This window comes from Triticum urartu, chromosome 4A, assembly GCF_056163025.1.
Source record: "Triticum urartu cultivar PI428250 chromosome 4A, HENAU_Tu73, whole genome shotgun sequence".
Classification (NCBI taxonomy): Eukaryota; Viridiplantae; Streptophyta; class Magnoliopsida; order Poales; family Poaceae; genus Triticum; species Triticum urartu.
This window is the reverse complement of record NC_141876.1, coordinates 34697645-34767949: the sequence shown is the minus strand read 5'-3', so window position 1 is coordinate 34767949 and position 70305 is coordinate 34697645. Positions and strand designations below refer to the sequence as shown.

General features: G+C 43.0%; 7 protein-coding genes across 8 annotated transcripts; 3 read left to right on the top strand and 4 right to left on the bottom strand.

Moving 5' to 3' along the window:
• Positions 1 to 18993: 18993 nt before the first annotated feature.
• LOC147974629 (uncharacterized) lies at positions 18994 to 22568 on the bottom strand. The gene is made up of 6 exons (XM_087520099.1): positions 21008 to 22568; positions 20103 to 20653; positions 19469 to 19795; positions 19327 to 19407; positions 19110 to 19247; positions 18994 to 19027 (listed from the first exon to the last, which is right to left on the bottom strand). The coding sequence occupies exons 1-6, from the start codon at positions 21677 to 21679 to the stop codon at positions 18994 to 18996; spliced, it is 1803 nt and encodes a 600-aa protein (XP_087376225.1). The 5' UTR covers positions 21680 to 22568.
• A 3315-nt stretch (positions 22569 to 25883) lies between these two features.
• LOC125550458 (uncharacterized) lies at positions 25884 to 27470 on the top strand. The gene is made up of 2 exons (XM_087517634.1): positions 25884 to 27025; positions 27114 to 27470. The coding sequence occupies exon 1, from the start codon at positions 26478 to 26480 to the stop codon at positions 27021 to 27023; it is 546 nt and encodes a 181-aa protein (XP_087373760.1). The 5' UTR covers positions 25884 to 26477; the 3' UTR covers positions 27024 to 27025; positions 27114 to 27470.
• A 4158-nt stretch (positions 27471 to 31628) lies between these two features.
• Positions 31629 to 45091, bottom strand: LOC147974627 (protein PHR1-LIKE 2-like). 2 transcript variants are annotated; one of them, XM_087517631.1, is made up of 5 exons: positions 43823 to 44161; positions 43640 to 43725; positions 43359 to 43493; positions 34782 to 34823; positions 31629 to 34190 (listed from the first exon to the last, which is right to left on the bottom strand). In XM_087517631.1, the coding sequence occupies exons 1-5, from the start codon at positions 43877 to 43879 to the stop codon at positions 34145 to 34147; spliced, it is 366 nt and encodes a 121-aa protein (XP_087373757.1). In that variant the 5' UTR covers positions 43880 to 44161; the 3' UTR covers positions 31629 to 34144. The 2 variants fall into 2 exon arrangements, with proteins under 2 accessions (XP_087373757.1, XP_087373756.1); XM_087517630.1 differs by lacking the exons at positions 31629 to 34190; positions 34782 to 34823 and adding an exon at positions 44499 to 45091 and having other exon boundaries at positions 42679 to 43493; positions 43823 to 43908; positions 44024 to 44212.
• Positions 39899 to 42643, top strand: LOC147974628 (uncharacterized). The gene is made up of 3 exons (XM_087517632.1): positions 39899 to 41882; positions 41974 to 42186; positions 42357 to 42643. Exons 1-3 carry the CDS (start codon positions 40016 to 40018, stop codon positions 42641 to 42643), a joined length of 2367 nt encoding a protein of 788 aa, XP_087373758.1. The 5' UTR covers positions 39899 to 40015.
• A 141-nt stretch (positions 45092 to 45232) lies between the features above and the next one.
• On the bottom strand, positions 45233 to 49906 carry LOC125550459 (chlorophyll(ide) b reductase NOL, chloroplastic). Its single transcript, XM_087517633.1, has 12 exons — positions 49417 to 49906; positions 49097 to 49165; positions 48721 to 48778; positions 48516 to 48588; positions 48128 to 48195; positions 47977 to 48023; positions 47814 to 47889; positions 47334 to 47391; positions 46459 to 46509; positions 46317 to 46358; positions 45591 to 45701; positions 45233 to 45486 (listed from the first exon to the last, which is right to left on the bottom strand). Exons 1-12 carry the CDS (start codon positions 49667 to 49669, stop codon positions 45439 to 45441), a joined length of 954 nt encoding a protein of 317 aa, XP_087373759.1. The 5' UTR covers positions 49670 to 49906; the 3' UTR covers positions 45233 to 45438.
• A 636-nt stretch (positions 49907 to 50542) lies between these two features.
• LOC147974626 (uncharacterized) lies at positions 50543 to 52219 on the top strand. Its single transcript, XM_087519524.1, has 3 exons — positions 50543 to 50702; positions 50843 to 50992; positions 51278 to 52219. Exons 1-3 carry the CDS (start codon positions 50616 to 50618, stop codon positions 51827 to 51829), a joined length of 789 nt encoding a protein of 262 aa, XP_087375650.1. The 5' UTR covers positions 50543 to 50615; the 3' UTR covers positions 51830 to 52219.
• Positions 52220 to 54555: 2336 nt separating this feature from the next.
• LOC147974625 (uncharacterized) lies at positions 54556 to 57117 on the bottom strand. Its single transcript, XM_087519523.1, has 4 exons — positions 56665 to 57117; positions 56379 to 56590; positions 55338 to 56288; positions 54556 to 55239 (listed from the first exon to the last, which is right to left on the bottom strand). The coding sequence occupies exons 1-4, from the start codon at positions 57059 to 57061 to the stop codon at positions 54922 to 54924; spliced, it is 1878 nt and encodes a 625-aa protein (XP_087375649.1). The 5' UTR covers positions 57062 to 57117; the 3' UTR covers positions 54556 to 54921.
• Positions 57118 to 70305: the final 13188 nt, after the last annotated feature.

Below are 70305 nucleotides of genomic sequence, written 5' to 3'. Positions count from 1 at the left end.
AGGCCCGTCCCGTGCATCACACTCACCTGGACCCACACCGTGCAAGCACACTTGGCCACGTAGACACACACCGATAAACCTTGAGAATAGCTAGGGTTTAATAATTATCCATTCATTTTACCTAATCAGTACAACATAGCTAGCGATGAACAAAAAAGCTAGTAGATGCCATGTGAAATTAAATGTGCCAACTGTCCCTTCTAGTATTTTTTTCAGTAGTTCTCCCTTCTAGTATTTAGGAGTACTGCGCAAAACAAAAAAAGCATCCCTCCTATTTTGTTGTTTTTTTAACACACTATTTTGGTGTTCGGTTTATGTTGCCAAGTTTGTGGACCGACATTGTGCACTTTTTCTCTTACTTGGTTGGTTGATTGGTTGGTTCGGGTAAATCTCTGGGTGTGCACGATGCCGTATACGTGCATGTTTGTACCTAAATTTCAAAAGTGACGAATTGTGCGCGGCCTTGACCTCTCTCTCCCAATCAAATTGAATTTTCACTCCCCAAATCTCGCTCCCGCCTCCAGCGCTCGATCGCCTCTGCCTATCCACCCACGTCTTCGTCGCCGCCCACTACTCGCCGCCGCCAAAAGGCCCACATTCTTGCCGGCGAGGATGATCCTACCTGCCGGGAGAGGGTGTGTGGCTGGTGCGCTCCGTGCGGCGGATATGGACCCCATGAAGGAACTGGTCGACAAGGACGTCGTCGCTGCCGATTCGCAGCCGCAGCTGGTACAACACAGCACCAACGACGACGAATCGGTTAGTGTCTGCAGATATTAACCCAAGAATTTGCCTTCTCGAGGTTAACCATAGAAATTGCTCTCTTGTTATTCCTCACTATTCGTATAGACAATCGTACTGTTCGCCTTTTTTTTTGATTAATCGTACGGTTATCAGTCCTAGGGTTTGCAAATTTAGATGAATGGATCATTTGTATTCCATTTTATGCCTGTCTTTCATATAACCAAAGTTTTAGGAAACCAATACAAAGAAAAAACAATCTATTACCTGCCTTTGATATAATGTACAATTCGCTGGCATGAGATTTTTTTTCTTCTAATACCAGATTGCAGATTTGGAAGAGTGGGAGAACTACCTACAGCTGAGGGAAGCTTTCAGAAAAAATCTTCAAGTGGCTCATGGCTGCAAAGATTGTGTACCGGCGTAACGGTCTCTATAAATGCCCGTTCTGCAGGAAAGAGAACAAGCATTCCAAAACCACAGCAATTGCAGCTTACAGAAAGAGGTGGCATCTTAAGGCAAAACCTGCTGAGTTGGCCAACAAATTGGGGAGGGTGAAGACCTAAAAGCATATAGTCATGTTTGTTTTTTGTGTTCTATCGACACCAAATGTAAAAAAATATGGGCCCACATGAACAAGTATCAATCTTTATCTCCTTCGACGGTCAGTCCCACATTGGCCAACATGAACAAGTGTTGATCTCATTGGACTTACATCCTGGAAAAATTCGGTGTCATTCTGAACCTGCTTCATGGGAGGCCTTTCGGGACGGGAAGGGTCCGTCTCGAAGCATGTTTTTGTCGACATCCTTGAAGTGGACCAACAACCTTGTACCAACATGACTAGCATCATTGCCAAGTTTCGTAGCTTTTTGACATTGTAAGGATTATCTAGGGCTTTCGCGTCGATAAATCATACTAATACTTACGGTTTTTTTCTGCGCCTGTTTTTTTTCTGCGCTCGAGGGTGGGCTGCCATGCATCGTGTCGTTGGGATCTATAAAGAAGCCCACCCGTTGGACCGAGCGATGTCCGCCGCCGTTGCATGCGCCCGAGCGAGCCTACGTTGCATGCGGTTGCATGCATGCGTCCGCTTAAGCCTACGTTGCATGCGTGCACATACGCGAAGGAGCACGCGCCGCAGAGCCGTCCCCGGTTGACCCGACCGACGGCACATAGGCCAGCACTTAAACTTAGCATTTTGATTCACACTACAGTTTCCCATGCGTGTACACTCCCGATGCCACGGTGGGTGGAAAATTTGTTCACATTTGACCCCATTACTGCCACGGTGGCTATTTAAGCCACCTATCATGTTCCTCTTCCTCTCACACCCTTCATCCATCTCCCATACTCTCCCACCTGCATTTTGCGCCTGCCCTTCTTCTTCTTCACCACAAACATCCCCAAGAACCAGCCCGCCGCAGCCATGCAGTACACCGGGCCAACCTACCGCTTCCCCCCCACTGTGCCGGAGATGCTCTACCCCGCCGGGGTGTACGTCGAGAGCACCCTTCGTGTGTGAGCGATGTCAGGGGCGCAAGGGGGCTCACCGACTTCTTCCTTCGGGCCGGCTACGGGCACCTCCCTCGGGGATCTCCAAGGATGTACCGAGTCGAGGAGGTCATCCACAACGGGGTTGTGGTTGCTATCCTTGCCCACTTCACTAACCCCTTCGACGCGTTCTACCTCCTCGGCCATGTGTTCTGGTGTGGCTGCGAGTTCATAGCTTTCACCACCCATAACATCTTCACGGACTACGACAACATCTTCCCCACCGACGAGCGCATGCACACTCTGCCATACCCCATCAACAACACCGCGGAGGAGCAGTGAAGGGCGCCCGGAGGAGGAGCAAGGAGGAGCCTGGTGGAGAAGCGGCGGCCATCTATCTATCTATCTTTTTTAGCTAAAAAATCTATCTATCTATATTTGACTTGGTGTTATTTAAGTTGTAAGCGTACTATTAATTCATGTTGTGGGCTTTGGTTGGCCCGAATTATCTATATTTATTATACAAAGTTTTACAGTGGTTGGGCTTTTTTGGAACCGTTTTAATCTCTGGCATTTTAGTCATAGGAAAAAATTGTCTCAAAAAAAGTCATAGGAAGAAAACAATCACGCGCCACCCCTCTCATCCAATGCAGAACCGCCGCCGCCATCGTCCTTCCCCTCACCCATCGCCATTATAACCGCGACATCTTCTCCCTCTCCGTCTCCTCCTTCTCGCGGCCACAACTTTGCTCATCTCCTCTTCCACATCCCACCCCCTTCTTCCATCCACGCAAGAACCTCGATGGAGGAGCAGATCGCCGGCGGCGAGAACGCCGACTTCGTGGAGATCGCCGGCGGCGACCAGGTAAAGATGGCCAGGTTGATGGAGATCCGTTCTTGGTTTAACAACATAAGGCAGTTGCACTGGATGGCAAGGGCCACTTTGAGGGAAATGACATCTAGGGAGAAGAAAAAGCTTTTCCCCCGCCCGCACAACCGAGGCACGACATCGAGATCCTCCTGTGGGCGATGGAGCAGGCCAATTCGTCCAGCCCGTGGGATAGGCGCAGGTGGTGGGTGTTCAGATCCAGGGTAGAACATCCACTGGATCAGGAACCCACGGTGCACGAGGTGCCGTTGCAGATTGTGGAGCCTCCAACCGAGTCGGAGATGACTCCGAAGCGCAAGAGGAGGAGGACAGTGGTCGCGACATCGCTTCCCCGCCGTTCTCCATGCTTCCCTCGCCGCTCCCCTCATCTGAACGGCGGCGGTACCATTGTTTAGGGTAAGCTTCCCCACTCCTAATCCTCCTACTGCTCGTGCTTACAGTTGCGGTGGTAGTGATTGAGTACATGCTTTTGGGGGCTGGATTATGATGTATATGAACCCTAGGCTAAATTTGTACTGTTGTAGTGGTAGTATTTGATGTTCACCTACACTTGTACTCCAAAATTTTGTTATGTGTCTTTCTATTATTAAGTGCTTGATACTATATTTGAACCTTTTTTTGAGTTGTTGATTTCTTTTTGGTAGAGCTACCAGCTCTTATGGAGATGCTCATGTTGTATGTCTTGTTCTCCATTATTTGTACTTAGCATTCTGTGCAATTAGATGCCATGACAAGCCATGTAGCATATTTATTTATTGCCTCCAACATGCCATCATTTTACTCTATGCATCTCAGCAAGTATAAATCTGTCAGCTATAAAACTTTGTGAATTTGCTTGATGGTTCCCACTAAACTATAAACCCCCCCTTTTGTTTTCAAAGTAAGCCACTGACATCCGGGTCCCATGGCAGTCACGCACACACAAATGCTCCCAGTCATGTGGCCCCTGGCCCACTGGTCATCCTCGATGGCTAGCCAACCTCAGTGTGCCTCTACCAATAACAGCAGCCCTTTCTGTTATAAAACTATGCAACTTTGCTTGAAGGTTGCCACTAAAAATATAACTTCTATGGCCATGCTTCCTAAAATTTATTTGCATTATGTTGTCAATACTTTCATGCCATGCCTTTTTTTGTTATGACAAGTTTATGTTGCATGGTAAAATCTTGCTCTAAAGTGGCCATGTTAATATAATTGTTTGATGTTAAAAGTAAGTTGCACTTGTGAGCTTGGTTTTGTTTGCTTGTTGTAACCATCATGTCAACACTGTTTGTCATTATAACTGTTTCAACATAACTGTAATTTTCACTAAGTCCTAACCTGTAACAGCAACTTTGCCATTCGTGTTTCGCAGGAAAAAAACTGGAGTTCACAAGGCTGGAGACCTGGAGTTGTGAGGCTAGGAGGCTGATGGCCGTTTGAAAAATATTGTTGTGGTTTTGGTTTGCAATATTAATTTTTGAACACCCAACTTTGAAATCCTGGATCCGAAGCTGTGTTGCTAGGTTGCATTAGTTTAGGCATGTATATGACATTTTTTGATCTATATAAAATATTCTGCTATTTATGTGGGACCAGGTAGCTGCTCTGGCTCCTCAGACGGAGCAGGTGACGCCTCATGTTCTCGAGCCTGTGGTCGTCGGCGATGTCAACAAAGAAGACGTTAGTCATCTATCTCCTTTATTTTTTTATAAAATCCTAGGTGTGCTCTGGTCAATCCTAGGTGTCAACCTAGATTCGTTAGATCCGTTAGGTTTCAGGGCGGATCCACATGGGTGCATGGGTGTGGGGGTCGGCTCCTCATTGTATAGGTTATCTTTATTTAAGATCTACGAACCACTCGGATCTCATGGTTCTCGTGCATCCAAAATGTGTTGATGCCAAATTTTGATAGCAGCAGCACCGGTATAGACGTACAGTACTGCACCCGAATTTTTTTTTGGCCGAAATTTCTTATATATGGTACTTGACCGACATGAAACTGTCCTTGCACAGCCATTTATGTGGGCCCCGGTAGCTGCTCTGGCTCCTCAGACGGAGTAGGTGTCCCCTCTACCGAGGGTGACGCCTTCGGTGCCCGAGCCTGTGGTCGCTGGCGACGTCAACAAAGACGACGTTAGTCGTCTATCTCCTTTAGTTTTTTGTAAAATCCTAGGTGTGCTCTGGTCAGTCCTTTTCTCTATTTTTGGGGAAGGCCAGGGTTTCTTATTATCTTTGATCGATGGACTCCATATCAATATTCTGTAGATTTGTTGGTAACTAGTTAGGTTACATGTGTTGAGCCCTGTATAGGCAATATTTTGATGTAGATAAATTATTCTGCTAATAAAGCCACCTAGGTTTGGTGACTGTGCTAATACAAATACGTAGCTTGACCTTGGAATTGAATTGCCTACGTAGGTGATTGTGAAAATATTTTCTGCAACTTAAGGATAACAACACCATGCCTTGTTTATGAAAATGTCATATTGTATGGTCATGAAGTAAATAATCTTCATTTTCTGTCATTCATGTCAGTACTGTCATTACGATGGACTAAGAATCTTTTCACATGAAACTTTTAGATATTACTCCCTCCATTTGAAAAATATTGTTGTGGTTTTAGTTTGCAATATAAATTTTTGAACACCCAAGTATGAAATCCTGGATCCACAGCTGTGTAGCTAGATTACATTTATTGAGGCATGTATATGTCAGTTTTTGACCTATATAAATTATTCTGCTAATAATCCGGAACAGGTAGCTCCTCTGGCTCCTCTGCCGGAGCAGGTGGTGGCTCCTCAGCCTCAGTCGGGTGTTCGTCTGCCGCGGTTGTTGCCTCCCCTGCCCCCACATGTGGTCGTCGCCGACGACAACAAAGAAGAGGTTAGTCATCTATCCCCTTTATTTATTTATTTATTTATTTTGTAATATCCTAGGTTTTCTCTGGTCAGTACAAGGCAAATAAGGTATTAAAATGTTGAGTACATGTTTGGTTGCACTTGATCGATCTTTGGTTTAAATGTTCCATAAGTGGATGTGGCAGTGATTTTAAACATTGATTATCTCTAAGCAATGGCTATTTTAGAAAGAAATTGGATATCATCAATGTTTTACTTGAGTTGTTTTAATTAGTTCTTTTGTAGGGTTTTTATCATTTATGCCACCAGTTGTATCCCACTACTCAGTTTTTCCCTTAGAAGTTACAGCCGCTCAAAAATGCCATCGATTCGTGACATGCTTACTCAGAAATGCCATTAGATGTATAAAAAATGCCATCGTTCCGTTAGATGTTTGCTCAATAATGCCATTAGACATTGTTATTTTCATTTAAAACTTGTTGACCATCCAATATGACAAAAAATGCCCAGGCCCACATTTCAGTTCTCTCTATCTCACAATGATAAGTATGGCCCCACTTGTGAGGAGTAAGTAAGCGAATAATTTTACAGGAAAATAAGAACGATGTTGGGATCAAGTGGGCCCACACTTTATTGTAGTGAGATAGAAGGAGAGTTGGCATGTTGGTCCATAGGTATTGATGCCATTATAGCATGTCAAGATAGATTTGATATCACAATAATGATGTGCAGTGGCATTTTTGAGCATGTGTCTAAAGAAGCGATGGCTTTTTTTAGCAGTAGAAATTCCTAGTGGTGATACTTAATTGTGGGACACAGCTAGTGGCATAAATGATAAAAACCCTTTTTTGTAAGTACAACATTTGGGATCACTTATTGTCATAATTCATAATAATTAACTACTTTACCTAGAACGTTGAATGGTTCAGGAACATTGATGGGTGGGGTATCGATTAACAGGGGAAACTTCCACGACGATAACATGTGGACTTTCAATATACATCATCATAAACACACGAAATTCTAACCGTAAATAGATACAGCCCACGAGCTATTTTATCTAGTCATGCATGTAAGTCATAAGTCTTTTTTTTGCATTAGTACATCTGTTGCTGCTCTGCCATGTTACATCATCAGTTCATGCATTTTTATGTAACAAGTGAATTTTGTTGCACTAAAGGCTGTTTGGTTAGTGACTTTGCCAAAGATTGCCATACCTAAGGTTAGGCAAGTTTGACCAACTTACGTGAGTGTTTGGTTCCAGCCACACCTTAGGCAAGCCACACTTGGGTCCCACATGGCATACACACAAAAAGTGTGGCAAGGTTTCCTTAGGCTTGCCAACTTGTGGCTCTCATTTTGATGAACTAACCTTAGGCAAGCTTGGGGAAAATGTGTGGCAAAATGTGGCAATGCTAGTGCTCTCTTCGACATGTATGATTGATCCTTCATTTTTTTACTATATGGTACTATCCCATTTAGTTGCTTATGTACCAACTAATAAGTTATGCATTTATTTTTTCAACATCATTTGAAGATATTTTACGCTGTCATCAATTACATTATGTTTCATAGACTCTGTGCCTGCTGAATTCTCATATTAGATATACTTACGCAACATTTGGTACTACATGTAGGTCCTAAGTGACGACGTCGACAGCGACCAAGAAACCCAGAGGATCTACAGGAGGCAGAAGGCGAGGGAGCTGAACAGTGGTGTGCTCGAGAAACGTATCAGACCAAGAATCAGAAGGGGGGGCTACGGATGCCCTTACTGCAACAAGATGATGAAAGGCGACCTGAGAAGTACCATCAACCATGCAGTCGGAACATCCCAAGGCAACATCAAGAATGGCCACGCTTTCAGGGGGAAGCACGCCGCGTATGTCGCGTATGCCGAGTACTTGATGAGACTTCTTTGAGGCTTTAGGGAAGTGCGCACCCTCGCAGCTAGAACTGATGCTCTTTTGGTTTTAACTATGCTAAGTACTACCCTATGCTATACTTTGTTGGTGAACGTTTATGGTCGAACTATGTGCACCAGTACTACTAAGTGGTGCTTGCTTTTGTATATATGGAAGTGTTGAACTAAGGTAGAACTATGTTAATTGGTGTGTGGTTTGGCATCTCTGCTTGTTAAACTCGTGCTCATTAATCATCGGCTCATTTAGATTAAGTAGCATAAAACCCTGATTGGCTAGGTTCGTTTGAAGCTAGTTAAGCTTGTGAGCGCTCGTTAACAGATTCTGATGTGTTATGGTATACATGATGAGTGTGTACATGTGGTTTTCAAGAAGGAAGATGGTGACTCAAAAAGGAAATACACTAGTTTGCTGCCTAAGGTGTTGATCCAAGTAATACTAGAACCATCGTGTTTGTGGCGTGGCTACATGATGATCACAAAGTCTCGATTCAAGTAATACTAGATCACTTGATGACAATTTGATCTGATGTTTTCACAAGTCTTGAGCATTAGGGTTTATGTACACAATTTTCAACCCCCTACCCATCCACCACGGACACGGTCTTTGGATTGCATCACGTAGATGTACAAAATCCAGTTCCTAGCTCCTGCCCCAAGCGCCTACGCTTGTGATTTTTTTTCCAGGATCCTAAATAAGCGTCGCTGCATTGAAGGTGCCCAACGCCGACCAATCAACGATGAGACAAACGTGAACTAACCGCCATGATTTACGTGCATGTTTAAATTCAATATTTAGGAATTAACAAATAAATTAAACAAATCAATTGTTTTTACATCAAAGCCGATGACCACTAGTTCTGAATTTTTGTAACTTTTCATCTGCCATTGCTTTGTTTCTAAAGTTTTACAACATATTAAAAAAATACGACATGACACGTGCGTTACTCCTAAATCCTGGCTGTGCACGATCGTGCCCATCTCAAACCTGCCTAGCAGATCAGGGGCGGTGTGAACAACGCATGGGGTGGTGGAACGTGGCCAAAGTAGTACTAATTAAGTCATCCCAAAGTCTAGAGCCGGCCGCTCTGCTTCTCGATTATTAAACTCGTCGTCGGCCGCGTCGTCCTCTTCCCCATCCACAAATCCACAGACGAGGGTTTTCTCCTCCCACGCCTCACCGCTCGCCGTGCACCCTTCCCGCTGCTGCACCTCCTCCCTCGAGATGCCGCGCGCCTCCGCCGTCGAGATGCCGCGCGCCTCCGCCGTCGAGATGCCGCGCACCATGGGAGGGATGGACCATGCCGGGGGTGACGCCCGGGCCACCGGCGAGGGGTCGAGCGGACAGCAGGGCCGTCTTGACATCCTCGCCACTGTCCTGGATCTTCATCCGGAGCAAGTGGCTCCTCCGCCTGTGCAGGTGACTCTTCTGCCGCGGCTGCTGACTCCTCCGCCCGAGCCCGTGGTCGACGGCGACAACGACGGAGAAGAGGTCGGTCATTTATCTTCGTTATTGGGCCAAATCCAAAGTTTTATCTGGTCAGTGCTTTCCTTCTTTTTTGGGGAAGACTAGGGTTTCTGTTTTCCTGCCTAGATTCTGTAGATCTAGGTTCAGGGGTAGGTCCACATGGGTGCATGGGTGTACATCTGTACGCACCAATTTTTTGGCAGAAAGTTAAGGAAGGTGTATGCAAGGTAAAAGGACTAAAAGTGGTGTTTGTTCACTAAACTTCATGCCAATTCGTATAAAACTGCTTGCTTCTTGGAGCCCAATTATCATTGATTTCATTCTATGGTCATGCAGTAAATAATCCTCATTTTCTGTCATTCATGAACATTTTTGATGGAATAGAAATTATTTTCACATGAACATTTCAGATATTACTCCCTCTGTATCAAAATTATTTGTGGGTTTTTTGTTAACGATATAAATTTTTGAACACCCTAGTGTGAAATCTTGGATCGGATGATGTCTAGCTAGGTTACATTTGTTGAGCCATGTATATGTCATTTTTTGATCTATATAAGTTATTGTGTTAATAATCTAGCACGGGCGGGCTTGATGTCCTTGTTGCCGTCCAGGTTCTTCGGTTGCAGCAGGTGGCTCATCAGCCGGAGCAGGTGGCTCCTCTGCCGGAGTAGGTGGCTCCTCTGCCGCAGCCGGTTCCTCTGCCGCTGGTTCCTCTTGTGCCCGAGTTTGTGGTCGCCGTCGACGAAGAAGGCGTTAGTCATCTATCTCCTTTATTATTATTGTAAAATCCTAGATTTTGTCTGGTTTGTCCTTTTCTCTATTTTTGGGGAAGGACATGGTTTCTTTTTTTCTTTAATCGATGAGATGCCTATCCAGATTGTGTAGATGTGTTACCTAACTTGCTAGGTTACATGTGTTGAGCACTTTAGAGGTCATTTTTTGATCTATATAAATTGTTCTACTAATAATCCGGCTATGGTTGGTTATTGTGCTTATACTATTTCGTAGCTGCACCTTGGAATTGAATTTCCTATGCAGATGATTGTGATAATAACATAAAGATTGATTTGGGCTGAGCACGAGTTATGCACTAGGCAAATAAGGTCTTAAAATGTTGAGTAAATGCTTTGCTGGTTTTGTTCTTTGAGCACTGATTTTTTGTTTTAATTTAATGATCTACCCAAGTGATTGTGACAATGATTTTAAGCATTGATTATCTCTAAGCAGCGGCTAATGCATAAAGAAGCTGGATTTCATCACTGTTTTACTTGAGCATTGTTAATTTGTTTCTTTGTAAATAAAAAAATTTGGATCGCTTCTTGTCAGAATTCATAATAACTACTTATCTAGAATGTTGAATAGTTAAGGACCATTGACGGCCGGGGTATCAACAGGGGAATCTGCCACGACGATAACATGGAGACTTTCAATATCCATGATCCTAACCACACAAAATACAGGGTGGCTCTTTTATGACAATGGACTGGATGCAATAAAGCAAGAGAATGGTCTTATTTTTGTAGCAATTTGCGGTTAGCTAACGAGATCCATAAGATAGACAACTGGCGGTATCTTTAAGATAGAGAACCAGGAAATAGTAGCTGGATATGGTAGTCAAATCTTACTAATTGACTAGCAAATACTCCCTCCGTTCAAAAATAGATGACTCAACTTTGTACTAACTTTAGTACAAAGTTAATACAAAGTCGGGTCATCTATTTTGGAACGGAGGGAGTATATCAGTGAGCAAGGGAGGTGTGTTGGAAGCTTGGAGAATACATATGTAGTTGATTTTTTTACTGTTCTAGAGACGTCTCTCTTTTCCTATATTGCTAAATTTATAGAACTCACTACCTATTTTATCGAGTCATGCACCAGTGACACATCAGCAAGTCATCCATGTAAGTTTTAAATCTTTGCATTGGTACATCTTTATGCAGCTCTGCCATGGTACATCATCAGTTCATGCATTTTACGTCGTGAGTGATTTTTTTGCATTAAGTTGTGTGCTCTCATCGTCGTGGTAACTTTGTTGGGTGCTTGGCACATGGTTGATCCTTCATTATTTTCTATTATATGTTATCCCATTGGTTGTTTATGTAGCACCTAATAAACAACACATTTCTTTCATCAAGATCATTTAGGGTTTTGGGTTTACACTATCATCTATAATATTATGTTTCATATACTCTGTGCCTGCTGAATTCCCATTATTAGCGCAACATTTTTTACTACATGTAGATACTATCTGAAGACATCGATAGTGACGAAGAAGGCCAGATGATCTACAGGAATCGCAAGGGGAGGGAGCTTGTCGGTGGTGTGCATGCCAGACGTGTCAGGCCTAGTGTTGGGCGCTACGGATGCCCTTTCTGCAACCGCAAGGTTAATAACACCCGTATGAGTATTATCCAGCATGCACTCGGACGAGCCGCTAGCCACGCCCATGGATATGCTTCCAGGGTGGCACACGCGGCCCTTGCTGAGTTCTTGGAGGGGGTTTAGGGCAGTGCGCGCACCCTGGCAGCTAGAATGGAAGCTCTTTTGGTCTGAACTAGGTTAAGTACTACCTTAGTTTGTGGTATGTTGGCGAGACTTTATGGATGAACTATGTTAAGAAGTACCGTATGATTACTGTTCAACTATGGTACAACTATGCATGTTAAGTTGTGTGCCGACTACATATCTAACGTACCAGTGCAATGGAATTGTAGCCTTGAGCTGCATTCAGCTTGGTAGATGGAAATCCAAGCTTCTCTTATAGCAACCTAAGATTGGAATAATGATGCTTTAGTACACCATCCGTCCCAAAATTCTTGTCTTTGATTTGTGTAAATACCAACGTATCAAATCATGTTTTAGTCAAAATTTTGGGACGGAGTATTTTCTTGTTGTTTTTTCAAATTATTGTCACACGCCTTTTAGTTTATGACATCACGTGATGACATTGCTAGAATCACAAATGCATGCGAGACGTGACGACTATCGATGCATGGCTAGAGGTTCTAGATGGCCAACGGTGCATGGTGTGATGTCTACATGGCCACGGAGACCATCATGTTGGCTGTGGCGTGGCTACATGATGATCACAAAGTCTCGATCCAAGTAATACTATAGTGGCCTCTACGTACATTTCTTTCTCGGTTTGAAATTTCTAGATCAATTGATGACAATTTGATCTGATGTTTCACAAGTCTTGAGCACCAGGGTTTATGTACAAAATTTTCAATCCCCAACCCATCCACCCCGGACACGAACTTTGGATTGCATCACGTAGATGTACAAAATCCAGTGCCTGCCCCAAGCGCCTACTATTGTGATTTTTTCCAGGATCCTAATTAAGCGCCTAAATAAGCCGGTTGCATTGTAGGTGCCCAACGCCGAAGTATTTCCGCTATAGTAGGTAACTACCAATAACTCCCCGCATCTCTCCCCCTAGGGCACGCTCTAAAACTATCGCCGCCGCTCACACGCCCGCCTCGCTGCCGTCGGATATGAAATCCACTCGTGGAGGTCGATTGGCCGTCGTGACAGAGCGGGGCCATGGACGTGGGGGGCCTGTCATGGACGCCGTCGTGACAGATCGTGGACTTGCGGAGCTAACCACCGACGTCGTCGTCCATCGCATGGATGAGGATCCCCACGAGAAAGCTTTGGACTACTCAATGTCCGACCCAGAGAAGCATCGTGTCAACGAGGTGCAGTACTCCGTCGTCGATCACAAGCAGCAGCACATGCACGGCATGGACTGGAATTCTGTTACGGTAATTTTAATTTTTTTAACCCTAGATCTGTCTTCAAGTTTAAGGTTAGAGGTTAATCATTAAACCATCAATACATTGTTGAATTGGCATAATGGAATCTAGCTCTAAATATAATGTTGATCATCAGTACGTAATGATCATTATTTATTCAATCAATCTTTGAGAAATTAATGGTTCATCCACTCCACAATTTAGTGCGTTTTGGTTTTATGCTAAAAGTCAGACATCATAAAGGTTGTGCATGTTTATTGACAATTTTTTTAAAAGTACATCATATGATTTATGCTTTCATATGGATTTGATATTGCTTTTTTCTCCTTAAATTTTCAAAGTTAATAAATATTTACTTTAAAAATAATTTATAGGCACTACAGTATGAAACTTAGGGAATATTAGGTACTGTAAACAATGGTGCAGCTTATATCATACATAATTTAAACTTGCAGCCTTATTCTCATGATTATGCGGACATTTCCGAAGGAGAGATGGATGCACACACTCAGAAAACCCTTGAAGAATTGCAGAATGGACAGTGCAACGTGCTTAAGCGTATGGCATATCGTTGCGCGTTCTGTGGCAAATATCTGGACCCAGCTTTCATTAGTATTCTTGAGCATGCCAAAGGAGTTGCCAAAGGATACCAAATGAAGCATGGTGTGAGGGCGAAACACAAGGTGCTAGCCCAATATCTCAGGAATTTTTCGGACAAAGAGAAGGTCCGAAGAAGGCGTTATGAGAACCAGCATGCCAAAGAATAGATGAATAAACGAAACCATGAAGAAGTTCCGATTGGCATAAGTAGTCATTCGTGGTTTTTTTTAAATACCAATTAATATTTTAATTTATCATAGTTTTTGCAAAAATGTTACATTTATTAAATTTAATCATAAAAATGCATACAATTCAATTATTCATTTTTTCAAATATTTGCAACCTTGCATCTAATAGTTTACCATTTTATTGGTTAACCATTATTTTCATATATATATATATATATATACTGTGGAGTGCTTAAAATTATTCAAGATCAATTGGTACTGAAAGACTCATCCACATGCAATATGAACAGCAGTGTATTTTTAGGGTTTCTTTAAAAGAACACCTGTGGTCATGCTGATCTTTTGTGTTTGGCCAGAATTGGTAAAGCTACCAAATCTGCATCTGATCCGGCCCAACACTTTGTTCGTTTTGTGGGCCTGCACAAGTGGGAGGCAGAGAGAAAAGCGAGCGATGGCCCCAACCCCAACCCCACCCCCATTCCCAATCCCACCACACTTCGTTCTTTGTAGAGACAGAGAGGCGACGCGGAGGGCGACGGCTAGGGTTTGCCAAGCCGTCACCTTGGCCGCCCCCGTCGTCGTCAAATCGGCCGGATCTGCGAGGCCACCCACTCCCCCCTGCTCCGGCCACGATTCTCCACTGCTTTGTCGACAGCAAGGTCCGACAACGGCACCTCTTCTTCCCAATCCTTGTCGCGCCGCCCGAAGCTCCGGTGGTGCTAGCTTCGAACAAGTCTACTCCAGCCCCATCTGGTACCACTTCGCAGGTAAGATTGATCTTCCATGCCCTTCTAATGTCGATCTGACCTTAATTTTGCGATCTAGCAGCACCGCCCAGGTTAAAATCTGACACTTGCTTGTGTGCATGTTTCAGGTATTCGCAGATTTACTGTCAACTAGTAGGTCATATTGCAACAACTAATTTTATAGCAAGATATCTGACAATGTACTGCGTAATCATGGTTTACTTGTTCGTATGGGTAGTAATGGGTAAACACTTTCATGCAAGTAAGAGAAAAAGGTGGGTGTTGGCCAGCATACCTTGCTCGTCGACATAGCCTTCACTATGCTATCATCTTGCTTGACAGATGCTATCAAGTACTTTTTCCCCTGGAAAATGGCCCCCCACCGCTAGATATAGAAAAAGTATATTCACAGGAGCATACACATGTTTTGGTTTGTTGGGATAGTTTGAAGACTATGTATATGTATTTGCTGATGCTTAGTTATTAAAAACTAAAAAGGCGAGCACAGAAGCAGTCCATGAGGAAATTTGTAATGATGGAATGAGGATCAGTTATAGTTTCATGTATTACTCGATGGTAGTATGATGATTAGTGCATATTTTGAAGGATTTGTCAAGTATAGACTGCTCTTGATTGGTGCATGTTTTTGATGATATGTGCACATGTAATATTTTTGGTTGGTGTTGCTGATTGTTGTTACTTCTTACTTGAATTATGTCAGCCTATCTCCAAGATATGGTATGGGCTTGTTGGGGTCAATGAAAATTTCCTGTGAGCTAGTAGTACACATTGCAACAAATTCCTCACTGTTGGATTTTCTGACATTATACTTCATAATCATGATTTTACTTGTTGGTATGGGTAGTAATGAGTAAATAAATAGCAAGTATACAAAAGGGTGACAATTGGTCAGCATACCTTGCTCGTTCTCATAGCCTTCACTATGTTGTCACCTTGCTTGAGAGATTCTATCATGTCCTTATTCTCACTAGAAATTGGAAAATTAACCTCCACAGCTACCTCTAAAAATGTTATGTACAGCAGCAAATGCATTATTCGTGAGGGAAGGGACAATTTAAAGACTTTATATTTATTACCTGATGGTACCACACAACAGCCCATTAGGAAATTTGCAGTGATCAAAGGCAGATCAGTTATAGTTTCACGTATTGCTCGATGAGAGCAGTCAATCATGGTTCATTTTTACATGGCTACTAATTGGTTGGTTACCAATTTTTCTTGTCCAGCTCACAAAATTGTAACCTTGAAATATCCTAATTGGTTATGTCTGCCCAATGATTATGAGTCTAACCACTAGTCTTGACTAGTCGTGCGAATAGTTGTTGACTAGCTTTTTCGTGTAGATGTTTATACATGAACTACGTACTTAGCAAGAAGTATGCGAAAAGATTATTCACATTGTATATGGTGCTAACAAGTCATAATGGAAGACTGATTTCATATATCAATAACTAACATTTGCTCATTGCAATGCATGCAACAGGTTTGAATGGCAAGGGAAACCATCCTCATCAGCAGTGAAGAGAGTGATCACCGGACCACCTCAGATGATGCTTCAGATGGCACTTCACGTGGGAGTGACGGCTATAGCGGTGATGACGACACCTCTAGCGACTATGACACTGATGATAGTTCTGATGGAGATGGAGATGTGGACCACAATCCTATCTTGGCACTACGGGGTAAAGTTCTATTTGGCTGGTCAGATATTAAATGGACCGTGAAATATCGAAAGTTGATGTTTGAGTGACACTTGATTACCACACATTACTCTGTTTGGGTTCTAAATGACCTTCCAAATCAACATTGACTGAACTAGAGCTTACATGGAGCAGTGTTTAGTTGTTAGTTTAAAAAAATCAAATATTCAATTTGCCCATGTTTCTACGAGATATTGCTGGGTGGATGTGATTGGGTTATCTATGTCCTTCATTTCTTGATCATTGGAGTAGGCATTGACCATTAACCCAGTGCTGATGTTCTAGATCTTACATATGAAATTATTTACTACTCCGTCATCTTAATTTTTTTGATACAGGTCCTGGATACCATGTGAGAAAAGGAACTTTCGAGGATCGCATCTTCTACGGCAACCATGTATTGCTAAACGAGGATCGGTGGGACTATCTCAAATCCATAGTAAAGCAGTGCCAACCTCCCATACCATACTATGTCAGCACCGTCACTCGCTCGACAGTCATCAGAGGGAAGAGCAAGATGGTAAACACTTGGACTTTTCTTTTTGCAAATCATACTTCACTAGTGAAAATGACATCATGTAGAGACAGAGAGGAGGACGGGTGTGGTTGTGCAAATCATTCTTACTTTTTTGTGCAAATTATACTTCATTTGTTATGTAACATTATTTATTTCCCTGTGCAATCAGTGCTTCTCAAAGGAGTACAGTCAGGCCTACCTCAAAGATTATCTGCGAAAGCCCATGCTTGTGCGTGTCACCAGCGAACATTTTGAAGGTAATAAAAAGGTCTTGTTCAAGATGGGCAAGAAGGACGGGCGAGCGATCATGACGAAGAACTGGAGAGAAGTCGTTGAGGGCGCCAGAATGAAAGAAGATCAAATGGCTATCTTCAGGTTCATGGAAAGGAGTGGAGGTGGGCTTAGGGTGAACATGGCTAGTGGCATGAGGATTCGTTGACCCGCCGCAGTAGTTTGACGCTAGTTTTATAATCTGTATGTAATAGCCAGTAACTGCAAGTTGGTAGTATCAGCTTTAGGGTCCAGTAAGTGCAACTTAGTAGTAATTGGTAATTGGTAGTAACTGGTACTTTGGTGGTATAACTTTTGGGTCTGACTGGATATGAAGATCGTCCAGTAAGTGGAACTTGGCAGTAACTTGGTGGTAGTATGAACCCTATGTGGCGTAATATACTTGCTATGCAAGTCTATATATATAACGCACCCTGGTACCCTCCTTGATATAATTACCTTTATGGACTACAATTATATTCCTTTTTTGCCACAGTGATGCTAGTATTTTTAGAATCAAATCTAACCGGGTTTCAAATGGATTAGACACTACTTTCATTTTTGAACGAGGTTTGTGTGTTGGTTAGTACGAGTTATTTTGAAAATGCGGTTTGTATGTGTGTTGCACAAAAAAATGAAATGCAAAACAAAGAGCGGGACCTGTTTCTGTTACTTTCGAGATGGCATGCTATTTTCAAAATGATGTTTTTTTTAATTTGAAAACAGTATATACTAAAAAAACATGCTATCTTTTGAAAGGCGTAATTAAAAATATGTTGTTTTCAAAATCAGCACGCTGCTTTCAAAACAGCATATTTTAAAAAGCATATATTTTTTGAAATCAGTTTAAAAACAGTGTTATATTTTAAAAACAGCGTTATATTTTTAAAAACAGCGTTGTATTTTTAGAATGAGGCTGTTATTTTGAAATCAGCATGCTATTTTTAAAAACAACATATTCAAAAGAACATGATATTTTTGAAATCAGCATGCTATTTTTGAAATCAGCATGCTATTTTTTTAAATCAGCATGCTATTTTTGAAATCAGCATGCTATTTTTTTAAATCAGCATGCTATTATTGAAATCAGCATGCTATTTAAAAAGTAGCATATTGAAAGCATTATATTTTTAAAATAAGAATGCTATTTTTAAAAAATATCATGCTGATTTCAAAAACAGCATGCTATTTTAAAAGTAGCATATTGAGAAGAGCATTATATTTTTAAAAGTACCATGCTATTTTTAAAATTAGCATGTTGTTTTTTAAATTAGCATGTTATTTTAAAAGTAACATAATTTTAAAATCAGCATGATATTTTTAAATCAGCATATTCATTATATTTTATTTTCAATTGAACATGTTTTTTTCAAATGAGCATGCTATTTTTAAAATATCAGTATGCTTATTTTCTATTTGAAAATAAACGATTTTCAATGTTATTTGAAAACGAGGTTTCTATTAACGTTCTATTTTCTTATATATATATAAATTTTCGGTTTCTATTTTATATTTCAAGTATGAAATTTGACTACACTTTGAACAAATTTCAGCAATATATTATGTAAAAAATGAAAAAAATAGAAAACCAACTGCACTAAAAATGCATTGTTTCATCGATGTTGATAAATCATAACTAGCCTACCATGTCGACCCGTCCATAATAAAATGAGGGTGTATCAATCAAAAGAGGAATTCAGAAAAATAGTGGCAGTCCATCAAATAGGTCTAATACATGAGAAACAAGGTGGATCACGGCATGGAAAACTGTCTACTTTAGTTTGTTCTCAATTTTTCGACCCCTGAAATCCATTTGTTTTCTCTGCTTGACCCTGTGCATCTAAACATCCTGTCTCGACTTTACTTTAGCTTTCCTGCATGAAACAACGATTGTTAATAGGATAGAAAAGAAGATTTGAGCATGTACAGTACACTATAACAGGAAAAAACACTAACTTCACTGATTTTCTCTTCATAGCTACAGAAGATAACTTGACAGCTCTTATTTGCTCAGCATGTGGTACATTCCTATCAGGCCTTTTTGTCTTCACCACCCCTTTGGCCTGTTCTTTACTGCCCTTACTAGAGTATTTCCTGAAAAAGTTAAGAAACGTCAACACAGTACTAGAAAATACCCAACTTCTAGAGCGGACATGTAAGTACAGACACTAACTTCACTGGTTTTCCTCGCGCACCCTTGTCATCGTTCTTTTTCGTCCTCCCAGCATTGACATTTGGAGCGCCCTTGCGTTTTCTGCAAAAAATGAAATAGATGAATCTGCAGCCAGCATTCGAAAACATGTTTAAGTACGCACAATTGTGCTAATGCCCACTTGTTTGGTTTTGCGTAATCCTCTTCTGCAACCTCCAATGGTCTCTTTCTAGCCCTCCTCAGCCCACCATCTTCTGCATCTGAATCTTCCTCTTCTTCCTCATCTGAATCTCCCTCTTCTTCTGCATCTGAATCTCCCTCTTCTTCTGCATCTAAATCTTTCTCTTCTTCTGTACCTAAATCTTCCTCTTCTTCTGTATCTGCCTTTGTCTCTTCTTCTGTATCTGCCTCTGTCTCTTCTTCTGTATCTGACTCTGTCTCTTCTTTTTGCTTCTTCCTCCTTGTGCTATTTGATTTCCCCGATTTTTTCCTGCGTAAATTGAAGAAAAACATGTGAACACTCTCCGGAAGAACATATTAACACTGTAAGCATGTATGGAAATGAACAATGAGATAAACATGTGCACTAACTTTGTTGCTTTTTTTTTAATCTTCCTCTTCTTCTATATCTGAATCTGTGTCTTCTTCTGTCTCTGAGTCTTTATCTTTTCGCTTCTTCCTCCTTGTGACCTTTGATTTCCCCGATTTGTTCCTGAGTAAATTGAAGAAAAAGAGAGAACATATTAACATTGTAAGCATGTATGGAAATGAACAATGAGATAAACATGTGCACTAACTTCGTTGCTTTTTTCCCTCTCATCCGCTCGCGCCTGGATTTAATCCTCTTATTCGATTCTTCGGTAGTTGGTCTCCCTTTTGGAACTATTTTGATTGGATTTTCCATGTCATCAGTGCAGCATTCGCGAGCAGCAGAGAAGTATGCCGGCAAAGGAACAAATGATTTATGGCCTTCATCCAAATCAGTTTTTTCTCCATCAACCAATATACTCCGGAGGAACTCCATCACCTGTTCTGACTGTGAATCGCTAGCTGCGGCTGTGAATAAAGCGTCACTAGCCATGTTGCGTAGTTGATGATACTTATTCATGTGATCAGACCATACATGAGTATTAGCAGTCCTCGAAGAAGGGAACACTGGCTTGGCATGCATCGTCCATCTTTTCTTGACATATTTTTTTGGAAATGTGCGTACACCAAGATGATCCAGAACACAGAATATATGTGCGCATGGGTAATCCTGACTTTCCAACTTTTTACATTTACAAGCTGCATCATCCAGTCTTGCTCCTGTAAACAGACAAGTCATGTGATATATAAAATCCACAGGCTTAGCATCCACGCCTTGTGCATCCAACTTTTTTGCCTCCAACTCCTCACTGTCCTTACCTTCCAAGTGATTGGGATCCTTAGCATCCAGGTTTTTGGCATGCAAGTCCATACCATCCTTGCCTTCCAAGTCATTGGGATCCTCAGCATCCAAGTTTTTTGCATGCAAGTCCTCAGCATCCTTACCTTCCAAGTCATTGGGATCCTCAACATCCAAGTTTTTTGCATGCAAGTCCTCAGCATCCTTACCTTCCAAGTCATTGGGATCCTCAGCATCCAATTTTTTTTCATGCAAGTCCTCAGCATACTTACCTTCCTTACCTTGCAATTCTCTAGCATCCCTGCCATATGGGACTTTATCATATGGGGCTTTGCGCAAAACTCCAAACACGACCAAACCATCACATGCTACCCGGTCCGTGACCTGCCAATTTGTCCCTTCGACAATCTGACGCTTTACCTTTGGAAACATCACAGTTGTATAAATATAAGAGGCAGCAATCTCCAGAGGGTGTGCATTCAGCTTAGTGAAGGGTATCGTATGTGTTGCTACTACGTCTAATGCTGCTTCAGTCTTACGCATTATGGATACACAGTGCTCAACATGCTGCAACAAATCAACAAGTTGCATCTTCCTGTTCAGGTGCACATGAAGCCTTGAGTTGAGAGACTCACTCCTCTGATTACTCATCATGCCTAGGAAATATCTACCCTTTGTGTACGCAGCAGCCCATTTGTGTCGCAGCTCGTACATCCTGTTAACCCATGACGACCTCTTGCCCGTTGGTTTTATTTTGAACCGAACCTTATAAGCCTCCCATCTTTTCTCAAACTCATCAACATCCCAACGACAGTAAATGAATTCCCTAAATTGCTCCAGCTTTTCCTCGCGGAGGTGCATCACCATATTCTCCTCGATATGCCACGTGCACAAACGATGATCTGTTCCGGTCCACACAGTAGCTATTGCTCTAGCCATTGCACCGTCCCCATCGGTGATTGCTGAAATTGGTGTCGTCTGGGACATTGCCTCCAAAAATACATGAAGAAGCCACTGGTATGATGCAACTGTCTCGTCTGACACTAGACCGACCCAAACAAAACTGTGCTGCGGTGATGGTTCAGACCAACAAATGGAATAAACGGAAGCCTGTACTTGTTAGACCGATATGTACTGTCGAACACCACGACACCACCAAAGGCAACATAGTCAATGCGGGATTGTGAGTCAGCCCAGAATATGTTCCTCAAATGGCCTTCGCTGTCTTTTGTGTATTTGAAAAAGAATTCCGGGTCTGCTTTTTTCTGTGCAATCATATAGGTGAGCAAATATCTAGCATCACTGCCTTCTATCTTGCGCTTCTTCTAGACTGAAACATGGTTGTATAGATCTCGATCTATAAATCCAAGCTTGTCGGGACCTCCGGCATTCTTCTCCATTACATTCATAATCTGATGTGTTCGAAGTCCACCGACAGCATACTCGATGACATCGGCCTTTTGTGCGTCAGTCATTCTACGATGAGCCGACAAGTACGGAGTCAGGTCAGTAGGGACAAACAGATGGTTATGCTTGTCCACAAAATTCTTGACGAACCAGGGGCCACTGCTATCTTGTAGCTCAACCTGAAAAAGAGCGGGACACCCACATCGAGAAAGACCCCTCGGTGTTCTTTTTCTTTCAGTTCTGTTAAAGTGCTTAAGGGCCCGCCATCCTTGTTTGCAGCACTTGTATGTCCTTCTGTATGCATTTTGTTTCGGACCCGGACCCCTGTACTTCAGATCATCCTTTCTAACACCAAATCCTTTTTTCTCGCATAGCCTACGTAGAACATGTAGGCTTCTTCCTCAGTCCTGAACGTCTTCTTCACAATCTCTAAGTATTCCATACACTCATTCAGGTCTGAACCAGCCATGCCTTTATTATCAATTCATTTACCTTGTATGTGTACATCATCCATGTCTATGCCATCCTTGCTTGCATCCTCATTATCCTTATCATCCATGCACATACCATCCTTTCCTTTGGGGTCCATGCCTTTGCCTTTGTTCCCTCTATGACCCATGTCCTTGTCGTCCTTGCCTGTATCACCCAAGTTTTTGCTATCGTTGCCTTTATCATCCATGTCGTTATGCTGCCAGCGGAAACAGATAGTCAATGTTACGGTTGGATAGCATACGTTACCGAAATTATGCACTACTCTGCTTAAATAATTGATTTAATTTTTCATATCGGATTCATGTACCTAACTCAGTCCTTCAAAAGCTGTAAGTAAATATGCCTTGACTAAATCCAGAAATTTGTAATTGATTGTACTAGCTCTAACTGATGATCTCCTAACTAAATCCAAAGTCCACAAGTCCTTCAAATGCCTTGATAGATCCACCCTGATAGATCAATTATCTCCAAACTCCATTCAAAATTATATCATTAACTAAATCCAAATTATCTCGTAACAAAATCCAAAAGTATGTCCTAACTAAATCCAAATTATCTCCTAACTAAATCCAAAATAAGTCCAAACTCCATACAAAATAATTATCTCCTAACTAAATCCAAAATATCTCGAAACTCAATTCAAAAGTATCTCCTAACTAAATCCAAAATAACTTTCTTTGAATCCAAATCTGCTGACAACTTTCTCATGCCACATAATCCTAACTAAGTCCTTCAATATGTCGTAGCTACATCCGACTTACACTTCCTTTCAATCGTAATCTCATCACAACTTTCTGAAAACATAAACCCTAGTCCTCAGATGACATATCCTAAACCCTAACCAAATCCGACTGAAATCTCCTCACAACTTTCTGAAACGTTAAACCCTAAACCTCACATGACATATCCTAAACCCGAATCAAATCCGACCCCTATTGGTTCTATATGCAGAAGGGGCCAGAAAAGATTTGAGATGGCTAGGCACTTACAGCGAAGATCCGGCGTGAAAAAGTTGATGCACGTCGATGAGGATGATGTGGCCTCTCGGGTCGGGGAAGGTGGCGTCCGCTAGGGGAAGGATCTGGCGCCGCGACCCGACTGGGGTGACTTGCGATGGAGGGAGTGAGGGGGAGTAGGAGCAGGAGGGGTAGACACGGCGAGTGCGATCGGCGGCGATCGAGGGCGCCGGGGCGATCGGCGGCGATCGAGGGCGCCCGAGGCGATCGGCGGCGATCGAGGGCGCCCGAGGTTAGGGCTCGAGAGGAGGAGAGAGGACGAACCGCTCGAACCAAAATTCAAAAGAGTACGCATGATGATGGGACATCTATAATGAAGTGTTTTATTAATGCAATTAATTTAATCAAAAAATTTAGGACGATAATACCCTTGGACCAAATTGGGCCGATTAAAGGTAAAAAAATTAGGTCGAAAATACCCTTGGGCTTAAAAAAGGCCCAATTATTCTCATCCGTTAGATCGGCCATATAATACATGTGCTCTGGTGTATTATAATGCACCGTAAAATCTCCCTTTCTCTAACATAGATGACAAATTAAAAGTTATTCAACACCCACTGATTAAAAGCAGTGGAATGTTTATCTTTGATCTTGTGCTGGAGAAGAAGCAGCTCTGCTTTGAAAGATATCTTCCAAGCTTGAGGACTGTGTTGAATGTTTCTGAAGACCTTTCCATTTCTCTGAGTCCAAATGACCGGTTGCTCCATCCTATATATAGTGCATGCGTGGGGCATGCTTAGCTATCCCATTGCACCATCACGATCTCATCGCCAGCTACACACAAACGCAAGCACTCCGCGTAGATCATATACAGAGAGAGTTGGACGACCAAAACTATCTCGCTGCAATCAAGGCCATCATGGCTTTGCTCAAGTCTCTGTGCACCTTCCTCGTGGCAATTCTTGTGATCTTGTCTCGGCCGGGGATTCCCTTGCTGCTGTGGAGGCGAGGCCCATACGACTCCACGGTGCCGACACGGAGGCGTCGCTCGGTGAACGAGGTGGCCGGAGGCTGCTGCTGGCGAGGAGGGATGCCGAGACGTTCAGGGCGTCCAAAGGCGCTACACGATCAGATACTTCGAACAGCGGCAACAACACGCCAAAGAACCACCCATGAATCCTCAATTCAAAGATTCACCTATGAATTAGCTCTTCCCTCCGGCACCATCAAGTCTATTCTTTTGCTCTTGCTCGGGACCTTAGAATAAGGGAATAATTTCATTAATTTCATGGTGTCATCTTCTTGTTCGTGCTAACTGCTGTGGCCTGCTGATCAAGCTAGCTACGTAGTACATCCACATCAATCAGTTTCCACGTGCTTTTGTTACCATGCATTTTCAAGCATTTCAACGGGATGCAATTCCAATCTGTGCACTCTTGTACGGAAAAAATTACTTAAGCGCTCTCAAGCTCCATATTTCCTAGTCTACACTGCATACATGATTTAGCTTATCCTCTCTATATGGATCTTTTGATACTTTCTGTTTTGTCAGGATAGGTTATTGGTGGATAGATCAACTTCTTGCCCACCTAATATATGGAGTTTTACTTATGTCTGGTTTGAGAAGAGGTATGTGAAAATCAACTTTACCTTTCATCTCATATGAAACATCATTGCAACATATTTCTTGCAAGTGAGTAACTTATGTTTCTCAAAAAAATAATTATCCTATACATATTTATTAAATGCAATTTAGGCATGCTTATAATTATTTCAATGTTGTATTAAGGGCCCCGAGTTCTAGTTTCGCCTCGGGCCCCCCAAATCTCAGGACCGACCCTGCCCATGATCGATCGATCGGCTATACTCTGGTGGCGCGCGGTCGGCTCGAAACTTATTTGCGTATGGTGATTCAGTGTATAATCGAACTATGATGCATGCATGCATTAGCATTTACATAATGTATACGTTCGTGTGTTGGTTTAGCTTTGTGTATGATCACGCATGCATGGACATGTACGTGAATATGTACACAAATATTAGTAGTACGCATGCAGTGGCGGACCCACCATTGGGGCGAGCTGGGGCGGCCGCCCCGGGTCGCCGGCGGCGGAGGATCGACCCCCAGCTACCTATCTTTCCTCCGGCAGGCGTCACCGCGTCAGATTAATCAGAAGAACAGCGGCGGCGGTGTTTTCTTCTGTTCGTACGACAGCTAAGGGTCGAAGGGGTAAGTGACGGAGAAAGAGAATTGGGCCAGTGGACTGGGCTCTGTTTCTAATTCTATAGGCCAGGCCCAAACAGGCGTCTTTTCTTTCCTCGTCAAAGAAAGAAAAAAAACCCAATCGCTCAATCCAGATCCCATCGATTCCCGATTCGTTCCCCTCCATCCGCTCACGACCTAGACTGCTGCTGGCTGCTGCGCCGCCGCGAGAGGGGAGGGCGGCGTCTGCATCAACTCGCTGCTGCATCGTCAGGGGAGGGGCTGGGTACGTGCACTGCAGCGGCGTGGGGCGGTTATGCCGTGCTGGTGCTGGAGGCGGTCAGGCCAGCCGGCCAGCGGCGGGGCGGTAGTCGGGGGCTGTGCTTGAGTGAGCGTGATGGATTCCGATGAAGAGGTGGATTGGATAGGGATTGCTGCCGCTGTCGAACTCGAAGAAGCTGAAGCTGAGGCTGCTGCTGCCGAAGAAGCTGAGGCTGCTGCTGCCGAAGAAGCTGCGGCTGTGGCAGGGGAAGCGGCTTTGGCGCACAGATCAACCAACCAGAAGCGGCCACATGACTCCGACGACCGACAGGTATCCTCTTCTAGTCTTCTTGTATCTTTCCTTTGATATGTTAGTTGGAAACTTGGAATGTTGAATAGCAAATAGCCATGGGTGGTCGACAAGGTAACTATATTCAATGAGGTGCTGGATAGAAACATAGTTGAGATGAATAATCGATTTAGTGAAACTTCTACACGCTTGTTGAAGTGCATTGCTTGTCTTGATCCTAGAGACTCATTTAGCAACTTTGATCATGATAAGCTAGTTGAGCTTGCAAATATTTACTCAATTGATTTCTCTTCACAAGAGCGCTATCTGTTGACTGATCAACTCAACATATATATTGATGTGATGAAAAGAAGTACTGGATTCTTGGCTTGCGATAGTTTGAGTTCTCTTGCTCTCAAGTTGGTTCAGAGTAGACAACATCTGGTATTTCCATTGGTTTATCGGCTCATCAGACTTGCATTGACATTACCGGTGGCAACTGCATCAGTTGAAAGGGTTTTCTCAGCCATGAATATTATAAAGACTGATCTTCGAAACAAGATGGGTGATGATTGGCTTAATGATTTGATGGTTTGCTTTGTTGAGCGCGAGATATTTGCTGAAATTAGTGATAAAGAGATTATGGTTCATTTTCATGCCTTGAAGAACCGTCGAGGTCATCTACCTCCAGAACCTCGTGTTCATTATGCAATTACGTCTTAAAGGTATACCACCACCCAGTTACCATCAGATGACTATACCAAAATATACAACTCTCATCACACTTGTGCTAATGCATTCATTATTTTGTAGGTCTCATTTGGAAGTTGGAATTATGGGATCATATTGTGGCATAAGTGAGCATTTCAAGCGGGCAAGAGTCCATTTGAGCAGTCAGGAAGCCTCGGCGACTTTTAACAGTGTACTAGTTTAAATAGTATTTTCATCCTTTTGTTGTTGAATGCTATAAGTTCTGGTTGAATATAGCTGCATTTGTAGCGAAAAAAAATTAAACATTAAGTGTTCGCCCCGGCTAACTTCAATTCCTGGGCCCGCCACTGTACGCATGCGTGTTTCATTATTGCTTGTACGGTTTGGGATTGAGATTACTTTGTAAGCTGGACTTGCTTGAGTTAAGTTCTATGTAATATTGCCCGAAAATTCGCAGCCTGTTGCATTCTTCTACAACTGTTGATCTGCGCTGTCATCCAAAAAGTTGTTCCGACGGAAATTGGTTAAAAATGAATGCAAATTCTCAACCCTCTCAATACGAGACAATATACAATTTTTTATCTTGTACAAATACTTCGGCGGACTGTTCTTGTACTTCTTCCCTCCTATGTACATGGTGCATCCCCTGTCCTATTAGATACCTTTTTTCTTATTTCAACTCTGTTCGAGCCGTCCACTTGCACTGTTCACCATTTTCTTTTTTGGTTTCAGTACTATTCCACTCTAAGTGAGGTTTCAACACTCTTTGATCGTCTTGTTTCTCTATCCGATTTCCTTGTGTGCAATTAATTTCTTTTACCTGATGTGTACTCATCAGTTCATCTTGTTATGTCGCTTTGCAAGTTCATGTCATCGTTTTTCCATTAAAAATTGCTACTCTTTGTGCCAATTTTTTATGTTCCTAAGATACATGATGTCGTATCTCAAATATCCACTCTTTGATTCAACAATTCTATCCTTGTACAACCAAACCTCAATTTCTAGACTGAAAGTGCTAATTATCGACTAAAGGGAGGGTGAATAGGCGATTTTTATGAAAGTCTTCAAAACACGGGGGCTTTGAAGACAGGCAGTAGAAATGAACCTATTTATATGCAGCGGAAGGTAGACTACACTAGACAAGCCATAGTCAAGTAAGCAATGAAGTGAAAGCACGAGGATTATCAGCAGCTAGGCAGTATGGATCAGGATGGAAGATAGTATGAAGTCAAACAACAACAGTCTTCACACAGTGAAGTCAATCAGATCATGCAAGCAGGCAATGACTTCACGAAGACAAACTGTAATTAAAGAGAGGTAAAGGATGGAACCAGTTGCTTGGTGAGGACAAAGATTTGTTGGACCAGTTCCAGCTGCTGTGACAACTGTACGTCTGGTTAGGGAGGCTGAGATTCAACTCAGAAGACCGCGTCTTCACCTTATTCCCCTTGAGCTAAGGACACACAGTCCTCGCCCAATCACTCTGGTAAGTCTTCAAGGTAGACTTCCAAACCTTCACAGCCTTCGTTCACCGGGGATCCACAATGACTCTTGGATGCTCAGAACGCGACGCCTAACCGGCTGGAGGATTCACAGTCCTCAAGTGTAACAAGTCTTCAGATCACGCAGACAGAAAGACTTCAGTGATGCCTAACACTCTTTGGCTCTGGGTGTTTAGGGCTTTGTCCTCGCAAGGATCTCTCTCTCTCAAATGCTTCGGAGGTGGGTTGCTCTCAAATGACAAAATCCGTGCACTAACTCTGAGCAGCCACCAATTTATGGTGTAGGGGGTTGGATATTTATAGCCAGGAGACAACCCGACCTGATTTGTCTGAATGACCCTGGGTCACTAAGGGACTGACACGTGTCCAACGGTCAGATTTCAAACACACGCGACAGCTTGATTTGGGCTACAAGTAAAGCTGACTCATCCAGCTCTGGATAAGTTTTGCTCTCATTGTCTTCGCTCGAAGATATAGGATTTGGTTGAGCATCACTTCAGTCACTCTGACTTTGTTCACTTGGACCCCACTTAACAGTACGGTGGTTCCTATGACTCAACAAAGAAGAAAAGGAAACTATGAAACAACTATGTCTTCACAATCCATAGTCTCCATGCGATGTCTTCTCATATCATAGTCTTCAATGTGAATCTCTTCACAGACCACCATTGTCTTCAATGTCTTTACACATTTTTAGGGGTCATCTCTGGTAGGTAAACCGAATCAATGATGGACTACTACCTTTGTTATCCTGCAATTCTCACAAACACATTAGTCCCTCAACCAAGTTTGTCGTCAATACTCCAAAACCAACTAGGGGTGGCACTAGATGCACTTACATGGACGGATTTGAATGGTTTCCTTCTGATTTTTTTCATACCAGCTATCATTATGATTTTGTGCTTCCAACCGCAATGATTTTCGTACCACTTGATTTAATTTTCACTTCTAAGATTTTAGTTATTATTCTAATAAGTTACGTACTATGAAACTTAGTTTTTGTTTCCTCGTGATCTTATCTCGTCCTTAAGTTCTATCCCTCGGAACTTGCATCCGCCCGGTTCTCTAGAACTTATCAAGACATGACTGTCTTCGTCAATTTCGTAACTCTCCTTAAATTTCTAATATTTTATTCCTACGTGCATCCAAGAGGTGGTCACCCGAGTTACTACCTAACATTTATTTTCGCGGTGCGTAGTCCGCAGACACATCAACTTCTTTCTCCCCGTTCTTTCCCCCTCGCCTTCTTCCTTTCTATTATCATCTTGTAGATCTGCTCTCTTCTGACACCTACCGGACATTGCTATCATAGGTTGTTGGAAGTTTACGGTCCCAACCATCGTACTGACTACAGGTACTCCCAGTGATCGTCTGCATTACCCTTCCAACTTGCCCCACGCAAGATCTCAACAATCCTCAATGCAGTTCATGAAATGGAGGTAAATTACCATGTATCCCTTAATCTCGTCCAAATCATGTCCAAATGCTTATTTTCCACTAAATTGACTATTGGTACTTTTCCAGTGCTCAATTTGTTATGACTCTAGAGGATTGTGTGGCGGTGACAATTTTGTGAAGAACAAGTGCTTCTTGCTCTTTTTTCCACAAGACTGCAAAGAAAGAACACCAAGTTTGAAATAATTATTGATATCTTGTTCATGAGATATTTGATTAACTTGTTAGTTCGCTATAGATTATTCACAACTATGTGGGCCCTTGTTGACTGAACAAGATGTGGATCCAACTTATGTCCAATTCATTTCATATGAAACATTCAATCAAGTGCTTTTCATTAGTTGCTCAAGATTGCAGAATTATCCCGATTAGTCCAACACACATTTCCTTTAACATATACTCATTTCATATATATTTGAAGCTACCACTCGTACCAGTATTTTACTATTGTCGCATCAGTACCTAACGATGCATAAATTTTGTTCTGCATACCAATTTCATTATCATATCTACCTATCTGTAATTTTCACACTACAAGAAAACTGAGATACTGTGACGAAAATCCTCGTGACAAAGTTGGACAACGTCACAGGAATACCTAATGTGTGATGTTTTCGTAGGTGGCGTCACTGATTACCACAAATCGATGACGATAGACGTCACATAATCGCTTTAGCCTTTGAGCGCACCTGGCTACTAGTTTCTTTGACAGTTTGGTAATTTCCATGATGAAACTATTAGAGTCACCGAATATTACAAATGTGTGATGATTACTTTTTTTATGTGATGTCTACCGATGGGACCTGCCATACATGTTTCACGGGTTACTGAGCAGTAGGACCCGCGTAGCAGTAGGACCATAGTGTTTTCAAAGTCTATTGAGCACTGTAATTATTTTGTTCCATCTAATATAGATAGGTAATGGCTAAGGAAATTTTTTATTTTGTTCCATCTAATATAAATAGATAGTGACCAAGCAAAAATCCTTGAATCCATGCATTAGTGAGATGATGTCATTACATTCTATCAAAAAAATTGAAATATAAGTTAACGGGATTTTTTTGGTAGAGGGAGTTTGAACACGGGACCATTATGGTCTCAACTAACGGCATTGCTAATAGGGTAGAGTTATATTTTTAGATACTAACAATGTTAATTGTGCTAAAAATATACTAGTATATTATGGTCCTGGACTATATATATACGCCTATAACACCTAGCACGTTAGTCATTTCTTTCCTGGGGCGTGTGTGGCTCGATTTGTAGGTAAATTATTTCGTGCCAGGGCGTATGTGATCTATCTGTTCGTCTGTCATGGGTTCTAGCCGGCGTCACGTCGCGGCGGGGAGAGGAAAAGCAAGGCACGACACGGCCGCACGGCTCGGTTCCGGCTGGCGGCTGTTAACTTTTGTTTTTTTGGGTGGCTGGCCGCTGTTACGGACGCAGCACAGCCCATGGCCTGGCAAGCCCTTTCTTTAATTTTTTTTCTACTATGCGTGGGCTGAAGCCAGCTCAACTTACCCTAAAAAAAAAGCTCAACAACACATATAACCAGCGATTTTTTTTACCTCGCCCACCTTCTCCTCCCCGAGCGAAACCCTATCTATCCGATCTCGTTTTCTTTCGCTCGTGTGGTGGCGGCGGTAGATCGGGGGCAAACAAACGCGACAACGGCGGTAGGAGTAGCTGCTCTCTCCTCCCTCCCCCGTCGGGTTCCTTGAGGGCACCCTGCTGCAGAAGCTGCTAGTAGTGTCAGGGCCCTCCATGGCGCGCAGCGGCGGACCCAGCATGCGCCGCGGCCTGGTCACGCGACGGCGGCCCAGTCTGTGTGTGTGACGTTCATTCTCAGTGTGAGTACCCGCATGTGTGCGTCCTCCGATCCCTCTCGTGTGATTGCAGGGACTGAACTCTCACTCTGTGGTGCAACTCGTCCATACACTTCTCAATTGTCAATTCTATCGGAGCAAATGAGGGAGAGTCATGGTGATGTGGGTATTGGCTATGGCCTTCTTGAGCGGAACCCCTGTTTCGCCTATGACACCCGCCTCGTCGCCTTCGTCAGAGATTAACTAATGAGTAGGGCCGTAGTCGTTCGATCTTTTGCACTTATCAGTACTTCTTATTGACCCTCTGTTTTTTCTTCTTCTTGTGTTTTGGCCGTCATGTATTGACAGAGGACAGACCACAGGGGCATGCCGGAGTTCAGCTGGAGGACGGTCAAGCTCGACCAACAAACTGGGTTAACATGTGTTCGACGCTCAACTCTCTGCACTCAATTTAGATGAATCACTTCTGTGCGGGGATTGGTTCAGATATTCGTTTTGTTCTATTCTTCCTTGTTAGTGATTTCTTATTGGTCAATCGTGAGATGCTTGTATAGTACACCCACAGTATTTGCTAGGTCAGATAGTCCTTGTTTGTGCCAGTAATCTTGAACTCATGGAACTAGTTTATACGTGTCATTAAGTTGAAAATTATAAACGGAATTGTACCTGCTCTGATTTATCTTTTAGAGAAATTATTATTAGAACCTAACTAGTACATGTGACATGGGTTAGTAATGAAATAGTGAGCTGCAATAAAATATTTTCATTATGCCGATGCTCCCCCAGTATTGTTATGTTATTTTGTAGTGCTGAGCTCATGGCAACTTGGTTTGAGGGTTTGCGAATAGATTTGCAAGTGAATTTTTGTTGTAGAACTGCTGTTGAAGTTTTATGAGCGATTCAACATGATTTTGGTAAATTGCTAGTGGAGAACTAATTCCGTGCATTCGTTTGTGGCAATCAGAAGTGATACTGACTATATGTAAATGCATATTACTATCCAAGCAAGCAAATACTACAACTAAAGATCAAAGCCTAGATGAGCTTTTTATTCGGCTTGCGACCATCACACAATTGTTAGTACTCCCTCTGGTCCTTTTTACTCTGCATATTAGAATTCTCTGAAGTCAAACTTCACAAAGTTTGGCTGTATTTATATGAAAAAGTATCAACATCTGCCATGCTAAAGTTATACAATATGAAACTTTAAGTCATGACACATCTATTGATATTGATTTTAGATTGTGAATGTTGGTACTTTTTTTTATAAAGTTGGTCAAACTTTACGAGGCTTGACTTCAGTCAAATCTTATATGCGTACTAAAAACGACCGGAGGGAGTAATTTATTTTCAAATGGAAGTATCTTGTTGATCAAATGTGTGCAAAGGACAACAAGCTCTGCGAAACTTCTTCATGCTTTCTTCACTATTCTAGCTGCTTCAAGGTTTCTTCCTTAGTAACTTTGTCGAATATTTTGTTTTTCTGCACCATTTTAATTCCAATTTAATATTTCAGATGACCTTTGTTGCTCACAAATACGACATGTTTAGTTATGTTCATATCACTTATTAGACCGGTACTATCATGTCTTTTTTTGTTAAGATTCCAACCTAGAGCTCCGAGTTATAACTTTCATGTTGTTCTTTGTTGCAATGATCGATGGTTTTTTCTAACTCATTCATGTTGTTGTATTCATGCCTTTGTTTCTAATAGGCTGATTTGTAAGTCATCTTTCAAGAAGTTGATATGGACAAAGGAGGATCAAAACAACTCTAGCTGCCTTCATGAAGTCACGAGAAGAGGCATCTAACAAGGTTTCAAGTTTTGATTAAGGTGGGAGCTAAGACTCACACCAAGAAGGTCTATATTTATGACCTCCAAATGTTTAAAAAAATGTTGTATCAAACGATTATGTAGCTTGGGTTATGTTGGATGGTGCATGTAAGTGTTTAGTGTACACGTTGTTTAGAGACAAGTTACCTTGTAATGTGATATGGAAATTGGTCAATGAAAAGATGGTCCTAAAAACACCACAAGCCCACAATTGGTTTTGAATCGAACCAGGCCAAACTAATATGAGAGGAAAAAATTATAAATAATATAATTCTTGAAAAGGCTAGCAGAAAATGGCGACCTCTCCATAAAGAGGTGGGCTGGATCAACAACTAATGGTTTGCAAATTGGCCATGGCCCACCAAACAATTAGATCCAAAAATAGAAAAAAAATGCTAAATTATTGGGCTTGGACCATTTGGAAACCCACTGCGCATTAGCCTGTCAATAATCTTGTGACGACAGCTTCGTCACCGAAGGTCCCATATCCGGTGACGTTTTTTGCGTGCTGCATCACTAGGAATAATCTATGACGGGGATTCCGTGACGATGCTCGTGACGCCTGAAAAATGTCAAACGTGAGTATTTTGTGACGTTTTTAGCTATTACGTGACATTTTTGAGCTTGTCACAGTAGGTCCAATCTCTTGTAGTGTCACCTTTTGTAACATCACACTTCTTCCATTTCAAAATTAAGGCTACATATGCTTATCGCAAATACACTCTCTAAGCAAAATAATCTCACCAAAATATTAAGTCAATGCTATCTCATTGAGAAAGTTCATTAGCAAGTCTTGTAAAGAGTGAGATTATCCAGCTTAAAGAGTGACATTATGTTTCACTGAAATATTAAGTCATTGACTTAATATTTCAAAAAGTGTTATAAGAACATTGACTTAATATTTCTTTGTGAGAACACTTCTTTATTTGCTTTCATTTTTTCAGGTCATCCCTTATTTTGCAAGAAATGATTTCTTAAGATGATCAACACTACAAAGTCAGACATAACTCAAGTTACAACTGTGCTTGAGACAAAAGAAGGGTTCACTTTCGTTGTGAAAGTCTGCAATAAACAAGAAAAAACCTATTTCACTAGCAAGTCTTGGAAAAAGTTCTTGAAACTGTATCACGTGTGAGTAGATAAGGAAACACACCTCTCTTTAGCTGTTGATCCTGATCGCTCCATATCTTTCCAGCTGCCCAATGATCTAGTTAGTCATCCATGTATGTACCTTTTTAACCATAATTTTATCTAATTTTCGTCCCTATTACATCCATCTTTGTATGTGTAACCGTTACTTACTATTTGTACTGATTCAACATTCATTACTACTTGACCTAGACTTGCACCTTACCATGTGACTAACTTTCCTTATGTACATGTCATATCTAATTTCAAACTAGATAAAACACACTAGGAAATTGCGAGGAGGATTGATACTACATGGGACAACTAAAAATTCGGAAGACATTGTTGTGCAATTAAGTTTATTAAGCGTATTTAATGGTTTCTAAAAAACACAAACTGGATACCCTGATCATCCATACGTTCTACTGAAGGAAATATGCCCTAGAGGCAATAATAAAGTTGTTATTTATATTTCCTTATATCATGATAAATATTTACTATTCATGCTAGAATTGTATTAACCAAGAAACTTAGTACATGTGTGAATACATAGACAAACAGAATGTCACTAGTATGCCTCTACTTGACTAGCTCGTTAATCAAAGATGGTTAAGTTTTCTAGCCATGGACATGAGTTGTCATTTGATGAACGGGATCACATCATTAGAGAATAATGTGATTGACATGACCCATCCGTTGGCTTAGCACTTTGATCGTTTAGTTTATTGCTATTGCTTTCTTCATGACTTATACATGTTCCTATGACCATGAGATTATGCAACTCCCGAATACCGGAGGAACACTTAGAGTGTTATCAAACGTCACAACGTAACTGAGTGATTATAAAGATGCTCTACAGGTGTCTCCGATGGTGTTTGTTGAGTTGGCATAGATCGAGATTAGGATTTGTCACTCCGATTGTCGGAGAGGTGTCTCTAGGCCCTCTCGGTAATGCACATCACTATAAGCCATGCAACCAATGTGACTAATGAGTTAGTTGCAGGATGATACATTACGAAACGAGTAAAGAGACTTGCCAGTAACCAGATTGAACTAGGTATGATGATACCGACGATCGAATCTCGGGCAAGTAACATACCGATGACAAAGGGAACAACGTATGTTGTTGTGCGGTTTGACCGATAAAGGTCTTCGTAGAATATGCAGAAACCAATATGAGCATCTAGGTTCCGCTATTGGTTATTGACCGGAGATGAGTCTCGGTCATGTCTACATAGTTCGAGAACCCGTAGGGTCCGCACGCATAACGTCCGATGACGATATGTATTGTGAGTTATGTGATTTGATGTACCGAAGGTTGTTCGGAGTCCTGAATGTGATCACGGACATGACGAGGAGTCTCGAAATGGTCGAGACATAAAGATTGATATATTGGAAGGTTATGTTTGGACACCGAAAAGGTTTTGGATAGGTTCGGGCATTTTCCGGAGTACCGGGGGGTTACCGGAACCCCTCGGGGGGTTAATGGGCCTTCATGGGCCTTAGTGGAAGAGAAGAGGAGGCGGCCAGGTGGAGGCCCCCCCCAATCCCAATCTGAATTGGGGGGGGGGGGTTCCTTCTCTTCCTCTTTCCTTTCCCTCCTAGTTGGACTAGGAAAGGGGGAACCTACTCCTAGTAGGAGTAGGATTCCCCCCCTTGGGGCGCACCCCATGAGGCCGGCCGGCCCTTCTCCCCTCCTTTATATACGGGGGAGGGGGAATCCCATAGACACACAAGTTGATTTCTTAGCCGTGTGCGGTGCCTCCCTCCACAGATTTCAACCTCGGTCATATTGTCGTAGTGCTTAGGCGAAGCCCTGCGTCGGTAACTTCATCATCACCGTCACCACGCCGTCGTGCTGACGAAACTCTCCCTCGGCCTCAACTGGATCTAGAGTTCGAGGGACGTCACTGAGCTGAACGTGTGCAGATCGCGGAGGTGACGTGCGTTTGGTACTTGATCGGTTGGATCGCGGAGACGTTCGACTATATCAACCGCGTTACTAAACGCTTCCGCTTTCGGTCTACGAGGGTACATGGACACACTCTCGCTGCTCGTTGTTATGCTTCTCCTAGATAGATCTTGCGTGATCGTAGGATTATTTTTTTAAAATACTACGTTCCCCAACATCTACTCCTTCATAGCTTGAAGAAGTCTAACATTAAGAACAAACTTCTTGCAAGATTTCTATTTAATATTATGTTTTTATCACATTTGTCTTACAATATATATGATTGTTGCTTTCTTACACTACTTTAATTGTAACAGAAACTGCCGAAACATGCCATGCCTAACCTGATAGATGAAGTAGGTTTGGTCGGGATAATTCTGCATCCCACTACCAGCTTCCTATATACATGCATGTCTTCTGTAGATGATCACATAATCATCAATGGCGGGCCACAAGTACTGAATAAGACCAAATTTAATTACAAATTACAAATACATCAATTACGAATCCTCAAATCCATACAAGTATAGGCAATGTGAACCTAATCTTGAACAAAGCTCGCCCGGCTCTGCCGTGTCCATGTACGGTAGTCGGTTGCGCCCCTTGGAGAATTGGTGTTGTCACCGGCGAGCTAGAGTAGGACATGGGACACACATTGGCTCACGGGACTCGAGGCGTCGCCGTCCCGCCGTCTCCCATGCCCTACTCTTTCTCGTTGGAGCCGGTGGCCTGCACATCGTCGATCGATGTGAGGTTGACAATGGATCCATCATGGTTGGAGCCCGACACATCCACCATGACGTGGTTGCGGCGCAAGAGGATAGCGGCCACCTGTATCGGTGCCGGGGAATGCGATTCTGCCTTGCCGACGTCTACCGCGAGGGTTGCCGCGGCCTCCCGCCCCTCTTCCTCGCACGGCGGGCATGCCGCGTCATAGCCCCAGCGAACGGGTCAGTGAGGGCCTCTGAGTCGGCGTGCCAACAAAGGGGCTTCGTGTTCGCCACATTGTTCTGACGCCAGACGGACCACATCACCCATGCGAGGCAGCGGTGATGCGCCTCACGCCATTTCCAAGTGCCATTTGAGCAGATGCTCTTGATTCCCGTCGGATTGAGTTCGGCCGCTGTTGGGCATTTTCCTCAATGGCGCGGCGGAGCGTAATGCAGACGGCCACCTTGCCACCTCCGGCTAGGGATGAGGTCCCAGTTACTAGATCGGGTAACAGAGAACTCGGATCCACTGCTCGTGATGCCGAAGAGGCCCAGAGATCGCCGAAAGGGAGCTTGGGGGCGGAGCGAAGTGGAGTGGAATGGTTAGGGTTTGATCCAGGGTGTGAACAGGAACAAATATATGTGGGATCATGATGAATCAGCATGGGCTGGATCCGATGTGGCGGACGCGCCCGGACCTCCCCTTATTTGCCCTGGATTTGAGTTGCATATAAGGGCCGCCATTGATGATTATGAGCCTGTCTGGGTCACAACTTTTTAATCGGGTCGTACCTTGGAGCGTATAGAAAACGTTTGAGGAGTCGGACTATAAATATTCTTACGAAAACACTAACGCCCACACGTGTGGACGTCTGGCAACTCGCCCACACGCATGGATTCTCGTCCAACCAATTCTGCACGAATCTTGGCGCGTTCTAGCAGTTTTTGTGTGCCACGTAGGACTAAGCTGGTGTGTGGGCATTCATCCGGTCGTCCACACGTCCTTTTTCACCACACGGGGGGCTGGTGTGTGGGCGTTTAGCAATTCGCCCACACACCAATTTTCACGCACGCAGAGGGGGCTGGTGTGTGGACGTTTATCACTTCGCCCACACGCCCGTCTCCTTGCCCACACCCAAAGCGGCGGTTGCCATGTGTTTCTACAGGGTACATGGCAACTGCCCTAGCTTTGCTTGTAAGCAGATGGCAACTCTCTTTTACCCGAGTTGTCATGTGTTTTTGCATGGTACATGGCAACTGCCCTAGCATGCACGTAAGCAGATGGCAACTCTTTCTTTTTACATGGCAACGGCCCTAGCGTACTTGTGAGCACATGGCAACTCTCTCTTTTACCGGAACATGTTTTTTTGCCATGCCTTTTTGTAGTGCTCTATGGCAACTGCCTAGTGTTAGTGGGTGGCAACTCCTAAAGTTTTGAAATCATAGCAACCGCAGTAGGCCAAACCATATATGGCAACTGCAGTTGAGCAACCATGGCAACTGTAGTTGTCCGACATGGCAACCGAAGTTCAGCGACATGGCAACTACAGTTAAACGAATATGGACGAGGGTCTGGACCATGGCAACTGCGGGACGCGCGGTGACTGTCACGTGGGACATGCGAAACCACGAGGTACGAGGCCTGACGTACAGGGCGTGTGGGCGTTATCTATTTCGCCCACACACACGCATGTGAGAGGGATCGGGAGGGAAAAAAGAGGTGTGTGGGCATTATTTGTTTTGCCCACACGTAGATATGTGGGCTATTCCTCTTATACACCATACAAAATGTATGGGCAGATCCCCTAACTTCCATACGTGTGGCACTTATCGGCGTCCATATTCTTAAATTTAGAGAAAGCAGCAACACGGCAGGGCTCGTGTGTCCAGCTATCGTCATCGGCAAAGGAGCGAGATCAGGGATTCCGGAGTACTGAAACTATTAACAATTCAGCTCGTGGCCCATGTGTGCATGCATATGCCTTAGCTAAGCCAAAAAGGGCATGCACTTTAATTATCATACGTGATCGTTGCCACACACGTCCATATATGCGTTCACAAATACTAGATCAGACTAGTGCTCCATCGTTGGATTGATGTCTCTTGGAACGTTTGATTGGAGACGTGGCCATGTGGGCCTAGGTAGTTTGCATACGTGGGGAACGTTACGTACGGAGAAAGGCGGTTGGTCGGTCGGTCGAGGAAGGAAGGAGGAGCCAAAACGGTCTCCAGACACCGACTCGTTTACTGCCAAGAAAAGAAAGAGGCAGGGCCACGGGAAAAGGAGGCCGAGTCAAGGACGACTAGACGAGCGAGGGAAAGAACATATATATATATATATATATATATATATATATATATATATATATATATATATATATATATATATATATATGGTCACGGGGACAAGGAGGCAAGTCGCGACTAAAAGACGAACTCATCCCACTCCATATATATATATATATATATATATATATATATATATATATATATATCCCCACCCTATCGACCGACTCGATCGATCTGCTCTTCTCCCCGCAAGACGGTCAACGACGCCCAGAGAAAAACGCCGGCTCCGTCCGCCGTCTCTGCTCGCAGATGGCGTCTGGATCCATTTCTTCCGGCGGCTCCGTTCCACTTGGGTCCTTGTCTGGATCCACTTCTTCCGGCGACTCTAGCTCTCGGAGGGGGCTCATCTCGTGCTTGCACAGCCTCAACTGCCGCCACGAGTATGGGCCTCTTCCCCACGACGACGATTTGCGCCATGCCACGCGCAAGCTCATCGTCGGTCTCTACGACGAGGCGTTCCGCCGGCTCCGGCTGCCCTGCAAGGCCATGCCCGACCTTTACGGCCTCCTCAGCACAGACGGCCTCTGCCTCGGCCCCCTCGACCCCGTCTCCAACATCATCCTCAACACCCTCGCCCTCCTCCCCACCACCCTCGTCGAAGTCGAGGCCAAGACGGAGTCCGATGAGGCGGAGTCCGACGATGAGAGCATGAGGTCCAAGAGAAAGAGACACAGACTCAGTTTCGACCCCTGGCACGAGGTTGCATGCAGGTCCGCCCAGAGTCTCATGGCTTTCCTTGTGGCATACTTCGGATGCATCAACGAGGCACAGGCCTTCCGCTACCTCTACAGGGCCGGCGCCAATCTCCTCCTCGCCGTCATGCTCGTCCAGCACGACCTCTACCATACCAAGGAGGAGGCACTGGACCCTGAATCCGACAGGACCAAGGCCGCCCTTGAGTGGGCGGCCACCAGCGCAGGCCACTGTTCGCCCGCCACCATTGCTCAGGTCATGGCAATCCGGCTCAAACAGGGCAACCTCGACCTCTTCAACAGGCATCTGTTTTCGCCCAATGACCCTCTCACGGCTGAGGATGCCCAGGAAATCCATCGTGGGTTGCACATGATGATGACCCCGATGTGTGTTGCCAACATTAGCAACACCAAAGATGGGCTGGTTGTCCATGCCCGTCACAACCTCGACGATGGCGCTATCTGGTCCGAGACAAAGCCCCTTGTCTCTTCTAGTGCAGCAGCTCACACCAGGATCACCTCCACCACCTTCCGCTGCGATGGGACCGCCATCTCGTCTCTGCAGTCCGGACTGCCTAGCAAGCTGCAAGATTGCCTGGCGATAGCAAATTTCCAGAAACACTTTCTCATCGCCTCGTGCGGTGGCGACAACTGCGATTACCTGCGGTCTCTCAAGATGTACCTCTATGGCATGATTCACAACCTGTACGTCCAGGCCTTCAAGATGCTGCACGCACCCTCGGGCTCCATCATGCGCAGCATCCTCATGGCCGGCCATTGCTATGGCCCCTGTGACCCTCTCTTCAACATCATCATTAACTCAGTCTGGCATGAGACGTGTGGCTCCGTTCTCCCGGCTTCTGACCGCATGATGTTGAAAGAGTACAATGACATCCTGGACCCCCTATCTCTGCTCCGCCTAGTTGTCCGTTCCCTCGAGGGGCTTGCAAACCTTGCTTTGTTCGCCGACCCCCAATCCTCAATTGCTTGTGCTCTAGAGAAACTCTGTAGTGCAAAATGCAACCTTGTTGACATGTTATCATCTACAACAGAGAGGTCTGATAAGAACCCCTTCCACGAGGCGGCCATGGCTGCTAGACAGACGCTGCCCCTTCAGCTAGGTGAATTTCACCGGATGCTGTTGCTCGATCCCGAAGGCCAAAAACGCCTGGTCTCACATATAACCAATGCGCAAACTAGTGGTGGTGTGTTGTGCGTCGATGACATCAGATTTCTTATGTCGGCCTTGTGGTCCAAGTTCAAAGAAACATCCAGACCTCAAACTAGTGGCACCATGCAAGCTCCTGCTCCTGAACTTAGTGTAGAGGCCTTGAGGCGGGTATCAAGCGTGAGATCACAGTATGAGCATTGGAGGAGCTGGCTGCGTTCAAAGATTGAACAGGTGCTCAAGGATTATACGGACCATCATTTTTGGGTAGGCATTGGACTTCCTCTGTTTTCAATCATTAGCTGCTACTTACGTACGTATATTAGCTTTAACTTGATTTGACCAACAAACACTCTTGCTTCTTAATTTCTTGCTTGCTGTAGGTATGGATCAAAGACAGGAAGGCTGCGCCCCCTTCACTGATACGTGCTACCTAGTGAACTTCATGGCAACTTGTGATGAGAATGTTCTGAGGACCCTATTTTACGCCGAGTTGTGGTACGCAACACGCAAGCCAAGGACAGCGGCATTCTGCTGCCCTCTGCCCTATGCATATGCGGGTAAGTCATCTACTTCTCTGCCGCGGCACGGCTGATTAGCAAGTGATAGCATTTGATTAGTACTTTGAGTCACGGCGATCTGCTTCTCACGATGCTTGAATGCACTACTCATCATAAATCTGAATTGGCTTATTATCATCTTACTGATCCGGGTTTTATTTTGTTAATAGGACGTTGCTACTATGACATGATTTCCGCAAGGAAGATTGTGTATCCAGATGACGCCAAGTACATCAGTGACGACGATATCACCCATAAGGGAACCCGCAGCGTGGATGACATGCTAGAGATGGACCTCGTGCACTTCAGTTCCGAGTTGGACGTGGAGCTCGCGCGGAATTTGAACATGTCGGATTCACAGGATGAGCCGAATGAGCCCAGTTCAGATTCATGGGCGCCGGATGAGAGCAGTCCAGATTCAGATTCAGAGGATGAGTCTGTGTCTCTGGATGAGTGAGTCTTCTCTCCTCCGTGGACACGGCTAGATAGGAGTGTGTGATGCTATCAGCTGTGAAGTGAGACCATATATGATGCTTCCTGCTGTGTGTGTTATGATGTCCTAATTAATTAGCGAGCATTCTGCCATCAGCAAGTGGATGACATTGCGCTGTGACATTCTGTACTTTAGCACGTTTGGTTTCCATAAACTAGCTAGCTGCTACTACTGTTATGCGTCGCTGCCTTAATTTGTTCACTGCTTGGCCTTGTTAAATGCGCTATTCTTCAGTCGTTGGATTCACATTTCCCCCTTCTGTTGACATATATCCTTGTTTGGCGTTGTGGTGCTGGGATTTTGTTGGGCTGGGGGCTTTTTAGAGTGGGTGGCCAGCTGCAACGCCGCGTCCACCGCCGGGATCAGGTGGCCGTGGTGCATCAGCGGGACGAACACGAAGTGCGGCGTCGTGGTGGCCTTGGCGGCAACGTCGTTAGAGCTTGCTCCCTGGCGTGGCACGCCATCCTTCTACTAGAGCGTGACATCCTACTCCTAGAGCGCGACGGTGAGGCAACGACGGTGTGCCCTCGTGCTAAAAGATGGCCGGGTCTGGGGTTGGGTTGCCACAGATGCAGATACCTGCAGGCGGCAGCCATACTATGATCCTAACCTTCCTGGCATGGTATGGCAAGTGTGTTCCCTCTACTGTTATATGGCCCTGAAATGTACTAAGACTGACCAGGTCTTGCCTTTGGATGATGGTATATGCTTGTCCACTGTCCAGGCCAGGCTATCAACGATGATGAGGAGTACCTCCATTTCAGTCAGATTCGTTGCTGCATCACTGTCCACCACTGTCTCGGTCTCAGATGTCCTACACACCAGAACAAGTTACAGAACTTATGAACAAGCTCAATAATCAATCAGTCAGTCAGTTCTAAAATACAAATAAATAAATAAATAAATAGAGAACACAAAGGCATGCAGATCCAACAATTCCATTGCATCAGAGAACCATACACATTATCTCCAGCCTTCCTTGGTGATGCAGTGCCTCGGACATCCCGAGGAGGTTCAGGTCCTAAATTGCACTTCTCCCTGTATCTCTGGCACACAAGAGCAAGCCAAGTGCGTTGAGACCCCGCACCGCAGAACGAAAACCCTCAAAGTATCTATGAAGAGCTGCAAGAGGGCAGGAGGTACCTGGAGGTGGCTTTTTATGTTCCAGATTGTGAGGCCTGTGACTCCCATAGCTTCCATTTTCTCCTTCACCGCAGTTGGCTTCACCTCTAAGGAGTTGCGACGGTTGAGTAGCACAGCATCAGTTTCATCGAGAAGTTTCAGATCCAAGTAACAGAGAATGAATTGCTTGACATCGTATGCTCAAAGTTCAAGAAACCAAACCATAGGGGCCTCCTTGATACTCTACAGCTTCCAGGAAGATCTTATGGAGATCATCGGTCCAGCGAAGTAAACTACTTGTCGGCTGCATTGCCCTGAGAAAGCAACAGACCGGTATGCTCGACATGTAAGAAGAGTCACTGTTATATGTCGGCTTGCTGTTGGACATCAGTCAGCAAATCAAGCTCACACCTGTCAAAGATCAAGGAAATCAGAAAGCTTGAGACACCTTTTAAAACCAAGGCAATGCAAACCAGCAAAACGACAATACAGCAGCTCGTGTAACTACAAGAGACAGAATCCATCAAAATTTGTTTATTTTTTAAACGTGCACATATGCCCATATAGATACAGAAAAATATTTTCAAATACAAATTGGAGATCAAGCAGGCAAATCAATGCTCTGGCCATCCTACATTAGAAAAAAGAATGCACAAAAATACCAAAAAAGAAACTAAAATCATTAACATGCGCATACCGGTATGTGCGAGGAAGCAAAAGGAACTGGGAATGTATGTCATATCTTTTAGCGAGAAGAGAGAGTGATAGTCTCCTTCTCTATCAAGCCAGTCATCCCTTTATACAGTTCTTGTAAGAGACTAGAGATACTTCACTATCTTTGTGTAGCCAGCCATATTCTATCACACTAACATAACACGTCACAATTCACAGTTGGTTTGTATGGGTGGAATGATTTGCAGAGAAATAAAGCCTTCTGAATGGCAACAAAGCAACAAGAGTTGATGTTGCGATAGCACGAGCAGACTCTGCCAAATCCATGAATGGTGCACATCACATTAACTTATCAGGAATGTGACAGAGAAGTAAATAACCAGAATGATAATTTAGGTGCAGTAGTAAGTGTTGAGGTTGACTTATCAGGCAATCTGGATGTGTGAGATGTGATCAAAGTCCTACCCTATGCTGCCAAACACCAAGCAGCAAGGTAGCAGCATGAGTGCATGACCATGTCTTGTCATTGCAATGCCATCTGCATGCCTTTCAATGAAGAGGAAAAAAAAGTTGTACAAACACAATAAATCTATCATAGGAGCTTAATTGCACGACAAACTTGTCCCAACAGATAAGTTAGGCAAGACTACACAAGTTATAGGAAGTAACAAGGAAAAATGGTTTTCAGCCTTAATGTGTAGGTGCATAGATGTATCATGGGCTCCTCTTGCATTGAAAATGCAACATGCAACTAGATCATAAGGTCCATAAATAATCCAGATGAACTGTAATTTGATGAGGTGTAATCAAATTACATGTATTGTATATATGAGGAGTACATTGCTGTGTTCTCAAGATGCCCTCAGTGATACATCCTATTTTTACAGGAAAAGAATGGACTTCTAAAATATGATAACAAGAATATCCCTAGGTTTCTTCTGGGTTGGAAGATGGCAGTAAGAAAACTAATCCTCGGCAACATACTTGTTCCTACGAGCACCAAAAGCAATTCTCTGCAAATAAAATCAGGAAGAATGATTATTACAGTAAATTTGACATTGGTTGGGGATGTCCAAGATTAATAAAAGACCCTCCCCAGGTTTCAGAGAGTTCTTACTGAAAATATTCTGGAGTAGGCTTTCAAGCCTGTGAGAAAGCGAATGTAAGTCGGCTTCATGGATTGCTTGGTAGGGATTTCTCTGATGTTTGGAACAAGGTAATCCGCAACCTGTTTTAATAGTCAACATTGATTATTATATTACCATATTACCAAACAGATAATATGATTAAAAAGTGTACATAAATAACATTAAAGGCAGGTATGCTGAATCATTAACAGATATCCATCGCAAATGAACCTAGAGGCTACCGGTCATTCGCTGTACAAAGAAAACGTGCCTGTCATGGATAGACTGTAAGATTTTTAAGCAAAGTTATAAGCTTCGAAAGCTAACTTTGTCAGTTTATATTAGATCAACTATTTATTTTTTGTTCAGAACTTCAGATCGACACATTTGATAACACATGTCTGCCTTGCGACATCATATGAAGAACTTCAAGTTGCCATTTTTTTAACTTTGTTAAAGCAAGCACAAAAGGTTAACAGCCCTTCGACAATGACCAAATCACAAATTTTAGGAACGTATAAACAAGTCTGGAGACCACGTTCAAGCTAAGTGGTCGGACGGTTCTACACGCCAAATGGACACAGGCCTAAAGCAGCTAAAAATTATTACTACTGCTGCCAAACATAAGCTTTAGAGTTTAGAAGAAGATTCAACATTGTTCTGGAGGAAAAGGACCAATGGCCCTGTAAAAAAAGGAACAATGGCGTAGCTCTCACCACATCAGCAATTTCAGCTAATATATTGATGAAAAACTTTGCCTGCCATCAGTAAAATTTACAATTTAGTAACCATGAATTATCTTATCAACAATGGCAAAAAGAAAAAGAATGTCAGAAAGAGATTGTGCTTATCCCTTACTTGCTTTGCGGTAGCACCAGACATAAGAAGATCAGTCGTAACCATGCCAGGCTGCACAAATTAGTTATGTACTTACTGTTAGTGTGTGACTATCCTTTTCAGAGTTATAAACAGAACTTAGAAACAAAAGGCGATCATTTACTTATACGGATATTCCATGGACCAATGCTTAGAACCTTACACAAACTAGTTAGTTAAACCACACCAACTTCTAGTTATCTTTATGCGAGAGAATAGTTAGGAACTCTAAAATATAAAAGATAACTAAAGAAAGGGTGGAGCTGTATGCCTATAAATTATGCACCACGACATTATTCACTTCATTCATCTGCAACTCGGCCTGCAATAAGAATCATGTTATCTTCTCCACACAGTTTCTAATAAAGCTGCAAAGCTGTGACCTGCACCAGTATACTGCCTTGATTTATTTTGCTTGTTTGCACTTTCTGTCTTCTCTTTTGGGTTCTCACAATTTTTGTGGGGTTTCATCTCTAGCCTACCCCAATGTGCTTGGGACAAAAGGCTCTGTTGTTTTTCTGGAAATAAATGTAAACTTAATAAAAATTTGTGCCACTGAGCCAAGTTCAAGCACATACCAATAAATCGCCTATTATTTTCTCTATGGATGATTACAGCTTTACGATGTCCCAAATATGAGTTTGAGGGAGCAACTACTTGGAAATTTAACATGACTCTAAATATTGATAAAACAGTAGTTATCTCATTGTACTGTTGAATGTTTGTGCTTTGGGTCTATCGACAATTTCATGAGGTTACAATACAGCAAAGAGTTCGTTATTTCAAAATGCTTCATTGGAACTGCTCAAACAGAAACTAATCATTTCAGGTTAAATCGTCACACATGTTACCTTTACCTGTAGAGACTTTGTAAGGTGCACCACACTTCTCTTCGTTGCACCATAAGCTGCAAACCTGGTGATTATAATAATGATTACCTAGAATTCAAGACTAATACTCCCTCCGTAGACAAATATAAGAGCATTTACATCACTAGTTTAGTCATCTAAACGCTCTTATATTTCTTTACAGAGGGAGTAGTTACCAAAAGATGATTGAGTTTGTCTCCTTAGTATTTCGTTTTGTGCACAACTTTCATTTAATACAAATAACTGATACTGCCATATGGCCATGCAAATTCAGTATGTCAAGTACAATGCACACATGTGGAGAAGAACGAAAGGAGATACTTATATCAGCGTCAAAAGAACAGGACATATCAAACTATGTTCAATTCCACAGATTCAAACTATATGAGCAGTTAAACGAAATCATGTGACAGCACACTCAGCTGAGTATCCAGAATTACTACATATGAGAACAAATGGAAATGGTACCTTGGGGTTGGCCTTCCATCATCAATGTTAAATATGTGACCACCTCGAGGTTGGTTCCACATCATATTTATTGCCTAAGATAGCAAGACGATGAGTGTTGGAATTCTTCAGCAGTCACCATGCTATACGACAAATATCTAATATTGAGTGGAAAGCAATAACTCACGACAACATAGCATCAATCCAAGAGTGTTAGTGGTGATCACCTCACTGTTAAATCAAAGAAAAAAGTCAATGAACTATTGGCACTCGAAACTACGACTGAATGAAGGTGTGCATGTTCAAGCCTTGCCAATATAGAGATAGAGAATTACATTAGAGCCTCATCAGAGGTTTCCACCAATGGTTTGTAACTATATGCATTTGATCCGGCATTGTTGATCTGCATCAATAGAAATAACTCAGAAGAAATTCCAATTTCATTTTTATGACATAACAGAGCCCATCAATTTAATGCATGAACTTTAAACAGTTAAGGTAAGCTAACTATCAATTTCCAAGCACAACAATGTGGATTGCACAGCACAATTCATACATCAAACACCGAACTATCAAATATTTCAAATTAAGGGTAAGTATGCAGTGAGCATCAGTGTCATTTCATAGCGAGTGGTTGTCATAGTTGTACATAAAAAAGGAAGGAACAGGAATAAAAGTGCATGTGCAATGCAAGTGCTTGGTGAGGGAGGGGTGACTATGTACCCAAATATCAATATACTCCAGCTTGTCTCGCGCAAAATCCACAAGCGCCTTCTCTAACATCACAGACAGTCCCCTGTGATAGCACAAAAAGGCGACAACAGAGCATATGCAATCAAAAGTGTTGCGCTGTACTATTTTGACGATTTTTATGAATAAAACTTGAATGAAACTATAAGGACCAAGTAGCTCAGCAGTAGGTACCCACACATGTTGCTCTCCGAATTCCTTTTTCAGGTCATTGGCTACAGATTCTACCCTTTCAGCTGTAGAGGATAGAGTAGACTGCATGTCAAGGAAAGGCTAAGCTGGTATAAATCGGAACTTGCATGTGTCCATTTCATTCTTTCTGGAAGTGTATAATACTGAAACATCTAATTTGTTTGTCATTAAGAACAAATCATGAAAAGACTCTTTGAACAGATCAATGATCTAAAAGAGAGGTTCTGCGATAAGTATATATTATTACAATAAGTGCAGCAACTGTTAAACGTGGATCCATTTGACATGCGCCTTAAACATCAATTTGTTTTATGAAACGCCTAAAGAAAAGTCACAATTAAAAGCAGGTGTTTCTTTTTAACCTGATCTTGAGCATATTACAACATTATCACCAGCCTTGAGGAACTTCCTTGCCAGCGCGTATCCTATACCTGTTGAAGAACACTAGAACAGCATCCAAAGGTCACTAAGCAAGCAAGAGCTTACAGATGCTAATTGAAGCCAACCAATACAATTTCAACCAAGTGATGTATGCCTCTATCATCCTCTACAATCTACGCCACGATTGAATAGCAAATCAATCATTGTCCCCAGTTTCCAGCTCGACCCTCTATCCATTGATTGATTCGGCAAAAATCTTGTTCAGAGAAACAAAAATCGGTGAAACGAACAAAGGCAGCACCTTTGGTGGAACCGGTGATGAGGACATTGTAAGGAGGCGCCATGGGCTCCCTCCGCGGCGGTCCGCCGGCACCGCCGGGAAGAGCCTCCGCCCGGAACCACCCCACCGATCCCCAGGGCCGGCCCCTCGCCGCCAGCCGGCGCTGCCACGGGCGGCCGGGGAAGAAGGCTGCGTCGGAGGGTGGTGCGCGGGGCGGCGCCGGGCCCGCGCGGGCGGCGGCCCGGAGCGGGAGAGAGGCGGCGACGGTGGCCATCCGGGATTCCGGAGGAGACGGAGGAAGCGCCCGGACGAGCGAGCGAGCGGGCGGGCGACGCGTGTGCGCGCTGCGGTGCTCTGCTCGCCGAGATAACGAGCCGGGGAGAGAGTGGCGTGCCCGACGACGCGATGGCCCGCATGTCAGCGTCGGCGAGCGGTCCGTCGTCCCCAAACTCTCTGGTTCAGTTGTCGTCTTCCTCGTCTCCTTTTCATTCTCCGACGAACAAAGTTTTCAATTTTCTTTGATAAATCGGCCGATCACAACGCAGACGATGCTTATCAAAAAATCGGGTTAAAGTTGTGGAGTTTTAAGATAGACGAAACCATCATCACAGACCCTCGTTATCGATAAAAATGTCGCTTCTCACACAAATAATAATCTGTATTAATGAAAACTCACGGCGTCAACTTTATGATTTTTTATACTTAATGGATGGTGATAAGTGGTATTATCTGCCTAATCATTCAACTACTGGTTGGTTAATATCGGTTTGAAGTAGTACCGCTAGTTGGCATGAAGGGCTATGTAAAACTTTTGCCCACGCAAAAATCTGAGTGTTTGACAAAAAACTACCAGAATTGAGGCTTCCGTCCCACAGAACTATCACTTTTTTTAAAAGTGGCTGATAACTACCAAAAAATTGGAAGCGCGTGACTAAAAACTACCAAGTTGACGAATTGACTGTTTTAGAGCGTTTAAACCCGTTTCTGACAGCAGTGGCCCACATGTCAGGTGGACGCCAGCGGTAACGGCTAACGGCGCTCCCTCGCAGCCGTTAGACCCGGCCGTCGCGGTCGCACCTGGTCGGACCGGGCCGCATCGGACCAGGTATAAGCTGGCCGACCGGGCTCGTCCCCACCTGCTCCCTCACTCTCCCCCGAGCTCACTCCCCACTTTGCTCTGCTCTGCTTCTTCTCGTTCTCCGGCGACGCCACGACCGACCATGCCGTCCTGGCCCAATAGTAACGAGACCTCAGACGATGATGACGAGTTCATGAGCGAGTTCAGCAGCATGCAGATCGAGTATTTCGTAAGTCAGCTAACTGTATCCTCTCCTCTCCTTCCTGTGTTCTAGGGTTAGGGTTAGGGTTTGAAGATAATCGAGATTTCTTCCATTTAAGTTCATATATGTGAGCTGTAGTTGATACATATATGTTTTTGCTGCTGCAGCAAACTCCTGACACTGTGATAGACCCAAGCTTCTGTGGGCTTGTGACTGAATCTGACAGAAGGTGCATCCTGCACAGGCAGAGGGTAGACAAGTTTGTGGCATTTGAAGGCACTGACACTGGCAGGAGATTCATCGGATGTGCTACTGAGGTAATGGACCAACTTGGTGTGGATTTGATTAGCTTGTTTCTCTGCTATGTAGTGGAAACAGAGTAGCGTTTAGTTGTTGTTTTTTTGAATTTTCCTTAAGTGTGAAAACTTATGTATGTCTCAATATTGTACTTGTAGCAGGGAGCACTGGAAACATATGGATGTGTTGTATTTTGAGTATAGAGCTAGCTAGTGTACCTATGTATAGCACATGTGTTTATGATTTGTTATTCTGAATTTGCTTGTTATCTGTGGTGTTCACTGGAAATATAATTTGATTTTCAGGATGGTGTGAACTATGGTGTTCTGGAGTGGGTAGATGCCCCATGGCCTATAATTTTGCAAAGGTGCTTAACCAAGCTCTGGGATATGTATCATGAGCAGAACCTTGGTAGAGCCCAGGATAATGAGGTTCATGGGACAGAGGTTGCAAAACTGCATAAGGAGCTTGATTCTCTGGCCAATCAGTATAGCCAGCTGGTGGATGATGTGTCCAAGTTGTTTGATTATCAGGATGGAATCAAATCTCATGACATGGATTGCACAAGCCAGGCAATCAATGAACTGAAGGAGAAGAAGAGGCAACTTGAGGAGCAGGCAAAGATTGAGCTTCAAATGGAGAAGCTTAAGCTCAAAAAAGAACAGAGGTGCATCCTTCAGAGTCAAGCTGATATAATCCAAAACACTAGGAAGGCCATGAAGGAGATAGAGGTGGACAGAGACCACCTTAAAGAAGAGAAGAAGAAGCTGGAGAATGTCATTGCTGAGCTCCCGAAGGTTGGTCATGGGTGCAAGGAAAAGCTGGACAAGATCAAGGAAGTTGTGATGGAGGAGTGAAGTGGCAGCTCTGGATGGTAAGTATATATGAGGCCTATATATATAACTGGCCTTGCTATGTTATCTGATGCAAATATGCATCTTAGCTAGCTATAATACTATATATGAACTGCCTATGAACTGTCCTGGTTTCAGATCATTTTGGGGATTTGTTTTGTGGTGCCCATGGCACTGCATGTGATCTGTAATGCTTTAAGATATTAACTGCCTATGAACTCCAAGTTGTAATGCCAAGTATGGATAGTAAGTTAGCTTATGAACTATAGTCCATGATGATGTTAAATTTATATATTTGTTTTCATAATCTGTTGCATCCAGTACTGACCTATATATAGCACATAGATAGCACATAGAATTATCTGATCTTGGATACACCAGAGATAGCACATATTCTCTGTAACATAGATAACACATAGTCTCTCTAACATAGATAGCACATACATGCACATCAAGTTTAAGATAAACATAACTGACGATACTGAACTTGTGAACACTGACGAAACTGAATTAGCTAACACTAATTTCAGAGCAGGTTTCAGAGATAGGTTCACTTAGCCAACTTGAATAACATTGGATCTATTGCTCATCTTTAGGATTTGCTAAGCGTGCAGAGCGACGCATGATTTGCTTGATCTGCCTTGGATCTGTCTGCTTCTGCACTTCCTCCTCTTCATCATCTTCGTCGATGACGATGATGGGAGGGGGACGACGGCGAGCCTGCTCTGCAGGTGGCGCAACTATCTGCAAGTCGTCACCGTCCTCTTCCTGCACTGCTACATCAGTTGCAGCTTGTGTCGGAGCAACATAGCGGTGGGCTTCCCATCGCTTACGCTGGCCATCATCGGAGGACTCTGCCTATCTCATTGCCCATAGTAGAGTGTCGATGGGCAGGATACCCTTACCTTTAGTTCCATAGCTCTGCTACATGCACTTCTTCTCTTGAGGCGTCGCCTTCTTCTGGACTAGGTCAGCAGCATCTACTAGTCCATCCGCGTTGTTGTATCTCGTAGCTATCTTCATGTAGTCCAGGAATAGATCTTGGTCATCGCGCGTCGAACCAAATAGCATGGCAACCCAGCCCTTGCCAGTGGAGAATGGGTTGAGCCATGGGTCTGGTGTGGAGGAGGAACCAGCCATGGGTGAAGAGAGGATGTGGTTGTGAGAGAAGTGGCGAGTGAGGTGAAGTTGTGGAGATCCAGTGAGGCTGATGTTAAGTAGTTGAAGAAAGAGGAGATGTAGTAAAGAGAGGTGGAGTGATGCAGTAAAGAAGTTGAATTTAGTGAGACTTGGTGGTAGTTGTGTTGTAGTTATTGCATGGTGAAACTTGTGCTGTTTAAAGTTGACAGAAACTTGTGCAGATTTAGAGGCAGTGCACAATAATTCAGATTCAGAGGTAGTTCAGAGCAGGTTTCATTCACATAGATCAACCATGCTAACTTAAAACATAGTACTTCGCAGGATCACATACAATTGATCTAAGTTGCTAAACTTAAAACAGGTAGATCATACACTGCAGTAGCATCATCTACATTGCAACATCCTAAGTACTAACGCGGCAGACGAAGATGCTCTGAACGACGAACAGGACCTTGGAGGCTCTGTTTTTTGGCCTTGTTTTTCTTGCTAGATGAGCATGCTTCCTCCTCCTGCACTGGTGGCCACTCCAGCTCCGGCAGCACTTGCTCTGGCTGCATCTCCATCATCCTCATGAGGGGCAGCACTGGCACTATGCGTTCAGCTAGGTGATCCACCGGACGCAGATTCAGGCGGTCTTGGTACATATACCAACGGGCTCGCTGAAAAGGGTCCGGCGAATCCCTAGCTTCACCCATTGCCCGGATGAGGTTTTCAATCAAGGGGCGATGGAGGTCAGGCAGGCGCTCCCTCTCCTCGTCTGTGGCGGCTGCCCTGACGGCGAGTGCTTGGTTCTGCAGCATGGTAGGGCTGCTGAACCAAGAACTCACCTCACGCGCATACTGCAGCTTCTTGGCATCACCGGCACATAGCTCCCGTAGGGCCCTATGCCAACCCTCTCCAAATGCCATCGCCGGCGTGAAGGTGGTTTTTTGGATGGGAAGTTGGATAGGCTAATGGTCGAGTAGAAAGAAAGAGAGGAGAAGTGGAGATTACACGTTTTGGGTGTTGGCTTTAAAGACATGGCTGGCCACTACTACTTGTGTGTGGATGCTTCTAGACTTACATTAACTACCATGAACCACCACGCACAAACAATTACAGAGCACAAATTAAGAAAATCCAGTTAACTTCGCATACATTCAGAGAAATTGATAAGAATTCATACAAGCTGACATTTATTCAAGAGAGAAATCCATAGCAAGCATTAGTGAGAATAGATTCACCACGCCGAATCAAGAATTCTACTCCACCTCGCCCTGGTGACTTGATATCGATGGAAGTTTGCCCTCTCTCTAGCCCACCAAATGATCAGCTCATCAGTGATGTTGGTTCCAGCTGGGAACACCTCGTTGAACTGCCTCACGTCGTTGGAGTTGCATTCTGCCATGATTCTAGCAGCCAGCCGTCGCCGTCGCTCATGTCGATGGGCCCTCCTTTCTTCTCTTGCAACCCTTCTTGCTGCCCTACCCAACTCCTCCTGGTCATTAACAACCTCTTCATGGCTGGGATCCATCTCTTTGGCTGGCGGCTGGGTTGTAGTGGTGCTGGTGGCTAGGTTTTGGGTAGGGGGGAGAGAGGGTTCGCCTTCTTATAGACAACACAGAAGGCTTCAGGAGTTTGATCCAATAACAAAGCCCAATCAAAGGCCCATTTTCACAGGCTCAGACAAATTCAGAAATAGCCAAACATGTTTCAGAGCACAGAACAGGTTCAGACAAATTCAGAAATAGCCAAACATGTTTCAGAGCACGGAACAGGTTCAGACAAATTCAGAAATAGCCAAACATGTTTCAGAGCACAGAACAGGTTCAGACAAATTCAGAAAGTGCCAAATAGGGTTCAGACCACATAATAGGTTCAAACAAATAAAGAAAGTACCAAACAGGTTTCAGACCACAGAATAGGTTCAGACAACTTGACCACAGAACAGGTTTCATCTCAGCTTACCTGTCACTTCAGTAGTTACCACTGCAATAGAAATAACCTTTTAATTTGGAGCTTGTCATTCTCTTCCTCTTGGTCCCAACTTGATTATCTGAAGTGCTTGCAGGTCTTGGAGCAGTAAATCCATGAGTCCTCCCTCTACCTTTAGGCCTACCTCTTTTAGCTCTTGGTGCAGGGCCTGGTGCAGATGCAGAAGGGCCTGGGCCAGATGCAGAAGGGGCTGGTGCAGATGCAGATGGAGTTGCAGCAGGTACTGTTGTGGTTCTTGCAGTTGCAAGAGGAACTGTTCTAGATGAACCAGCTATGTCTTCATAAACTGCCCTGTTTTCCTGCTTGTAACACATAACATTTCTTCTAAAAATTATTTTTGGATGAAAAAGTATGTCTAGAGGAACTGAAATTTTTATAAGAGGTTCAGAAAAATTACCTGATGTCCTGTCTTCCTCATTTGAAGCCTAGGCCTTAGAGTCTTGTTGCAATTTGTATACCTATGTCCCTCCAAACCACAATTTCCACAGGTGATAGTACCCATCCTACTAGTGTCTCTAGGAGCTGGAACCTCAAACTCACCCTTCCTCCTTGCTGTCTGCTTTTTCCCTGCCTTTTCTTTGAACACAGGAGGCTGGATATCTGGAGTGTTTGTATCAGGCCAGCAATCTGGACCAGGGACAGGGAAAATTATTGCTTTGTATGCCTCCAGGTACAGTGGCTTCTTGAAGAATTCATTAACATAGTCTTCAGGATGGAGCTTTTGCTTTGTCAATGCAGATATGGCATGACTGCAAGGACAACCTGTCATGTCCCATCTCTTGCAGTCACATGTACATGTTTCCATGTCCACACAATATTGGTTTTCTTTGCTTGTTACTTGCCAAATTGTCTCACCAGCTCTGTCAGCCTGGCAGTGCTTGGCATACTTTTTGTTCTCTTCTAAAATCTCTGAGTAATTTGGTGTGATTGTCCACCTGCATGTCTGCAACTTCTCCCTAGTTTGCTGCCTCTTTATCATCTGCTTGGTTCTAATCCCTTCAAACATTGTCCTTATTGGTTTGGCTCTAACATCAAGTATCATCTTGTTGAAGACTTCACTAAGGTTGTTCACAACTAGATCTGTTTTGCAAGTATGATCCATAGCATACCTAGCCCAAGCAGAGACCTCTATATTTTTAAGCCATTTCCAAGCATCCTCAGATTGTGCTTTCAGAGCTGACATCCCTAATTCATGCCCATGCCTAGTGTAAGAGTAGCTAGCCTGGTCAACACACTGCTTTAGTTCTTTGCTTCTATACCCAGCTGCTTGAAAGTTTGCATATATGTGCCTAAGACAGAATTTTTGAGGTGAATCAGGGAACACCTCATTTATTGCCTTAAGTAACCCCTATACATTTAGAAAACAGGGTCACACATGAACACACTGAAATAATTCCATGAAGTACTATACTATAGCATCAATGATTTACTTGCTAACCTTTTGCCTGTCAGATATTATTGTGTATGTTCCAAATTTGTTACCACTACCAATGCAACATCTCAGCTGAGTTAAAAACCAAGTCCAACTTTCTCCATCTTCCTTGTCAACCACATCAAAAGCTATGGGGTAGATGTTGTTGTTGCCATCCCTTCCTGTGGCAGCAAGAATTTGTTGTCCAGTGGTTAACTCGATGAAACACCCATCAAGCCCTGGATGCATTAAAACATTAGCTACAGGCCAAATATGACCCAAAATTCAGAACAGTAAATTCAACAACAATTACCTATAAATGGTCTGCAACCATTCAGAAACCCTTCCTTTGATGCTGCCAGATAATAGAACATGTACTTGAATCTAGGAGTGGGTGCAGGATTTTCTGGGTCAACAAATGTTGTTACAATACATCTGCTCCCAAGGTTTGTGTCAAGAACAGCTTGAAGATAATCCCTCAGTCTCAAGTATTGTTGCTTGTGGTCACCTTGCACCACATCAACAGCCTTCCTCCTTGCCCTATATGCCACACTTCTTGAAACATCAACTGAAAACTTAGTCTTAGTCTTTTTTATTAAAGCATCCACAGGAGCTCTAATGTCATCTCTCAATGCTGGTTGTACTGATTTGGACAACCACTTTGTAGTAACCTTTGTGTTCTCTGCACATGCTCCACAAGTGTGCAGCATATCACACTTCTTGATGCAGAAAGTTTGCTCATGAGCTATCTTAGAGGCACAGATATAAAAATCACATCCATGTGCTCTCTCTGAGCACCAAACAATAATCCTATCAGGGGCATTTATGTGATACTGGAAATTCCTCAAAGTCCTGCTGTGAAAATCCCTAAGTGCATCTCTGAACACATAAACATTGGTGAAGCACAATCCCTTACAAAACTGTTCTTGTGGATCTGGAAGCTTTTCATTGAACCATACCCTTTCCTTCATCTTCTTCAACCTTCTCTTCCTACCACTTGGTAGTTTGAAAGCTCCTTCAATCTCATCTTCTTCATCACTAATTCCAGGATCACCAGGAAAACAAAATTCATCTGCTTCAGGAAACCAGTCTGGTTTTTCCTTCTTCTCAACCTCATGGTGTGATCTACTTGTTGGACCAGGATTTCTCACTTCCTTCAGCTTCTGGACCATTGATCTATTTTGTTTTGCAGCTTCTTCTTCAGAGGAGGAGCCTGTATGTAATTCCACATTGTTGCCATCTTCATCAGAAAGAAATTCAGACACATCAGTGTCACCTTCAAAATGGTTAGGGTCAGCTTCTCTCTGAAGATTGTTCTTCTTAAGCTCATCCTTTCTGTCTTTGGTTGCATCCACCAGCTTCGTGCAACTTTGTTGTGTGTTTACAATGTTTAGCAAAATAACTATCTCTATTTTCATCTGCATTAGAAGGCTCATCTGCTCTGACAACTCGTATGTTCACAATCTTTTCCTTATCTAATTGGATCAACATCTGCCGCACATCATCTTCACAACCAACATGCTCTAGACCTTCTATTCCTTTCTCCTCATCAACAACATAGTACATATAATCATCAGCTCCACAGCCCTCAGACGCAATAAGAGAAACCAGAGTAATATATGATAAGTCGGACTGATAAATTCTTCTAACCACAGATTCTCTGGCTAGAAAATGAAACCAAATTTCCCACTTTGGGTCATCAATACTGCAACATAGATTAAGATAGTTATAATTAAATGGCCTGGACAATATTAAGATTTCTCACAGTTAACTGTTTTTCAGTTCTCTGACAGCTTGAATTCACTGAAAACACAACGCAATGTTAAGGTTGCTAACAGATTTCAATTTATGCACAAACAGGGTTGTAATCTGAATCTAAGTGTGCAACTAGCCTATATATCATGCTTCTAAAATTATCCTAAAATTACATAAACATTATGAGAAATCAGATGCCATACCTCGCTCTGCCAGCAGGACAAGGAACCTTGCGCCGGCCTCGACCTACGCTTCTTCTCGTCGACGGTACTACAACCGAAGGCGGCCTCACCGACATCTGGGACGGCTGAGATTGCGGTTGGGAAGGCTGTGGAACCACGAAGCTTGTGCTGCCTAGCCAGTTATCAACCTCCGAGAAGCCGGCAACATCGCCTCCCACCACGTTGGGGGGGGGGGGATGCCTCCAAGCGATTCGGCGCCAGAGTTTGCATCCACCGCCGCCATGAACGCCGCCGGCTAGGGTTAGGAGAAGAGCTCGGGGGAGAGTGAGGGAGCGTGGGGACGAGCGGCCCGGTCGGCCAGCTTAGTCCTGGTCCGACCAGGTGCGACCGCGACGGCCGGGTCTAACGGCTGTGAGGGAGCGCCGTTAGCCGTTACCGCTGGCGTCCACCTGACATGTGGGCCACTGCTGTCAGAAACGGGTTTAAACGCTCTAAAACGGTCAATTCGTCAACTTGGTAGTTTTTAGTCACGCGCTTCCAATTTTTTGGTAGTTATCAGCCACTTTTAAAGAAGTGATAGTTTTGTGGGACGGAAGCCTCAATTCTGGTAGTTTTTTGTCAAACACTCCAAAAATCTAGTATAGAAAAAAAGCCTAAATTCTAATAAGTGCAGCTGCACTTTTTGACAGCCGCGAGCGCACACCCACGACAGCCACGCGATTGAGATGTTAAAATTACATAAAAATGTCATTCCTACCGCTAAAAATAAAAGACACAGAAGTCATTCCTTCATGAAACGAGTCTCGTAAAACCTTTTACTCGTATATGAGTGCAACACTAGATTATATTTAATTTTAGGGAGAAATATATTTTTCGTCCCTTAACTCTTTCAAAAGTATAGAAATTGTTTTTCAACTTCAAAACCAGTAAAACTTAGTCCCACAATTTCTCAAATCAGATAATTTCAGTCTCTCAACTTTTCAAACCAGATAACTTCAGTCCCTCGTACTGTTTACGATGGTTTTTGTCTGATGTGGACACGATTTTGACTAAAAACTTGACACGTTGTTCAGGTTTGACTGCCATGTCACTGTCCACTTCAGCGCCACGTTGTTCGGGTTTGACTGCCATGTTAATGACCGTGACCAAGCCGCCGTCTGTAGACTGTGGCGTTGCGTGTCGAGCACCACCAACACAGCTCAACCGCAACTCCCTGCACCAAAGACACGAACAACATATTTTTATGGGCACTAGATGACCCGTTGCGCCAATGGCGCAAAGGCCGAGTGTAAGCTAATTATTGTAAGAGCATGCATTAACATATTGTTATTCGAAAAGAATAGCTCATTCTATACGCAGTAAGTACATAAGATTGGAAATGATTCAATAAGTCATGTAGAAAAGGACTCTTTTGATCTGTTTAGATTGGATAGACAATCATGTAAAGGCCTTTGGATGTGCACTTAAAGGTGAAAGCATATATTTCTTCCATCAAAGTTGTTTCAAAAGCATACCACATAGCAGTATAAGTAGCAAATAACCGATAGCTAAATGCACAGGATGGTCTTAGGGGATTACATAAGATCCAAAAGGATGATAAACACGGAAGTCTTGGTAGGCATCTATACTAATACTAAGTTATATAACAAGGGGCTCTTGCAACTTACTTATATTGAGTAGACGATCAGGCACGGTCCCTTGGAAGTGCATTTGAAGGCGAAAGCGTATACTTGCCCTTCGTTCATGTGTGCCTGACGGAAGAATTCGCTCCAGCCTTCAGTGATGGTTGCCCTTTTGTCAACACCCTTGATAAAGCGGGCCGTAAGAGCGGCAGTTCCGTCTCCAGTAGTGATTGGCAGTTCACCATGGTCAGCATCCATGTGTGGAAAATGGAACCCCTAGAAAAAGGAACGCTAAAGTACTGAAAATAATAGTAAAGGTTAGTCAGTACTCCCTCCGTCCCATAATATAAGACGTTTTTTGATACTACACTAATGCCAAAAAACGTCTTACATTATGGGACAGAGGGAGTATATCATTTTATACCATGCTATTATATGAAACCGGACAGAGTAATTGCAAAGGACTACCATTCTTTTGCCTTGTGTTGCAAATGTTTCTGTCATGTGGCACACATAGTAGTTATCAGGCGTGGTGGTGCTGCGGATGATCTTTCGTAGTGTACGGACATTATGGTTGTAGAGCTTAACTGTGTTGGGCCACACAATGTGGTGACTAAACTCATCTAAGTAGTGGATGCAGGGCTCACCTATGTTAAGTTGTACAAAGTTATATCTTTTAGCGGTTGTTGCGAGAGTTGATGAAATGAGAAGAGTAATGTAGCTCTTACCACGGAGAATGTACTTTCTAGGCTTTACATGGATTTTCTTGCCTTTGAACTTTTGGATTGAGTTTGCTTTCCGTGGGCGATGAATTTACTCATATGGCTTATTGTGCTTCTGACACAGTGGTTCGTTTGTGTTGAATAGATAAGGAGATCATGGTAAGAGTTTGCAATAGCAAATAGAGGACAACATAAACAAACAGAGGGGCTAATTAGCTTGTGTGTACTCGTGAAAGGTAGAAAAGACTATCTATTGTATATGGTCAGTGGGAGGCAGTAAGCAGTGCTTGTACATGTAACAGCAAATAAATCAGAGCATTAATGAATAGCAAATAGAACACCTACTGGACCCTGAAAGAAGTTTGTTTTATTACATACTTGATCAACTTGCATGCATAAGTGATAAAAAAAGACTGATCAAATAGCATGCATTAGTGCGGAAGAAGAAGAAACATTCCTTGCGATGTACAATCAATCATAAGTATGTTTTTCAGAATTATCATGGGTAATTGGTCACCGCTGGTATCACTGGTTGTGTCTACCTCCTCTTGTTTAACAACTGTCATCTGGAAAGAAGTAGTAGAATAATTAAGCTGATTTATCTGACTGTGGTTTTAGCTTGGATGACTAACGGTGATGCATGTGTCTTAATACGGTGAGACTTCATCCATTGGTGGTAAAAGATGCTCATTATATTTTATAAATAATCCTAATCCTCAAAAATCTTATTTCTTCACGTGTGAGGTGAAGTATATCGCTCAATGCCAAAGCCACCGGCCTTGTCGTCATTGGCGGTGGGTGAAATCGATGGCATCCGATCGAACCCAATAAGCGGCGGATCTCTCTGGCCTCATCTTCAAGGTCTGTGAAGAGCACAACGCACTCGGCGTTGCGGATGAAGATCTCATGGTGCTTGACCATGCGAGTGCTCTTCATGGACTCAAAGATTGCCCAATTCTCGAAGACGATATTCAGTGAGACAAAAAACTGTATGGGAATAATCAGGATGGGATAGTGCTTTTAAGCACTATATCTAGAACCAGAGCCATGGCAAAAATTATGGTGATTTCATATGTAAATAAACCTGAAAAAATAGCAAGATGACTCAGACCGAAAAACAAATCTCTTGACAGTGCTCTTTGGCAAGTGCTGCAGAAATGGATAAAACTCAGTCACAGTCTCTATACCAACGTTTCCTGTAGGCTGGGTGTAGTATAAAGATTTTGGGAGCTATAGTGTCTTTCAGCATAGCATCTAAAATAATCCTTGGTGGAATGTGTACAGGATCCATTAGGAAATCCTAAGATGATCTTGTAAGTGTTAGATTATCGCTCATAAAAAAAGCTATATAAGGTTAACCTGTACATCCCGGCAAAAAAAAAGGTTAACCTGTACATGCTATTTATCTCTTATAATATCTATCTTTGCAAAGGAAAAAAATGTAGAATAAAACCAAATATCATCTATGGAATAAAAACTTAGTACCGTTATCTAAAATAGTACATCATAAATCATCTATCCTATCATCAGTATGCAGTATGCAATATATCATTTGTCATAGCTGGAAAGAGACCATGCATCATAACCAATATGGAGAAAGCAAGGAAGGGAATGGGCACACCAGGGACCAACGACGTTTATGTGATGAGGTATTTACCAGAATGGAGATGGTCCGGGACCTAGAAAGAAAAAAATAGAAGCAAAATATGTGTAGCTTAGCTGAATGGGGGAGATGATTCCAAACTTGCAGATTCAGAATTAATGGGAATGCTTCCCCGTCGGCGGCGGCCACATGACCACAGCCTAGGTGTCATGGTCATCTTGAGATCGAGCGATGACCGATCGTTCCTCCCACATCAGTGACCACAGCAACGCAGGGGATAGTGCCATCTCGCGATCAAGCATAATGATGGCCACAACCCTAGGTCAAACACCGCTACCTTGGCAAGTCCGCTGACCACAAGGTACCTTTGTTGCAAAAAATAACCATACGACATGGCACAGGATATTGCGCAGACATGGCAGCCAATCACAAGGTCGTGAAGGATGACTATAATGTATTAACACTGCAGCAGTTAAGTTTCTATGAGTGGAACAATGAAAAATTATTATATAAGCCTACTTTTTTTTAGGGAATTATATAAGCCTACTTAATCTAGTCATGATCTATAACCAAAAGTAGTTATCTTATCAAAACAGGGAGGCACACTCTCACATATCAGTTCTTAGTAATTATAGAATGCCCATTATATATTAACTGAAGTAAAACCAAGCATGTATGTACAATGAATTTCAGGAATAAAAACTTTTTGGGAAATTATAGTAGATCCTAAACAAAAATAAAATACAAAATAGAAAGGTACTTTGACATGGCCTTCCATCAGTGTATTCATTTGTCTTCTATTGATCACCCACACCTGAAATGAAAATAAAAGGATGGCTTCTCATTTTGGTCTAAAAAATTAGATCAACAAATGATAAATGAAAATTAATGTTAATAATTATGTAACTGCAATAAATATGGCATCAGGACCAAAAGATGCTCAAATAACATCAATGCCTAAACTGTAGTAGCATGCAGATATAACATCCTTTTTGTCTCATAAACCAAAGGAAGTTCAGAATATACCATCTTAAATTGGTGTGAGCGCCTTGGCTTGCATCATCTCCTAGTTGACCTGAGCTACAAATGCAATACAGGTCAATACTCTGATTTCATTGACCCTATTTTGCACAGGTCAATACAGAAGGAACCAAATCAGTCAATAGAGATACTCTGAAGAAATGCTTACCATATTTTTACAGAGATGCAGAGGGAGAGGGAGCGGGAGAGGGTCTGAGTCTGATGGTGCAGAAGAAGCCGGAGAGGAAGACGACCATGCGGTCTGCGCCTGCCGAGAAGAGGCGATTGTTTCCGTTCATGGCGCCGCCGAAGTGGTTATCGGGGGCAGACAGGATGGGAATCTCCGCGTCCGCGGCGTGGGGGTGCTGCGGCGGCCACCTCGTCCTCTCCACGAAAGCTTCATGTCCTCGTCCATCTCTCAAGTGTGGTGGTGCCCATGCCTCTCCTGCTGAGAGTTGAGGAGCGGCGAAAGCCTGGGTTAGGAGCAGCTATGGCAAGAGCACAACGGGGCAAGATAAACGGGGAAGGAGAAGGTCGATGTACCTCTGCAAGGAGCGAAGGAGAGGGGCTTGAGTAGCAGGCTGCACCCTTCCTGACGAAGAAAGAACGCCGGTCGACCGACGGCGCTCCTCGCACACGCATCTGCACCTGCCGCTCCTGGGTCGAGCCGGCAGGTTCAGCAGGAAAAAATGGTTGAAGGATGCAATAAATGGCATCTCAAATTTTGTAGCCCAAGAACAAACATACATTTAGATAAGAAGAATTGAACACATACCTCAAAGGGAAGCATGACGAACATTGATGTTATCATGGGAAATATGCAAAGAGCATCAAGGGTCGTTAGATCTGTAAGCCATGGAGCTCCAGCCCCTTTTAAAAATGGAACTTTCTCAACCACGTTTGATATCTAGAAGCATGACAGAAAATTGAAATGCCTGCCTGAAATTATCAGTCGAATGCTTTAGACTTGAAAGAGAAGGAAATCACAGTTCAAAACCTCTGCACGAAAATAACCCTTGCATACACCAGTACAACAATGAAATACCAACATGTGCTCAGTTCCAGGAGCCAACCAACAAGTTAACCCAAAGCTGAAGCGATTAGCATCTTGTAGAACGATGGGCAAATATATACTAAGATATATACACGATGGTTGCTTTCTTGATACTTTCTTTTTCTCAGTTTACCTCTTGAATAATGACAGGATATGATTTACTATTTGAAGTGAATAGGTTTTTCATCAGTAGGCAAATAAAACTAATTTCTTACATAGATCAACAGAAGTAAAAGAAAATTATAATGAAAAGCTACAACAACAATAACCTCATATCTGAAGTGTCATTCTTGTCCATTGGTAAATGTAGAATACATAGAAGGATGGGCATGAGGAGAAGGAGAGTGGAAGGAAAGGTACCAGGCCGATCTCTTTCCGATGAGGTTCAGCTGTGACCTGGAGGAGAGGCAGGAGGAGAGGCAAGAGGAGAGGCGGGGGAGAGAAGCCTCTGTCGTTCGTAAGACCATGGCCACACTGATCGGCCGCTCGTCATCGCCATTCTGGATGCATCTTGATCACCTATCTGTGTACCTGATAAGGATTATGAATTCTCTGTTGATCCTGATATAATTACTTTGGTTGAATCTGATCCTTTTTATGGCTATGAATCTGAAACTGTTGTGGCACATCTTACTAAGTTAAATAATATAGCTGCCCTGTTTACTAATGATGAGAGATCGCGCTACTTTTATATACTTAAAATATTTCGGTTCTCATTAAAGGGTGATGCTAAGATATGGTTTAATTCTCTTGATCCTGGTTGTGTGCGTAGTCTCCAGGATATGATTTATTACTTCTCTGCTAAATATTTCCCTGCTCATAAGAAACAAGCTGCTTTGAGGGAAATATACAACTTTGTGCAAATTAAAGAAGAGAGTCTCCCACAAGCTTGGGGGAGGCTTCTCAAGCTACTTAATGCTTTGCCTGATCATCCTCTTAAGAAACCTGATATACTTGATATTTTTTATAATGGACTAACTGATGCTTCCAGAGATTACCTGGATAGTTGTGCTGGTTCTCTTTTCAGGGAAAGAACACCGAATGAAGCTGAAATTCTATTGAATAATATGTTGACAAATGAAAATAATTGGGCACCTCCTGAGCCAGCCCCCGAGCCAGCTCCTGCTCCAATTAATGAGCCTATTCTTAAACCAACTCCAAAGAAGAGAGGCGTTCTATTTCTCAGTCCCGAAGATATGCAAGAGGCAAAGAAATCTATGAAAGAAAAAGGTATTAAAGGTGAAGAAGTTAAGAATTTACCTCCTATTGAAGAAATACATGGTCTTAATCTACCGCCTGTTGAAGAAGTATATGATCTTAATCCTTTATTTACTGAAGAACCTCCTGATCCCGATATCCCGACACAGGTAGTAAAGGTAAATTCTCTCTATAGATATGATAAAGCTGAAGTCCCTCCTACTAAAATTACTAGTCAGTGCTTGGATGAGTTTGATAACTTTATGTTTAAGCAAGACGACTTCAATGCTTATTTTGGTAGACAATTAAAAGAAAATGCTTATATGATTAGACGCTTGGGTGATTGTATGGCTAATATTAGAGGTGAACTTAAACTTGTTAGCAAACATGCCTCTATGGTTACCACTTAAGTAGAACAAGTACTTAAAGCTCAAAAAGAAGTGCTCGATGAAATGAATAGTAAGAAAAATGATTATGCTGTTAGAGTGGCTACTAGAACTGGTAGAATGACTCAGGAACCTTTGTATCCTGAAGGCCACCCTAAGAGAATCGAGCAAGATTCTCAAAGAAATAATATAGATACACCTAGTTCTTTCAAAAAGAAGAAAAAGAAAAATGATAGAACTGTGCAAACTTCTGGTGAACCTATTGCTGAACCACCTGATAATCCAAATGATATATCTATGTCTGATGCTGAAACACAATCTGGTAATGAACATGAACCTAGTGAAAATATTAATGATGATGTTCATGATGCTGCTTAACCTAGTAATAATAATGATGTAGAAGTTGAACCTGCTGTTGATTTTGATAACCCACTATCAAAGAATCAACATTATGATAAAAGAGACTTTGTTGCTAGGAAACATGGTAAAGAAAGAGAACCATGGGTTCAGAAACCCATGCCTTTTCCTCCCAAACCATCCAAGAAAAAAGATGATGAGGATTTTGAGCGCTTTGCTGAAATGATTAGACCTATCTTTTTACGTATGCGATTGACTGATATGCTCAAAACAAATCATTATGCTAAATACACGAAGGATATCATTACTAATAAAAGAAAGATACCGGAAGCTGAGATTTCCACCATGCTTGCTAATTATACTTTTAAGGGTGGAATACCAAAGAAATTTGGAGATCCCGGAGTACCCACTATACCTTGCTCCATTAAAAGAAATTATATTAAAACTGCTTTATGTGATCTTGGAGCCGGTGTTAGTGTTATGCCTCTCTCTTTATATCGTAGACTTGATTTGAATAAGTTGGCACCTACTGAAATATCTTTGCAAATGGCTGATAAATCAACTACTATACCTGTCGGTATTTGTGAGGATGTGCCTGTTGTGGTTACAAACGTTACTATTTTAATGGACTTTGTCATTCTTGATATTCCCGAGGATGATAGTATGTCTATTATTCTTTGAAGACCTTTTCTTAATACTGTAGGGGCTGTTATTGATTGCAACAAAGGCAATGTCACTTTTCATGTTAATGGTAACGAGCATACGGTACACTTTCCGAGGAAACAACCTCAAGTTCATAGTATCAACTCCATCAGAAAAATTCCATCGATTATAATTGGAGGTTTTGAATTTCCCCTTCCGACCGTCAAAAAGAAATATGATATACTTATTATTGGGGATGTGCATATCCCCGTTGAGGTAACTTAGTATTATTCGAAATTTCTCCGGTTTCATGATTATCGGAATGAGTTTGTTAACAAGACTTGATCAACCTTGTTAGTGGATTCTTTTTGATGAGCATGAGATGGATGAAACTAGAAGCACAAACTTCTGTACCCCTTTTATATTTTCTGTTATTTAGTAAAAATAAAGTAAAAATAGTATTTTTTTGTCTGTTTCCTGACTTATCCGTGCAATATAAAAATATCCCGAAAATAAAAGTCCTCAGAATGCCATGCCAATTTAATATGATTTTTTCGGGAATATTTGAGGATTTACTGTGCAAAAATTACCGCAGGAGGAGCTGCCACCTGGCCATGAGGGTGGTGGGCGCGCCCCCTGCCTCATGGGCCCACCGTGGCCCTCCTCCACTTTTCCCAGCACCCATCTTCTTCCTCTGCCTCACACAAACCCGAAAAACCAACTCAAGCACGAGTTCCAGCCACTGTGATTTTCGATCTCCTTGCTCAAAGCACCTCTCGCAAAACTGCTTGGGGAGATTGTTTCTTGGTATGTGACTCCTCCATTGGTCCAATTACTTTTTGTTCTAGTGCTTTATTCATTGCAAATTTGTGCTGCATAGGTGACCATGTTCTTGAGCTTGCATGTCAAATTTATATGGTTCCAAGTAGTTCTAATGCTTGATATAGGCTCTAGGCACTTGTAGGAGCAGTTGCTATCAGTTTTATTGAAGTTGGTTCACTTTTGTTTGAAGTTACTAAAAATTTCAGATTATTTCAGAAATAATGAGGAGACTTTTGAGGGGCTCATCTAGCCGAAGCTCAAAGGATAAACAAAATGAAGAAGCTCAGAGGCCCAAATATAATTTGCCTCGTACCACGGAAATCCGGCCGTGTGAATGGCCTTCTGATAATTTCTATTCATTGATTGACAATGCTGGCCTCACCGACTTCGTCCGCGACCAACGTCCACAGTATCTCTTACTCACAAATACTTTTGTGCAAAACTTCTACTTTTACCCTAAGGAATCACCTCCTCAAGTAGAGTTTCATTTATATGACGTTGTGAAGAAAATGCCATTGTCTGAATTTTGCGCAGTCTGCAACATACCCCCAGAGGGTACCTTAGAGGAACCACCCCGTAAGGAGTTGGAACCATTTATTAAACTTATCTCTGTGGGAGAAACCAGGAAGGTTTCAGATGCGAGGATCACTAGCATACATTTTCATGTGTTACACTACTTTGCTTTATTTGCTAGTCGATGCCTGATTGGTCGTGGGAACTGTGGGAACTTTAGCGTTCCTGATATTATTATTCTGTTCCATGGTTTATACCGCGACAACACTGTTAGTATGGGCGGAATTATTGCTAGACGGTTAAGTCTTAACCGTACTAAGGGTCCCATCTTTGGAGGCATTTATGCTTCACGTCTCGCTGCATACTTTAACATAGCTATTAGGCATGACGAGAAAGAAGAAAAATTGCTACCTAGTGCTTATCTAGATTATAAGAGTATGTTAGCACATGATTTTCTTATTAAGGACAGGAATGGAGAGCTGAAATATAAGTTATACTTTGATAAACATTATCCTGAAACTATTACGTTGCCTGCTCCTTCTTTGTTTAATTTTGTAGGACTCTATCTCGTTACGTGGGTTGCCGTCCAAGCTTACAAAAAACCTGCACCAGCCCCGGAACCGGAACCACAAGATGAGCCTCCACGACAATCTGTTTATTCTTGGGATCCAGAGACGACTGTCAGCCAGTGGCAGTCAGAGTCCTCTTCTTCATCACAGTATGATCCCAGTTATTCTTCGTCGCAGTACGACCCCAGCTACACCTACGGGTATCCGCCAGGCTATCCCTGGCAATAGACCAACTTAGGCCAAAAGCCTAAGCTTGGGGGAGTATGTATTTCTCACCGACATTACATTTATGTTCACACACACTCATTGCTAGATGTCGGTGCTCATACTCTTTCACTGTAATATCCATGCTAGTTTATTTTCTTTTTCCTGCTTTCTTCTTGTGTGTTTGTTAAACCTTAAGAAAAACCAAAAAATTTAGTAGTAGTTTGCTTTTCTGTTGTAGTAGTAGTAATTAAAAAGAAAACCCAAAAATATTTCCCGTTCTTCTTTTGCTTGTTGGGAGCTTTCCCGTGTAAATAGTTTTTTTTTTCTTTGGGGGTCAGTAGGAGAAGACCATGATTAAATTGTTGAAGTGGCTCTTATATGCTTTATTGTTAAATTAACCCAGAGCCCACATTGCCTTGTCTTCTCTTGTTTATTGAATGCTCGCAGATTCCAGCTTAGTCCAATGCACGTGCACTCTTATTATTATTCACACCATTCGGTCGTGCAAGTGAAAGGCAATTATGATGATATATGATGGACTGACTGAGATGAGAAAAGCTGGTATGAACTCGACCTCTTTTGTTTTTGTAAATATGATGAGCCCGTCGTTCTTGATTCAACTTATTATGAGTAAACTATTTGCAATGACAATTAGAGATCCTAGTTGCTTGTGCCATGCTTGATTAGCTATGAGTTATAATGGTTTACCTTGTGTGCCAACATGCTATTGAGATAATTATGATGTGGTATGATGGGGTGGTATCCTCCTTTGAATGATTTAAGTGACTTGACTTGGCACATGTTCATGCATGTAGTTGAAACAAATCAACATAGCCTTCATGATATTTATGTTCATGGTGGATTATATCCTACTCATGCTTGCATCCAATGTTTATTAATTTTAATGCATGTACATGGTTGTTGTCGCTCTCTAGTTGGTCGCTTCCTAGTCTTTTGCTAGCCTTCACCTGTACTAAGCGGGAATACTGCTTGTGCATCCAATCCCTTAAACCCCAAAGTTATTCCAGATGAGTCCACTATACCTTCCTATATGTGGTATCTACCTGCCGTTCCAAGTAAATTTGTATGTGCCAAACTCTAAACCTTCAAATAAACATTCTGTTTTGTATGCTCGAATAGCTCATGTATCAACCAAGGTTGTCCTTATCTTCCGTGTTAGGCGGGTTATTCTCAAGAGGAGTGGACTCCGCTCCTCACTCATGAGAAAATGGCTGGTCACCGGGATGCCCAGTCCCATGCTTTATGCAAACTAAATCAAAATTAATTGCAAACAAAACTCCCC

Coding starts and splice junctions, on each gene's coding strand:
- LOC147974629 (XM_087520099.1), bottom strand. CDS start 21,679: ATGTCCCAGACGACACCAATTTCAGCAATCACCGATGGGGACGGTGCA. Junction 19,248..19,326: donor GCGCGAGGAAAACCAGTGAA/GTTAGTGTCTGT, acceptor TAACTTTTTCAG/GAAATACTCTAGTAAGGGCA. Junction 19,028..19,109: donor ATGAAGAGAAAATCAGTGAA/GTTAGTGTTTTT, acceptor TGTTTCATGCAG/GAAAGCTAAAGTAAAGTCGA.
- LOC147974625 (XM_087519523.1), bottom strand. CDS start 57,061: ATGCTGCACACTTGTGGAGCATGTGCAGAGAACACAAAGGTTACTACA. Junction 56,591..56,664: donor TGGTTGCAGACCATTTATAG/GTAATTGTTGTT, acceptor TAATGCATCCAG/GGCTTGATGGGTGTTTCATC. Junction 56,289..56,378: donor TAATATCTGACAGGCAAAAG/GTTAGCAAGTAA, acceptor CTAAATGTATAG/GGGTTACTTAAGGCAATAAA.
- LOC125550459 (XM_087517633.1), bottom strand. CDS start 49,669: ATGGCCACCGTCGCCGCCTCTCTCCCGCTCCGGGCCGCCGCCCGCGCG. Junction 47,890..47,976: donor ATTGATGCTATGTTGTCGTG/AGTTATTGCTTT, acceptor TCTTGCTATCTT/AGGCAATAAATATGATGTGG. Junction 45,702..46,316: donor TAGCTGAAATTGCTGATGTG/GTGAGAGCTACG, acceptor CTATTAAAACAG/GTTGCGGATTACCTTGTTCC.
- LOC125550458 (XM_087517634.1), top strand. CDS start 26,478: ATGAATAATCGATTTAGTGAAACTTCTACACGCTTGTTGAAGTGCATT.
- LOC147974627 (XM_087517630.1), bottom strand. CDS start 44,189: ATGTCCAACAGCAAGCCGACATATAACAGTGACTCTTCTTACATGTCG. Junction 43,909..44,023: donor GTATCAAGGAGGCCCCTATG/GTTTGGTTTCTT, acceptor GCAACTCCTTAG/AGGTGAAGCCAACTGCGGTG. Junction 43,494..43,639: donor AGGAAGGCTGGAGATAATGT/GTATGGTTCTCT, acceptor TCTGGTGTGTAG/GACATCTGAGACCGAGACAG.
- LOC147974628 (XM_087517632.1), top strand. CDS start 40,016: ATGGCGTCTGGATCCATTTCTTCCGGCGGCTCCGTTCCACTTGGGTCC. Junction 41,883..41,973: donor GCTCAAGGATTATACGGACC/ATCATTTTTGGG, acceptor GATTTGACCAAC/AAACACTCTTGCTTCTTAAT. Junction 42,187..42,356: donor TCTGCCCTATGCATATGCGG/GTAAGTCATCTA, acceptor TTTTGTTAATAG/GACGTTGCTACTATGACATG.
- LOC147974626 (XM_087519524.1), top strand. CDS start 50,616: ATGCCGTCCTGGCCCAATAGTAACGAGACCTCAGACGATGATGACGAG. Junction 50,703..50,842: donor GCATGCAGATCGAGTATTTC/GTAAGTCAGCTA, acceptor TTGCTGCTGCAG/CAAACTCCTGACACTGTGAT. Junction 50,993..51,277: donor TCATCGGATGTGCTACTGAG/GTAATGGACCAA, acceptor TTTGATTTTCAG/GATGGTGTGAACTATGGTGT.